Consider the following 72,089-nt stretch of genomic DNA (forward strand, 5'->3'; position numbering starts at 1 on the left):
GCCCAGTCCAAGACGTGAGGATCCCATACCAGCAGAAGAGGATGTTTGGCTTTGTCACCTTTGTTTATCCGGAGACTGTGAAGCTCATTCTTTCCAAAGGAAACCCTCATTTTGTGTGTGATGCTCGAGTGCTTGTTAAGCCTTACAAGGAGAAGGGAAAAGTTCCTGACAAGTACAGGCACCCCCTCTTCTACTCTTATGTTACCCATTTCTTTGTTATTGACATTGTGTTGAGTTTGTTTTGAATGTGTTCATGTTTCTTATGATTTGCAGGAAGCAGCAGCAGCAGGTGGATAGAGGAGATTTTTCACCTTGTGGTACTCCTACTGGACTAGATGCTAGAGACCAGTATGATCTTCAACTTGGTAGGTTAATGCTTGGTTGAACCTTCCATTTTACTCAAATTGTGTGTTAGTCAAACCTACTCTACTCAACACGTGGAGTGTCTTGTGTTGTGGCTTTTTAGGAGGCAGAATGTTCTACAACACTCAAGACATGCTGTGGAGGAGGAAGCTGGAGGAGCAAGCTGATTTGCAGCAAGCTCTTGAGCTTCAAAGTAGGCGGTTGATGGGCTTGCAACTTCTTGACATCAAGAAGCATCACCAACGTGCACTCTCCACTGGAAGTCCAGTTCCTTCCCCTACTCACTCTCCCAACATGTTCAATCAAAATCTTGTTCTTCCTTCCTTTCACATCAGTTCGGAGGCTCCAGAGGGTATATATATCTCCCTCTATTCCATTTTAAATGCAGCTTCTCTTGAATTGAACTTGGTGCATCCCTTGGTTGAGATTTCATTGAGCTTGTTGGTGCTATTTGATTCCAGAGAATGGTTCAAGTTCTGCTGCAGCTAGTACTGCACCGGTTTCTGCTGGTCAGCAGCAGGCGGTCAACGTTTTGGTTGGCAAGGAAGTGGTGGTCAATGGTGAGAATGGATACAGTGAAGGCAATGGCAAGCAGAGCTCTAGCCATGAGGATCGTGATTTGCAAGAATGGTATAAAACTTGTTCTCATTTAGGGTGACTAAAAGGGCACCAGAATAGTAAACACCTTTTTGCACGAAGTTCCTCTTTCAGTCCATGCCAAAAAGACTTGTGCATTTATTCAGGTTTTCCCATTTTGCTAAATTTGATTGCATGTATAAATAAATGCAGTTTGGAGCATAATCTTCCTGATAGCCCTTTTGCTTCCCCAACAAAAGCTGCTGGAGACTTGATGGCCCCCTTCTCCAATGGACCTAATGAGGCCATTGATGCAGATGCCTCAGCTGCATCTGCCAACTCTAAATTTGGCACTAGCACATTGCTTCCAGCAGCATCTGCTCTTGACATGGGGACTTTCAAATCCTATAACTGCCAAATACCAAGGTATTGGCGTCACCACATTTTAGCATTGTTATTATCACCATGACGCCATGTAGAGTTTTGAGATTTTGGTGATATGGGTTTGGATATAGGTTCTCTTCTGCCCATGGAACTATTGGGATGTTCGCCGGCACTGGTGGACCGATTGGCATTTAGTTTCCTGAGGTTCAGGTAAAGCTAGTTTGTAAGTTTATCTGTTGCATGTTGTCTTGAAGGTGGATCGGTTTGTTTAGTTTATTAAATTTGGATGTCGGTTGATTCTTCTTTTTTTTTTTTGAAACATTTACAGGAAGTGAAAGATGACTAAACAATCGAGGACAAATCTGTAGAGAATCACCACCACCACCACCACCACCACCATGACGGGCATCACCATCAATCATGAATACTATACTACTTACTACCATACAAAATGCATACGTAAAAAGCAGTTCAGTAAAGGAAGTGGGGCAGGAATTCCCTTTCTTTTGTTAGCATTATTGTTGTACCATTTTCTTTCTTTCTTTATTTCTTTCTTCTCATATCTGTAGTAGCCGAATGAATGAACCACAGGTTAAAATAACACACAAAGAATCACCAGAGTGAATGTGTAGTAGGAACTCCCTGGCACTGTAATTTGTTGGATGCGCTAGTAGTGTAGATTTGTTAGTCCTATGTTGTTACTTACAGGTATGTATACAGCTGGAGCAGCAGCATGCATAGATGAAGTGGTAAAACAACCGTTGTATAACTACAAGGCTGATTCAAATCCCCCCATGATGGGTAACTTGAGTTTGGAGGCCAGAAGTGAGGAGGGGAGTGTATAAGTATAATTGTTAATCAATCTTATTAGCTGTGGGTTAAAGAGGAGATTTTTACCTTGTTGGATATGTTATGTTATGTTTGTACTTCTACTTCTACTTTAGTTGTTATACAGAGTTATCAACCCCTTTATATTACCCAGACAGAAAAGAGAAAGGAATTAGAAAGAAGAATCAAAAGTGAGTTTTTAGACTAATTGGTCTATTTGCCTTGCCTCTCCTCTTGTGTGCTTTTTGATTTTAAAGGAGAATTTGTCTCTTTGTTCTTGCAATTATTTTGTAAAATTGTAAATTTGGTGGGGTATGTGTTTTGTCTTTGCCATTATTGGAGGGGAAAGAAGTGGGGCCCACAAGGCACAGCATCACATGGGGTTGCTGACACTGCAAGTGGGCCACAGCACATTTATATAATGCCAGGTTGTGTATAGGTCCTACCCACCAGCACCTACCCATGTGAGTGATGCCACTTTCTCTTTCATAGATATATATCCCTCTTCTTTCATGACAGGAAAGGACATGCACAGATCTAAAAGTAGGGTAGATGCCCACACGTATGACAAAACTGTCCAGTTACTCGAATCTTTTGGGCCTTGTGAGTTACTGTGCTTTCTTTTTTAACTTTCAAGAGCCCCTAGGTCTCTGTGTTTCTTGTTTCTGTTTCTCTATTCAAGTGTGCTCACAAAATTTCAAAACTAGAGTGCCATCTTGTGGATAAGCACCAGCCGCAATGTTGGTTGGTTGGTCTTGACATCTCATAATGTGAGGACTATAAACCAACACACGTTGGGTTGGGACGGGATATGATAGATCATTTTGTCTTTTAAATTAATGTGATAAGAGCTTAATTTATTATATATGTATGAAAAAATATTTGTTAAAAGATTATCCTTAAATATACCTGGAAGAATTAGTCTTTGTTTTCTGCTTGTCAAAAGAAAAATATAAGACCACAGGCGTAGGCAAAAAGAACATTACGTGACCCATGACTAGTAAAATCAATGGTTGCTTGGTTGGTTTCGTGGAAGCTCACAAATTAGATAGTGTTATGGGGACTGAATCGTATGTGTGTGTGATGAATAAAACCCTGTTTCCTTTATGATGAAGACATGTTTGCGCATGTCACGGTCTTATACGTGCATGTGGTTATATTTTAGTGGCATAGGATTCTAGAAACATGGTCAATGGGGAAACTGATGGTAACCCCTGATTGCAATCTCAAGTGCAGTGTTTGTGGTCGGATTTTGTACCTAGTTTCACAAGAAAATTATTTTTAATGAGTTACCATTTTTCAAAAATGTCATGCGCTGTATATTATTACAAAGCAGACATGTTTTCGTTTTCTTCTCCAAGTCTTCATATTTGGACTCTCCATCACTGTCTAGTAAGACACAGTGGCACGACATAGCTAGGATAAAAATTCTCACCATTAATCACTTCATCAAGTTAATGGCCGAACATCTACATAATTTATCGGCAAAATTATTTATACTGTTAATTTTTTATTTATTGAAATTTGCCATTTGGGACTTTGGGCGATAAAATTAGTTTTTTGAGGGGCTCCATTTTATTAAAAATTAAAAAAAATTAATAGTAAAAGCTGCTACTAAAATTTTTTTGGGCGATAAGATCAGTCTTTAACACTAATCGAATATCTCAATTTTACTTTATTTTAAGAAGACATGACTTGATCATTAAATTTTTTATTTTGTTGTACAATTTTAAAGAGCTCCAAAATTATTCTCTTTTAATTGGTTTTTTTCCACCAAAATCTCTGTTTCTTTAACCCTCAAGTTAAATACTCTTAAGTTTTCAAAGCTCATGGTTTGTGGAGCGTGGAGACCTGTCTCTGGAGTATTGAAAATTGACATACAATGATTCTAACACCCAAGAAATGGAGACAAGAAATATTACAGGGTTAAAGTATGATTGAAGATGATTGTGACAAACATTTATGACTACAAAGTCAAATTTGAAGATTTTAATTGAAGGAAAAATTGTTGGAAAAATAATTCAAATTTTTAAATTCAAATCTCTGAGATATTATTTAGATTTTAAAAGATATTGATTCTTTTAGGATATTGTTTAGAATTGAAATATATTGTATTTATTTTAGATATTTGTTTCCTTTTTTAAAATAGTGATGTAAGGTCAATAAATAGAGACTCTTGAGATGAGAAGTACTACCCGACCTGTAGAGGGGTCACCACCTTAAATGAAAAAGGAGGTCATATGAAGGAAAGTTTTCAAGTTTCACCAGAAAACTTGTGAGGAAGGGGTTTCTAAGTTTCACCCATAAAACTTGTGAGGATGGGGTTTCTAAGTTTCACCCATAAAACTTGTGAGGATGGGGTTTCTAAGTTTCACCCATAAAACTTGAAGGGAGGATTTTCAAGATATATGTAACACATGTTGAAATAAATAATGAACATCCTTGTTAACTTAGGCATGAGGGGTTGAACCACGTTAAATAAATTTGTGACTTCTGTTCACAACAAGTGATATCATAGTTGATGGTCTGATCAGGTGACCGGCTCGACGAGTATGATGACTGGCAGGTGGATCCAAGTTTGGGATCTTTTGTGTCGAAAGTCTTCCTAAACGGTGGAGGGTTAGGAGGTGTGTCTCGCTGTCATGAGGGAGGTCATGATGGAGCCGCGATGCAAGCACTTAGAGCGTTAGTGAGCTTTGCGGGCCACCATCGGATAATACTCGTAGTTTCCATTGCAGGGGAGGGGGTAAACCATGGTCCCTTGTTTGAGGGTTGTTGGGATGTAAGCAAAGTCCCACATCATTCAAATAAGACGATGAACATGAGTTTATATACACACAGTTGTCCCCATTGGTAGAGAGGTCTTTTGGGTAGTATCCAAAAGCAAAACTGTGAGGGCTTGAGCCTAAAGCAGACAATATCTTATTAATGTGTGTGTGGTAATCCCCGGTGCACAACAATTAACATGTTAAATTTTTTGGCTAAAAACATATTTTGGTCCCTTATAATAATTGTTTATTTCAATTTAGTCCCACTCTTATTTTTGCTCTCAATTTGGTCCCTCATAAGTTAATTGGTTTCAATTTGAGACTTCCGTCCAAATTATTTAAACGGAGTTAACTATTGGCCATGTGGATGCCACGTAGATGCATACGTGGATGCCACGTGGACGCCAAATTCTGTGAAAACACCTGGAACCAGAATGACCCATTCTGAAACTAGAACGGGCTATTCTGGATGCATTCTTGGTGTGTTAATTTTGCATCTGAAACATGCCGTTTTAGATGCAAAATTAACATAGCACCAGTACATCAGAACGGCCCGTTTTGAAACCAGAACGATCCGTTTTGAAACCAGAACGGCCTGAAACCAGAACGGCCCGTTCTAGATTCAGAACGGGCCGTTCCAAGACTGAGAATAAAATATTCTTTATTAATTTTATTAAAAAATATAATAATTTTGAAAAAAAAAATTTATGGTAAAAATTTTAAATATTTATTTTTATAAAACACAATTGTCTTATAAATAGAGTAATAACTTTTTCTTTCTCTCTTTGTGTCTGAAGAAATATTTAAGTGTCACTTTATAATTTTTTGCAACTTATTTAAAATTAGAGGAATAAAATGATAAAAATTAATAGGATAAACATAATAAAATTATTAATTTATTTTCTTTTAGTGTCTTCTAAATTTTTACATTCATTTAAAACAAAAATATTTTATATGTTAATTTGAATTAATTTAACAAAGCATCATATAATTTTTAATTTTTTAAATTTTTTTATAAATTTGATCTATACATGAAAAACTTTTTAATTTAACAATTAAATTCTTAAAAATTTGATATAGAACATTAATTATTAAATAGAATAAATCTATCAAGACTTACTCTTGAAGTAAGTAAATTTTTTCTTCATTAAAAATGAAGATAATTTTACCACAAAATAAAAAACAATTAAATAATAAAATAAAATTAATTATTAATATATTTATTATATTAGATATAATAACATAATTAAAATATAATTAATAATATATATTTTATAAAATTATTAATATTTTATATATAAAAAAAAGAATGAAAAATTTTTTAGTGGGGGCAAGTGCCCCCACTACGATTAACTTAGATCTGTCCCTGCATATGGTTGTGGTGAAATGTTAGTCATGTGTATCCTCTTCCTTTACTTCAGGTTCTACCTCTTCAAGAACATGTTGTTGTTGTTGGGGTACATCGTTAATGACTTCAAGGAAAAATACTATGTCATTTTATCCTTTACTGTATAGTGTCAATTTGGTAGTAAGTGGTTCACTCCAGTTTGAAATGAAATAAAATCTGCTATCATTGTCTTTAGTGATACATTGCATTGTCCTTAATAAGCCTAACTGTTTAGCAATTGAAGTTATCAATTTCCATTGACAATATTACCAAATTCAGTGTTTGAAATGCTTTGTACCTTGGGTCTTTTTCCTTCCATGATTCACAACCGTGAACTATAATCATTGATCGTTTATGCTTAGCAGTTTAGAACCAGAACGGCCCGTTCTGAAACCAGAACGGCCCGTTCTGGTTGCACTTTTAGTGTGTAAATTTTGCACCTGGAACGAGCCATTCCGGATGCAAAATTTACACACTAAAAGTGCAACTAGAACGGGCCGTTCTGGTTCCAGGTGTTTTCAAAAAAATTGGCATCCACATGGCATCCACCTATGCATCTACGTGGCATCCACGTGACCACACAGTTAACTCCGTTTAAATAATTTGGACGGAAGTCCCAAATTGAAACCAATTAATTTATTAGGGACCAAATTGAGACCAATTAATTTATTAGGGACCAAATTGAGACAAAAAATAAAAGTGGAACTAAATTGAAACAACAATTATTATAAAGGACAAAAATAGGTTTTTAGCCTAAATTTTTCTTTCTTTTTTAATCTCCATTGGTTACATCCTCAAACTAATTACTTTCAAGTTAATTTATATATTAAATTAGAAATTCATGAGAGCATTTTATCTTTTAGGATATTCTCTGAGATAAGGTCAAAATCGTCAAATGTCATGTTAATTTATTATTAATTTTTCATTTTTTGAATTAATCATTTATATTTTTCATCATTTTAAATATTTTCCCCTTTAATATATTTATTTTTAATCTAGTATAAATTAATTGAATGCTTTATCATTTTAAATATAGTTCTAAAATTTATCCTTCTTTAAATTTATTTAAATTTCTCATGCTCATGCAATACAAAAAATACTTGCTAATTAGCATACTTTGGAGTTTCTCCTGTACATATGTGTTTGCTTTAATTTATTCCAGAAAATGTCTTTTTCAATCGATTTTCTGTGCCTAAAAATTAACCACTTCCAAATATTACTTTGTAGTTCAAAATCTAAATGGGTATTTAAACCCAGACAGTCAAAGCTGTTTGAATTGAATCCAGTATAATCTTGTTCTTCAAACAAAAGAGGAAATATCATATCGTTTTCAATTAAAGATCCTTTTTTGGGTTAATAACGGGTTTTGAACTAACATTTGACATGGCTATTTTTTTTTTTTTTCCTTTTTCTGTCGCATTATTTTCCAAAGATAATCTGGTTTAAGGTACAATTAACTGCTAATTATGACTATTTTTTTAATAAAAATTTAAATCTTAGTTTAATACACTGCAAGAGACTCGTCTCTTTTGTTAAATTCAATTCTCGTCCGTGTTGTTGAACCTTATTTGCGTACATAAATTTAATTTTTTCATTGTATTGCATTATTTTTTTATTTAAGCTTGTTATGTATATGTTTAGGTTTGTATAAATTTCTCTATAAAGCACTTGTAGAAAAAAAAAATCTCAGAAACTAAAATAAACTTTTTGGGTTAGCTTCTTTAAAAAATTATTTAAACATACATAAATTGTTTAAAACTTATAAATAAAGTTATGTTATCTTTTGTTTCTTATGAAGAATCTTATCTAAACCAGGCTTTTATAGTATTAAATGTGTAATTGCATTGTCTGCTAAACATATCAGAAATAAAATAAGAGTTTTAAGGTTTTGTTTAAATTAAATATAATTATTGACTAGTTAGATAAGATATAATAATTTAGATCATTCTACGATCTAGTTTATGGCATAATTCAAGTTAAGCTGGCTCCGTCCTGCTTAAATCAATATATCTTAAGTTTTTACGTGTTTAGTGTCAAATCACCAACTGCAATAATTTGTAGGTTTTATTCTCATTTTGGGTTTCAGCTTGTGCATTTATAAAAAACTAACGTTGCTCGATTTGATAAAACATACATATTTTTTTTGTTTAAATTTGTATAGAAAAATAGTAAATATAAAATGAAAACAAAAAATATAAAAAATATCTTTAGTCTTATTTATTTATTTATTATATATATTAAATTATAATAATATAAAATAAATTTAAAATAATATGATATTTTTATAATTACGAGTAAAATTATAAAATATTTTCTCTAACCAAAAAATAAAAAGTGTGTTACTAGATGAACTTAGTGTAAAAAAGACATACCGTATCCGTATGTACGAAAAAGAAAAGTACTTTTGAAATCTATAAAAAAAGAATGATAAGCATAAGAAGGATGGGATAAAAGCATATCCTTATTCCAAATTAATAAATACTTATAAGAGGAGACATCTAAAAGGTCTCTATGGTAGGGAACTGAGCGATGGTGATGTAAACACTTTTTTGCAAATTGCAATATTTTAATTGTCATTTCATTATCAAGCTAGAAGAAAAATAACAATATACTGTGCTTATAAAAAAATTAACTAAATGTTTTAAATTCATTTTTTATTAATGATTAAAATTATTGAAATTACAACATTATAAACGAGTCGTTAAATAAAAAAAATGAGATTCTATGATTTTTAATAAATTTTGATTAATAAAATTCCATAAACTCATATAAATTCTATTGCAAGAATTTATTAGGATTCACATTGTACATATCGGTTTTGCCTTATATAACTCGGTGCATGTTTGGATTGGATTTTCAAACTTGATTTTACACTCTCTCTCCACGTTGAAAATGAATTTTATGTGGAAGCAAAATTTTTTTCTTCAACTAAACGTGAAATTCACGTTCGCATTGAAACCCAAACATGCACTCAATCTACTGAACACAGAAATGCGTTCCACATGCATCAAATAATTGAAATAATGAATCTTAAACTGAAGAACAGGGATTCTAGAAGATTTTGAAAATAGATTATTCAGCAAACAGGTGGGTTATTCAAAACAAATTTATTTGGAAGGAGTGAGGAAGTGCTCAAATTATGAGGAATTAGGAAAGGTCAAAGCTACGGTACAATGTGCGTAACATGATGTTGGCATATTGTTTTGCAAGAATATTGGTTCCACATGTTATAATGGATTAGACAAAGTTTCTATTGCACATGCACTTCACATAAAAGTCTCAGAACTTCACACAACTCAAAGTCGAACAAGATAAGAAAGAATGTACTAAGTTGGCAGATTGTTGAGACAGAATAAGAAAGATTTTGTAGTGCATTTGTTTTTGGTAGACGAAAAGAAGTAAAGAATAAGACCGTTCATGCAAAATTTTATGGCAAGAAGAATTAATTGCGGGAATAAATCAATCAGTTAGAAGAATTTAATTCAATTTATTCAGCTGATGCATCGTTGGCTAGCCTAAAACTTTAAATTGGATCATTTAAATTTAGATAAAAGATTAATACGTAGTATTAGATTTAAGTATAAATATATTTAACTATCCATGTAAAATTAAATAGTCTAGTTAAGAGAGTTTAGCCATTTTAAGTTGGGAAATAAAGACAAAACGAGGATTAAAGAAATTGGGAGCATGAGGATGAGATTTCGTAAGTGTATGAGTTATATAATGATAGTAGTATTATCTCTTTGGGGGAACTGCTATTAAAGGAGTATAAATTTGTTGGTTCAAAGTGGAAATATGAAGTACAAGTAGACACTTTAGTCCATGCAAAACTAAAAAAAAATCAATAAAGTTTTCTATATATAAAGCTAAATCACATGGAGAGCAATTGAGAGTAGGAAAAGAAGGAAAAAAAGTGTTTTCTTCGCTACAATGTTGGGAAAGATTGGAAATTTTAACTTCAAAGAAAAAATGTTAGGAATAATAATTTTCAAATAAACAGTAAAAATAGAAAATATTTTAGGTAAAATTTAGTAATATCAAAGGTATAGTTGAGTATTCATTCAATTAGCTTTGTGTGTGAATTTTATGAAGATCTAGTAAAAAAACAAAAAAAATTATTTTAGATAAATATCCCTACATATTTTTATCGATCAAAATTATAATAATATCATCAAAATTTGAATATAAAACTCTTGTATCTACTACTCCAACTTCTCCTATTATGTCCAACCTAATAATTCTTCTCTCCACCAATTACCATGTTAATTTTGAAATTTGTATCAATTAATAAGTATGAATTAGGCTTTTCAAATTTATAATTAAGGCTGTGCATAGCTTTTTCTTTAGAACTTCAAAGATATTTTAAAGTTAAAATTAGAAATAAATATTTAAAGAAGTTAAAATTATTTTATAATTTTTAAATTTAAAACTAATTTTAAGTTGGTGTTTTTTATAGATAATATGCTATTGGATCTTCATATTTATAATAAAGAAAAAAAGAGAAATAAATTAATGTCAAAAGTATTATTTGATGGCATTAAAAGAGTAATAGGTTGTTTGGTGAAACGAAATCAGCACATAAGTTCTCTAAATTATTCATGAGACCCACTTAAAAATGTTTCTTGGCAGAAGAGCGGAGAAAAGTGATGAAGTTGAAGGTATGTTTGTTCACACACACAAAAATAATAAAATAAATAATATATAAAATTTAAAATTATTTTTATTATACTTTCTTTTATTTATTTTTTAATTAAACAATTTCTATTTTCACTTTAATTCTTACCTATTTTTTATCATTTACTTTTTTTTTCTATTCTTTTCCTTCAATTTTCAGCTCCTCCATCAAATATATCCTTAACGTAAACTCTTTTTTTTTTTTTTTTTTTTTTTTTTTTTTTTTACATTAAATTTTTATTAGTTAAAAAAATTCCTTTCAAACTTATTTTTTCTTATTTTTTTGGCTCAGCTTTTCTTTTTAAGGAGAAAATGCTCCAAAATAAATTGACTCGAATACTATTGAAGAGCACTCCAAAAAGTTTAAATATTCGAGAAAGAAATGTAAAAATCTATAACCGAGTGAGAGATTAGTTAAGTAGTGGTAAAATTGTTTCTTGTAGAATGAGAGTTTATCATTTTATTTTATTTTTTAATATAATACTTATATTTGTAAAATAATATACAAACTTAACACAACTTAGCAAAAAATAATATTGACAAATCACGTCAATCTCGTATCGTTATATTTTGAAAAAATTACACGGACACATCATGAAATAAATAAATAAATAAATAAACCTAAAACATAGCTAAAGAAATAATTGCGGACAAGACAAAAGTGATAGTTGAGAAAGAGTTAAGAAATAATAATTAAATTCTCAAACTGAACCAAACAAGACTGATCTTTGATGCAGTATTCAAGGTTATTCATTAAATAAAAACTATATTATAAATTTAATGATGTGGGGGAGATAAAAAAAGAAAGAATAACTAGGCAAAAAAATGTTATAAAAATGTATTATGAGTAATGTTATTCATAAACAAACTATTAACCTTGAACAACAATCCCAACCGTACAATAAGTTGATGATAATTAAAGGTTTCTAAACTTAGGTTCCTAATTTCGCTCCGATACATGTTTACTAGCAAATTAATGTTTTAAGTACAGACAAAAATCATCCTCCGAAAGAGATGTTATGAAGGGATAAAAGGGGGAAGTTATGAGGAGAATGACAGTGCGCCCAACAAATGGCACAGGAAAAATAGAAAAATGAGGGCAGAAAGAGAGGAAAGGTGTGGACAGTCTAAACTCTAAAATGAAAGACAACCAACGATGATAAGTTATGGTATATCCTTCTTGAGGGGTTTTAAAAAAATCAATCAAATTATGATCAAAGCTTGTATCATGCCTGCTCTGGTCCACTGGGGAGCTCCTCGTAACCATCGGGATGCGTAACCACGTAGTCGTAGCTACTCGATGGAACAGGAATGCACTTTAAGACAACAGCTACAACTAAACTTACCGCACCAATCAAGATGCATACTAACCACAACTTCCAGCTCAGTGGTACTGTTTGAGCAAAAGTACCCAGAAATTCAACTATTATGGTTTGAAAGCATATCGTTGCGGCCATGACCATCATAAAAACCCAGCTGCTGAACATGCCTTGGAAAACATTGATCTTCTCCATGTCACGGCTATTTATCTCGTTGAATACCTATTAATGAGACAACATTTGTTTTCAATGACAGAACAGAAGCCAAAGGATGCATGAACAAACTTGACCAAAACAATATTTAGTGACGAGGTCAAGCATATAAAGTACAATCGAGAGGAAAAGTGTGCACTACCACATAAATGGTTTCTTAACCACTCTATTAGTACTACTACACAAATTGAGACTCAGGTCAAGTAGAATATGAAAATCATAAAACAATTTTCTTGTGAGGAACGAATAGGCTTCAATAAAAATATATCAAGGTCTACAACGGGAGAATAAAAAAAATGCAAAAGTGGAAGTTAATTAACTTATCTAACCTGGCAAAATACAAAGGTGTTGAATATGACGGTATTCAGAACTATGGTGGCATCAGGTCCATTGAGCTTGAGAATCTGTTCACCACGAAATTTAAGAACTAAAAGGACAATAATTTGATAGATGCTCTGACCAATTATGTTCCTCCACATGATCCTGGTGATGAATTTGGCGTTCCTTCCAATAGGTGGTCTCTTCATCAGCCCATCATGAGGAGGTTCTGTAGCCAGTGCCAATGCGCCGAGAGTGTCCATGATCATGTTTACCCAAAGCATTTGAACAGCGGTAAGAGGAGCAGAACCTGAAATTGATTTCTGTTTTGATTAGTCATCTGAATTGAACAAAATATTTAGATGTGACTTGAAAAGATCGTCTTGAAAAGCTAGCTGAATATATTACCTGACACGCATGCGGAAACGAAATTCAGCATGAGAGCTACAACATTAACTGTTAACTGGAACTGGACAAACTTTTGTATATTAATATAAACAGCACGGCCCCATCTAGTAACATTGACTATGGTCGTGAAGTTATCATCCAATACAATCACATCCGCGTTCTCTTTAGCAACCTGGAGAATGGATGATAATAAAACTTAAACAAATGTAAAATATTAAAATCAGTTGATTAAGAAACACATGAAGTATGCCCATAAAATGATATAATCATCGTTTCCAGCTATATGAACCTAAAACTTCAGATAATCATTTACGCTTAAAAGTCTTGGCAGTGGGTTCGGTTATATTAATAACTTCATACAAAAACAACCTGTGGAATACCGTAGAAGAACGACAAATGAGGCCTATCAATTTGCTCAAAAATTTAGAGGAGTACCCTTTCCCTTACGATGTTCTATTAAAAAATGAAAGAGGACAATTAGTTTGTTACAGCGGTGGGAAGTGCCGAGGGTATGCAGGCTTCAAGTGACCAAAGCCACTGGAATCGGATGCTAAATGTGCTCTAGTTAATGGGTGGTCTAAAACCAACGTTCGTCACTTGTTTGAAGATACAAGCAAGCAAATATTGGCAATAATTTCAGATGAAACAATACGTGGTAAGTATCCGATGGAAGTCATCTAGGAAATATATAGAACGTGCTAGTAGTAACAAACCTCTGTCCCTGCAATACCCATAGCAAGTCCAATATCAGCCTCATGCAACGCTGGAGCGTCGTTGGTCCCGTCACCAGTAACTGCCACAACCTCATTAAAGACATTCCTCAAATGGGTCACTAAGGTGTGTTTGTCAAGAGGCAAGGATCGGGCCATTACCTACACACATCAAGAAACCAATTTATAAATGTACCATCCTTGCTAAACATCAAACGGAGTATCCAGGGGGAACAGTAATTAAAGACCTGTATTTTTGGTATTATATCCTCCATTTCTTGCGGGCTCTTGTTCCGGAAATCTGGTCCCTCTATCGCGATTCCATCTGTCAGTATGCCGCATTCTCTAGCTATTGCTTTAGCAGTATTTATGTTGTCACCAGTTACCATTCTAACGATGATGCCAGCTTCTAAACAAGTCTTAACAGCTTCTTTTACTCCAGGCCTCACTGGATCCTTGATCCCAACAATACCTATTAACGTGTACTTATCCTCAGGAATACTATCACTTTCAGAAAATTCTTCAATATCCTTGAAGGCAATGCAGAGTGTTCTAAGAGCTTCAGAAGCAAAACCATTGATAACTTCTGTGATGCCATTCCTTTGTTGTTCGTTCAAGAGGATGACCTTGCCGTCTTCATTAACAACTTTGTCACACAGTTCCAAAACTATTTCTGATGCCCCTTTACAAAATGCTCGGAACTTGTTGGTTCCATCGGGAATAGCCACCAGCACCGACATCTTTTTTCTGACTGAATTGAAAGGTTCAACCTTTACTATTTTATACTTCTCGTTATATAACTTGGAATCACCTCCCAAAAGCAAGCCAAATTCCAGCAACGCGGATTCTGTGGGAGTACCCATGATCTTGGTCTTTCCATCTTGACCTTTGACTATCTCCGACCCAGTATTCTGGAATATGGATTGCAAAAGGAGATCAAATATCTGTTCAGAAATTGAGGACTTCAACACATTTTCCTTGTTGCCGCTTTTAATGGCCTTAGTTTGTCCGCTAATCCATATTTTGTCTACAACCATGTGATTCGTTGTTAAAGTGCCCGTTTTATCGGTGCAAATACAACCAGCTGAACCCATTGTCTCACATGCGGAGAGGTGCCTGACTAGTGCCTTGTCCTCCATCAATTTCTTCATTGCAAATGCAAGGCTTAGTGTCACTGCCAAAGGAAGCCCCTCGGGAACTGCCACAACTATTATAATGACAGCAGTAGCAAAGAAATTGAGAAGTTTAGATGCATCATCTAAGGACCATTTTGTTATTTCATGGTGAGCTATTTTCCCCAGCAAAAACCTGCCCGTCAGAACCACGAATGTCAGCAGGGCAAAACCCAAGCCTATCTTTCCAATAATGGTGGCAACTCCATTTAGTTTGACCTGAAGAGGCGTCTCATCATCTCCCCCTTCGGAAAGAGTATACATTAATCTTCCCCATTCAGTCCTCATACCAACGGAGATCACCAGCATCTTAGCAGACCCATCTTGCACCGTAGTTCCGGATAGAAGAAAAGGCTTCTGTTGATTAACATTCACAGCTTCACTCTCACCTGATAGACTCGATTCATCTATTAATAAGCCGAAACCTGATATGAATAACCCATCTGCAGGAACTATGTCTCCAATTGATAGATGTACTATGTCTCCTACCACTATATCATGAATCGAAACCTTTTGTCTTCTACTGTCTCTTGTAACTTGAATGCCGATATTTTTCTTTTCTTTATCCAAATCCTTAAATTGCAAGGACTGTCTATAGTCACTGATTGATGTGACAAAGACCACTAACATGATACATAGTATGATTCCCACTCCATCGTACATACCTTTTGGCCAACCTTCAGTTAAGATTCCAACACCTACTGAAACAAAAGCACATACCATAAGGATAATTAGAGTTAAGTCCTGCATTGCATCCCAAACGAACATCCAAAAGCTTCTAGAGGGCTTCTCGGCATGGCGGTTAAAACCAAAGATTTTTTGTCTATGCTCAACGTCTAGTGAACTAACACCCTCATGCAATGACACACGAACATCTCTTGCAACTCCTTCAACTCCTTCATAGTGTTCTAAACATTTGAGGTCATGGGATCGAACAATATTGGCTAATCCTTCGGGATCAATTCGGAAGCCTGCTTCCTGTATCTGTTTGGCGAGCATGTAATCAGCACCTTGGCTCCCAGCTGTATGAGAAGGAAAAGAAAAAAATGTAACAAAACAACGAGTGAAAAACCAAAATGGTGAATGAAAGCGATAAGTGTGTATACCGTTAATAAAATGCAACGCTGCTTTTTGCACATAGAGAGCCACCCGTATCTTCTCCTGGTCAAGATAGTTAGAGGCTTAGAGCATATGCAAAGTGTGTTAAGGCGACAAATAATAAATGCATGTCATTCCGTTTATAAGGTTATATATGTAAGCTCGTGAACATTCTATCGTGCATGTGTTTCTTGCTTTCCAACTAACTGAAATTTATGGCACTTTTCACTTGAATAATCATTTTCGTAGTGCCAGAGTTAAATATTTTAGTTCCTTAGCTAAACAGAAAGTACACTATAGCACATAAAATTTACTCGCACCAATAAAAGAAGAGATATGTGAGTTTGGGACACTAAATAACTTCGAATTGATAATCTCTCTTCTCTTTCAAATATTACTCTAGAAAAAAAAATGGTAATTTTATGAACAAATTTTCCGTGTAAAAAAATCCTTTAAAATAGATGTATGAAGTGAAGGAAAACACACACATATATATATATATATATATATATATATATATATATATATATATATATATATTATGCACCATGACAACTACAAAGTTACAACATAGGGGCGTTAAACATACTACTCAAAGAAAAGATTAATTTTGCTATCAAGATAAAATAATTTGACTAAATATTTCAACGGCTAAATATATGTTTATGGTTAGTGAATAATTTATACCGTTATCTCTAACAAATACGATCATTGAGAAATCATCTGAATAACACCGATAACAAATTTAATATTGCTTTTACTAAAAAGTTTAATCTAATAACGAATATCTCGGTAAGCATCAAAATGTGAAGTTGCTTTTAGAAGCCCAAAAACTAAGATAGTTTAGGTAATGTTGGAGAATATATGTTGTGTGTATATAATGAATATAACACCAGTTCATGCAAACTTTGTGGTATTCACCCTCAAGCTGATAAAGCATCATGAGGATTAGATCAGATGACGGTTTGATACGACTCTGAACAAGGAGATAATTGAAAATTGAAAATGCTGTTACGTATCTGAGTTATAATTAAAATCAACATCACGAAACGAAAGCAGAGAAAACACCCTCTTTTTCTATCACACATTGAATGGTAATATAGCAGTTCTACCATACATTAATTTCAATTAAAGGTAAGTTATGGACATATACCGATTTCCAAACGAAGTATTAAAAGGAATTAAAAATTTTCAAAGCATCAAATATATAGCATTTCCAGGATCATAACAGGAAGAGAATAAGTGGATAGCAATTATGTATTGGTTTGTTATTGTATCTATTTCGTAACAAATACAAATTAATTGAGATAACAGTTATCAAATTAATTAGAATGGTTATAACGTAATTGTATTGATCGATCTACTTGACCACGTTTGTATTAAAATAAGCACACAGTTTCTATCATCTCATTTTCTAGAGTTTATGGTAAATAGTAATATAAATATTATGATAAATTTTGTAAAATCAGTGCGTCCTAGTGGAGTTGCTTTAGAAATATGCCGAAATTAAGAGAAACACTTGTAAAGACTAAAGAATAAGCACCAAGGGCAAAGAAGAAAATGACTCAAAGATAGCAGTGTAGCACCTCGAATCTTTGCTGTTTTACATTGCATAGCATGCAATGGAACAAGTAGTCGTGCATGGTTGCATGGGTTAACTTAAAGATATACGTCTGTATGAAATCTTAATTTCATGAAACTAATTTCTTTTAGTTTCCTAATAGAAAGTTAAAATATATACCGAACTAGGAAAACTGGAAAAGCACAAAAGATGAGTTTTATGTTGAAAAAATACAATTCAACGGGACAGAAGATAAAGATTGGAAGTCTTAAAAAGGTGGTGGATAACATTTGCGACCTATGGCAGCCATTTGATTTGACTTTACCATATTGTTTTCCGAATGATGATATACGAACACTCACGTATATATTAAAAACTCTATCAACACTTATTTCTCTTTATTTATTTTTATCACATCATATACCTATTATGTTTTCTCTCCTAACTCTTTCCTTTTAAGTATCACCTAATTAAGCTGAATGAAAAGTTTGTGCATCTTTAATAGATTAAGTTTATGTTTTGTATATCAATTAACTGGCTTCAAAACATAGCCTAACATTTTTCTTTGAATAGTATTTCATGAAATATAAAATATGATTTAGTTAATTAAGCTTTCAAGATATTTGATTCCTCACACGAAATTTCAATATTTGTCACTCTCATTTTTAATTTTAGCAAAAAATGAATTCTTGATTTTAGCGTGACAGGCAGACAAAGGAAAAAATCAATGAAAAAGTTAAGAAATTTCTTCTGTAATAAATTAATAATCTTTGAAGTCAAAATTGATTCTAATGGGAATTTTTTTTTTCCCGTTTTTTGGTGCGGTATTTATCGTGGCCAGTAAAGCCTATAGGACCTACATATATCTAACTAATAAAAACAAATAAAAAACCTTGGTCTTTTATTCTTGGCAGAAAAGCTTGTGATGATCTTTCTATGCCGGAAGAAAATACGTTTCCACGAAGATAAAAAGAATTTCGCCAAATTACGTAAACGATTCAACTTTGCATTTTAGGAGGAATCAATTCTCCAGATCACGAATATATTTCAAAATACAATGTATTAATTGAGATTAATCTATCTACAAGCATGTTAATTATATTTAAAAATAAGCGAGACTCGTTTTCTAAATCCCTATGTAAATGTATTTGGTTCAATGAGGAATTACTCTTAGAACTAGCTTTCATTGCACGCCACCAATTTCGCGAGATTGATCAGTGCGCGTGCATTTTAACGAACGGAGAAATTAAACGAAACACCGAAATCTGTAAAAGGAGTCGGATTTCGATCTATTCTACCGTGTGTTTTTCTGAGCCACAAATGCTATAACATATAAAAGTTTAATTTCAAGTGTGGAATCGGTTATTGGATTCAACAGCGAAAAGAGAGAATCAGCATTACATTTACGCATTATTTGAAATGGAAATGGAAGAGATGAGAGTACCTGAAGCCTCTTGCGCTTTTGTTCGGAGTCGGCGCGTTGGGCGAGATTGGCGACCATGCGGAAGCGGCGGCGGGGATTTTTGACGACTGAGACGGCGGATCTCCATCGGAGAAGTGCCGCCTCCGAGGGATTCTTCGGCTGCACGCTAAAGTTTTCTCTCAGGTACTTCTCCATTGCTATTCACTCACTTAGCGTGCGTGCTTAATTCACAATCACTCTCTTCTTTTTCTTATTCTGATTATTATCGTAATATTGATTAATTAATTAATTTAAAAAAGTAAAATAAGGAAGACAAAGAAACTTTCAAACGTCGCCGAATATGGCGGGAACAGGGAAGAGAGAGAGCTGCCACAGACATGAGAGGAGCACACACATACATATAACCCTCTCCATTTTCTTCACGATTATAAAAACGTGTTTACCATTTTACCCTTTTTATATTATTAGCTGAAAATAACTTGTAATCAATAGTATCTCAAAATGTAAATAGTTTTACATTTTTTTTGTCAAAATACAAATATTTTATAATTTTAAAATATATAATTTTTTTGATAATTAAGATAATCATAATATTTGTATTTTTAATTTGAACGAATAGATTGATAATATAAAAAATGTAATAAATAGTTTTATATAACACTCAAGTTTTGATGTGTTTGTTTTATCAGAATTGTATTGTGTATTAGGTTGGGTCACTTAAAGAAAAATATAAAAATGTTATTTTTAAGTTTTGAATTCATAACTTAAGTTTTTGAAATCTAAAAAGAGGTTTCTCTAAGTGAACCTTTTCATTATTCTTTTTCCTCCTTGGATGAGAAACCCTTTTCTTCCTTCCTTATAGTTGATAAGAGGTGTGGCGATGAGGATTATGAGTTGGTGAAGTTGAGGATCTCTTCCCATAGTCGTATCCTCTTGTTGGTTCCAAACCATCAATAAGCTAAAGGAACCTTGCATTGTTTTCGTGTGGTATGCATGTAGATTGATACCTTTTGAAATCCTTAGTTTCATGTTGTATTGCTGGATTTGTTGGTGGTTGAGTTGTGGGTCGCAAAGGGAATTTGAGATTTTGATATTCTCTTAAGTGAGTTTAGTAAAAGTGGATAATCTTGATACCTTGATAGTTGCATGTGTTGTTTTTGGTTGGAAATGAGTTGAGAGTGTTGCGCATATATGAAATATGATGTTACATGTGGTTGATTTCTAAGTTCCATGGGTGAATATAAATTTTTGGAGTTGAATGACATAGTGATTATTCTTGTTTTAGAGTTGAACATTGGGTTCGCAAAGATTTAGATGCTGAGCATTGCTCCCCAAAGATCAGCATTGGGCTCACAGAGATTTAGGTGTTAAGCATTACTTTCGGAGCTAAACATTAAGCTCGAAGAGATTTGGGTGTTGAACATTTCTCTTATAGCTGAGTATTGGACTCACACAGATTTAGGTGCTAAACATTACTCTTGGAGCTGAGCATTGGGCTCACAAAGAATAAGGTGTTAAGCATTGCTCCTAGAGTTGAACGAAAAATTCATTGTTGCTCTCCCCTATTCCTATCAATGAAATATTGATGATCATGATGTATGTATGATAGTATATGATGATGAATATCTATGTTGTAAGTTGATAAATCAATTGATGATGTATTATGATAATTATGTTATTAAGGCGAAAGATATGGTTGTACGTTGATGTTGTATGTGATAGGGTATATGCTAAATATTGTGTTCATTATTGTTGTTAAGTTGAAACTTGATATGCATGTTGATAAATGGTTAAGTTGTAAAGATGTAAGTTGATATGATGTTATGTTGTTGTATAGTTAAGATGTAAGTTAAATGATGTTTAAGTTATAACGATGTATGATGATAAGTTGTTAAGTTGTTCAATTGTTAGACATGTGATTGTGATACATGTCTATGTTTAGATACATAGATACTATAGGAGAATTAAAGATATTTTCAAACTTTAATATCCCATTGTGTGGATATACATTGTGTTGAATCCTTCAGTAAGTAAGTTACCTTCTAAATGGGTACGTTGTTTTCAATCGTCTCTTCTAGGTTTTATGTGGTATCTAAATGTAGGAAAGTATGAGGCATACATGTATATAGTGACCACAATATAGGGGCAAGGTCAAGCTATATTGATTATAAGTGACCGACCGAGTAAAGTACAAAGTCATGGACTTAGTCTCTTATCGAGAAGTGAAGGGTTGTAATATTTGGAGGGTAGTCGGTGGATTTATTTCATATGAGGCTTAGTATTGTAAGATAAAGTTGTGGTAGACTCATACCCAAACTATTATAGCTTGATATAGCACCATACTTTCAAGCTTAAGGGAAAAAACCTGAGAAATCAATCTTGCTTATGCTAGCCATTGTTTCTAGCCTTATGCTAGTCCCTATTTTTGCCTTTAGTGTTAGTTATTGTTTTTTGGTATTATACCAATTGTTGTGATTTGGTAAACTCAAACCACTTAAACTATTCAATTCAGTTATAGGAAATCTTCGAAGTTGATATGCGTGACGACACATTAGTTGTGTGTGTATGTGTATATGTTGTTTTGTTGAAGGTGTTGGGGTGGATGATAGTCCAGTGAATGCTTGTATTGTTTGTGATGTGTTAATGACATAGATGTTCATGTTATGTGGTGATACATTTATGTAATATTAAAAGTAGTTAAGTTAAAGGTGTAAAGATGTATAGGTTGCTATATGATGAAAACTATGAGTATGATGTTGTTTGATGACCATGTGTTAATATGGTATTTATACTAAAATTGTTAAACTTGTATGAGTTGTTTGGGTGGTTTAAGTCGTGTTGTAAAATTATTGTAGGTGTATTAAATAATGTTATTTAAGTTGCTCATGCTGAAGGTGCAAAGATGTATGTTGTTATACGATGATTGATGTGAACGAAATATTGTATGAATACAATGTATTATTTGATAATTGTGATGAGATGTCATAAGTTGTACGAGTGCTTGGATACTTTAAATTGTATGACAAGACATAATATGACGTAATGAATGATGTTGCTTTTATGTTTTTTATGTTAATGTTGTTGTATGACATTACTTTTGTATCACAAGCTTATATTGTGTTTTTCTTTGTGATTTGGGACTACTATAATTATACTTGATATGAGAACAAGACAAAATTAGCGAGACGAGTTGTGTTATTTGGCGTTGAGTCACATTAAAGACGACTCTCTTTTGGGTGTTGCTACCCCAAGATAGTTAAGTCTTATATAAACATTTGACTAATAACAAGGTTTATTTTGTATACAATAGTTTTTTTTGTTTGTATGAAGTATGAATTTATATTTAGGAATAATTGTTTTATTTCTTACATATATAATTGTTTGCATGAAATATACCTACTTGTTACATAATACCTTAGACAAATGTTTGATACTTGTACTTTTATTTAGTTATTGTTAAATTGTAATAAGTATAGTGATTAAGCGGATCATTACATTTTACAAATAGATAAATATATTTAATCAATGAGAAACTATAATCCCAAAATGATTATGAACTAATTAATCAAAACAAGTATTCAAATCAATTACTTAACATGTACAATATTATAATATTATTTTAATTAATTAACATTGACTAAATAGTAACATGATATATACATGAATTAATTAGTATGATTAATTTGAATTAATTAACGTTGACTAGATATTCAAATCAATTACTTAAGACCTTTGCAATAATATTAGTATAATTAGCTTTTATATAAGAGGAAAGTTAGAGGTCAAAAGTAAAAAAAAAAAAAAAAACCAACAACAGCAGGAAAGGAAAATGATTCAGCAACCCAGTAATTTTACATTTTTAAGGGACTACGGAATCTATTTTAAATATGTAATAAATAATTTTATGAATATGCAATTATATTTAATAGCACAAATATTTTCTTAAGAGAGACTGAGAGAGTACCTTATATTAGTGAAGTAAAACTATTATTTGCGACTAATCACTACAAGAAAAAATAGAGTTAACGGGGGTTATTTTTGGCATTACCCGCGGTTAAAACCTCCGGAAAATGTATTTCCTGCGGTTGTGATTTTCGCCGGGAAAGCATCCGTGGCAAGCGATTTACCAGCGGTTTTTGACAACCCCCGGAAATGCATAGCATACCCACGGTTTTGGAACCCTCGTTAACGACATAGTCTACCAGGGGTTTTAAACCCCCGTTAACACCATCATTGATTTTGGCTGTTTGTGATAACCCCCGTAATTTACTACGGGCTTTAAACCCCCGTTAATGTCATCACATAACCTGTTGTTTATATAATCCTGTAATTTACCAGGGGTTGTAAACCCTCGTTAACGCCACACTATATTTTTAATATATTGTTTGTATTTTTAATTTTTAAATCCCTGTAGCTTATAAATGGTTTTTAACCATGTATAATATTTCAATCTATATATAAATTTTGAAATGCACAAGTTATATAAATATTAAAAAATAAAATGAACAAACAATCCACAAATTCAATATATTAATAAGCAAATGTACATAAACAAGTCATCCAAAAAAATTCCTAACAAGCAACATCCATAGTTTAGTAATATCCAAAATGACTTTTAAGAAGTAATGAAAATATATCCAACAAAATATTGATTTTCCTAAAACAAAAAGGTCAACATCTTTCCCTAACAAATATAACCCTATTGTCTATCTTGAGAATTTGTTGGAGAATGATTAGGGACATTAATTGGTTGTGCACTTCCTTGGTCAGATACCTACAATTAAATATAAAACTTAGTTAGAAATATAAAGTATATTTTAAAATATTTATAAAATTAATTCAAATTTAAAATATTACCGGTGAAGATTGAAATACAGGCAAGTCAGGAAGCCTTTGACCTTGATAATTTTGTGCAAAAAAATTCATCATTGTCTCAAATTCAGTTCTACAGGAAAAACTTTGTATCGATGGTTGAATTATATGAAAGTCCTCAATGCTTAAGCTTCACATCCATTTCTACAGGAAAAACTTTGTATCGATGGTTGAAGATCATGAAGCCCAGGTTGGCAGGTAAAGAAACAATCCTGCATCCAAGGTAACAAACCAGGTGATTGTGGTCCAACTAAATAATAAAAATAATATTAACCACCTGTGTAAGTACTATTTAAATAAGTTAACCACCTCTAACTACTCAAATCCTCGATGTTTAATCACTTTTATTACTTAACCTCAATTTTTATTTAATTTAAATTTTTAAATAAAATAGAGATATGTTTCGTCTCCACTAATATATATATATATAAATGGAATAGATTAGCAAATTAACACAATTAGACTTTTCTATATTATACCTCGAGTAGAGTCATGGATTTATAATCATTTTTTCGTCTCCTTTAAATATTAAAAATTAATATTAAAAATCAATCATTCATGTAATCACTCAAATAAGTTAATTATTTCTAACCACTCAAATTCTTAAAAACTTTTATTATTTAACCTCAAATTTTATTTTATTTTAAAAAAATTCAATAAAATATATAGATATGAAATGTCTCAATCCCTACTAATATGATCAGAAGACCACATTTCATGGAGCATGTCTGCCTTAGCTTCATTTAATAAATTTAACTGTTCATACACATACACCACCAAGAAAAAACTTATTTCAACTCATGGATTACTGAAATGTTGATCCACACATTACAATTCATCAAAAAGATTTTAATTTTTTTATCCATCCAAACTACAAAGAAAATATTAACATTCAAATTTAAAATTTTGTGTATATTATTCTAATTTCCCACCATTAAACCAACCCTAAATATGGTTTAATTCATCTAAAAAGATAATAATAAGTCAAATGTCAAAAATGAACATTCATATAGTGTTTGGATTAACTTCTCCAACAACATTTTTAGAGAAGAAAAAAAAATAAATTAAATTAACATTAATTTAAACATAAGTTAATTTATAGAAAAGTTTGTCGATCATGTATTGTCTTGTAAAATGTTTTACACAAATAACTAATTAAAAATCACAATTTTTTTATTATTATTTTCATAGATACGATATTCACAATGTCTTAAAACTGATAATTAATGGCTAATATGTGTTCATGAGACATAGTTATCTATTTTAACTATTTCAATTAAATATATATTTTAATATTATTTATCTTTTTCTTCTAATATAAACTTTACATATTATTTTTGTAACTATTTTTTATAATTAATTATATACAAGCATATAGCCAGTAAAATCAGACTTGCTAAGTTTCTATACCTCAAGTATGAACCAAGTGCAACCAAGGATAGCAATTACTAAGTTTTGGAAAGAGAAATTTCGTTTGACAAGGGGCAAATATTTATTAGTATTTTAACGCTTTTTAACACCCTTTCTAATGCAATGTTTTAGCACCATACGCCATTTTCGACACTCATTTTATTTATCTCATATCAATAGAAACAACTAACAATAAATGATCCGTTAAAAACAAAATAGATGTAAAATGGGGTCTAAAGTATTACTTGGTATATTTTAGGCAGCATGCTTTTACACAAAAACATCAATATATCAGGCATCATATCGTGTTTTAATGGAGGGTGCAACTACTACGTATATGACTGATTGAGCAGAAAACTTGTTCCAGTTCAGTAAATTGTTATCTAAATGAAATAAATCATATAAGTAGTGGACAAGGAGATCAGTGGTTGAACAGCCGAGCTTGAGCTTTCTGGTAATATTTATGTCATGCTGGGGAACAACCAAACTTTCCATTTCATTTTTCTTTCTGATAGATAATGCCAATTTGAGCATATTTTTCAAATTCGGTTACTTAGCATCTAATCTACAGGACTGTGATTTGTGAATGAAGAATCTAACATATGTAGTGGTCACATGGCAAATTAATGAACGTAGATGATAATTTGCTCTGTCTTTGGCACCGGAAGTTATTTAGGGGAGAGGAAAGGAAAGGGAGAAAGGATGGAAGGGGAGTTAATTGCCCTTGTTTTGGTGTTTTATGTTCGCAGAGGAGGGAAACTATGATAAGAAACCAAAAACAAAGGAAAAATTCGTTCTCCATTGCTGAAATAAAAAAGATATCAGTTGTGGGTAGGGAATTGATTCAAGAAATAAGCACACTGAATTCTGAAAAAATGATAGAAAATTAGAGATAATAAAGTTTCCAGGAAAAATTTGAGTACAAGCAAGGTTTCTTCCTAATTAGGAGTTTCCTCCTTCAAAAGAATCAAAACACAAGAAATAACAATTTGACACCTTAATTGGCTTGTAAAATCTAAAACACAACCTATATATGACTATTGTAACGACCCGCCACGGTCTCTACACTTTGTGGAATCGCACTACAACTAGTTAACTAAGAGAATATTAAACTGGATAACACATACATACAGGCATAAATATAAAGATCGAAATAATTAAGTTTCTGTATATAAAATATAGCACCATATATGTACAGTCATCCCAAAATATTCCTTAGTGCCGGTCAAGCACTGACAAAAAAAATGTTACCCAGAATGGTAACTCAAAACACGAGACTCAGCTCCTCGTCTCACAACGATCATCTCTACTCCCAAGCTATCCCTGACCTGCTCCCATACCAAGTATGATCATCGCAGTTCCACCACATGGAAAACAGAAGGGTAAGCTAGAATTCAAAGATCAATAATACAAGTACAGAATAAAAATTCTATACTACACATGCATCCCAAATCCTGTCCCTAAGGAACCTTTCATCTCAATCAATCATTCATTCACCAAACATGAAGTCAAACACCACACTTCATCATATTAATAATCATGCAATGAATGCAACTCATGACAGATAGGCATACATATCAATCATCTAATGCGTCGTCACGCATACACCTAGGAGATCTCCATAACAATAGAGTTGTATAAGTGACATTCCATCCTACCGAAACCACCCCAACCGTTTTCACGCCCAATGCGCCCGCTCGGTCACAGCTAAACAGGATATATAATCCTCACTCGGGTTTACTCGGATGATGTCACTTACACACTTGGAAGTCCAGATCCACCGTCAGGTATAGCACAGCTGGGTACGGGCTTACCACGACCTTGGCATGCATTAACCAAGTCAATTGTGGAGTTCGCCCACCGACTATCCGCAAGGATCCACGCACCTTCCTGAGTACTTGGTTAAGGGAATAACCCTCGACCTCATACCCCGCTCCAACACTAGCTAAGGACTTAGAGGAGACTCACCCAACCCAGTGGCCTATCTGAGCACCACTCTCCCAAATCCAGTGGCCTCCCAGAGCACCACTCTCATATATTAGTGGCCTATCCAAGCACCACTCTCAAGAGACTCTATGTGAGCTCTTCCAGTTCGAAATATTTTTCCTCTCCTCAAGTCCTAGGCTAGACTCATGCCATAGGCATCACATGCAATCATGCATCATACATCATAATGGTCTGCCCACCATCATGATCAACAACCATACACATGTCATAAGACATCACATGCAATAATGCATCATACATCATAAATGGTCTACCTACCATTATGATCAATACATACCATATGAACGTATCATATTCAAACATTCATATATATCATCACAAAGCATACATATGAATCACACCTCACCATACATCATATATCATACATACATGATCTAAAACTTCACTTTAAACATGCATAAGCATCAATTCATTCATAAATATATTCAAGCACAGTGCCGTCAACTCGCGCCTGGCCTAACACCAACCCAAGAGCTCTAAGCTCTTCCACGCCTGATACGCTCAACCTGCGTCCGGCCTAAAACTATTCAGAGAGTTCAAAATTCTCATCCAAACTAACAAATTCAGCCACATGCAAACAATCTAGCTTCCCTTACCTGAAGATTGGCTCAGATAGCCAAAGACTGAATCAAAAGTATAATTTCCCCTCGAGGCTCAACTCGAAACTTCAGTCCTCCCAAAACAAGCTTTCTAATCTGAAATTCAAGAAAAGACAGAAGGAGTTATTGATCTAGAGGAGAAAAGGAGTTAAACAGAGAAATTTGGGAGAGAAAGGAGCTCACTGACCCAGAGACCTTCTCTCTAAAACTTCTCTCTAGAACCATAACTCCTCACGGCCCCCCCTTCACCCCTATTTATAGGCAATCCGGAGTGGCCAGAACGGCCCGTACCGATACCGGAACGGCCCGTTCTGAACTCCCAGATCACGCACAAAATCCACGCCCAGAACGGCCCGTTCTGAAAACAGAACGGCCCGTTCCGGGACTCATCCAGAACGGCCCGTTCTCCCTCCGGAACAGCCCGTTCTCCCTCCGGAACGGCCCGTTCTCCTTCCTAGAACGGCCCGTTCTCCTTGCCGGAACGGCCCGTTCTCAACTACAATATGTAGTTCAATTCAGTAGTGTGGAACGGCCCGTTCCAGTTTGGGAACGGCCCGTTCTGGGCTACTGAATCAGCCTCTTTTTTTTTTTTTTTTTTTTTTTTTTTTTACAATGTTACAACTATAACTATCATGCCATGACCTGTATCTGCTTAATCTGAAATTATTATGAAAATGACTGCCTACTAACTAGGCCTTTCAAAATTGAATTAATTAATAATCTTCACATAAATAAATTATTTGTCTACCACGACAGGGAAGAGACAAAATTAAATAAGTACAAAAATGAAATATAGGAAGAAAAACAATGAAGTAATTCCAATTACTAATCTACTCTTGCATAAAATTATTTGTCTATCTGTTACCAAACTCCAAACAAGCAAGGTGGTTAAAGATGATTTTGAATATTTTTTGCTTTTACCCTCAGGAGGAAGCAAATATTTTTCCAATCTTATTAACTTCCACACCTACCGTATTTCCACTTAAATGTAACCCCTATTCTATCAAGTATGTGATACATACCTCAGTGGGGTTTGAATCAGTTAGTAACAGAAATTGCAGGTAGTAACTGTCATGATTAGACAGCTGTAGTTAGTTTGTCTGACAGCTGGACTGTCAGTTAGTGGTACATTGTTATTTGTAAGGGGACAAATGTATAACTACGAGAAGGAGGGTAGGTCTTTGGTTTCGGAGTGAAATTGGGCGGAAAAGCTTGGGTTACTCTTGGAGGAGTCTGTATCGACATTTCCTCATTTCTGTCCATTATCTCTCCATTACAGACGTTTCTGTCAATAAAGTTCCCATTTCTTTCTTATATTCTGATCCAGTAGAATCAGTATGCTATGACTAAATGAAGGACCTATAAAAATAATAGAACCGGTTGAAGGTAGACCAAGCTTTAGACGACAAGACAAGGACATAGTGAGATCAACTTATATAAGGTGGTACCATAATATACATTTTGGGCAAAACTGCAAAAGTATTTCTTCCAAATCCCATAATGAATCTTTCACTTTAGGCTCACAATTTGCAACTCATCCAAATTATAAATCCATCAACTCAAACATAAAACTCTTCCAAGATTAATTTCTAAAATTAAATATCCCAAAGTCATTCTCCACCCAATATCAATCAAAACAAAGCTAACAAGCACATCTAATTTACAGCCAAGTATATACAAAAAGACCAAGTAACCAATGTAGTGAGGCAACTAAACCATAACCTTACTCAAAACAAGAACCCATTTGAGAATTAGTTTGCCGAACTCATATTAACCCTCCTTTCCAACAATCTTAATTTCTTAACCTTCTCTATTTCCATTCTTCTACTATTCCATCCCTCTCTGCCAACCAACAAAACTCAATCAAGGTATACCAAACACAAAAAGGGCAAAATTATCACTTACCGTAAACAACTTATGTCAGGTATAATATAAGATTGCACACAAATCACTATGAACATGTTTAGATAAACTTCTCCAAAAACAATTCTAGAACAAGAACTAAAAAGAAAAAACTAAAATAAATTTCTCCATAAACTAAAATTAGCTTATGCATAAATTGAAAATAAGAGTTTTGAGAAGTTAATATGACAAAACTTCTACAAATTAACTTATGAATAAACATTTTAGCTTATTCCATTTTTTTTCTTGATTTTCTCTCATAGAAGTGTTTCGAGACAAGTTTACCAAATGTCTCATTCCAAAGTCAAAGGAAGCACATAGGTTCCATTGGATCAAGTTGCAAGCCCTCAAAAATTTTAGAATGACCACATGCTAAAATCAAATCAAACACAAACTTAAATCCTACCAGAAGCACTTTTCAAAAAGCAAAACAAGGAGTGATTACCTGTTCTCTTCAGAGTCAGGGTGGATGGACAAAAACTTCCCAGGCACAGTCAGCGCAGCCCACATGCAAAGCACTAACCCTAGATCAATACGGTCCAAGCTCAAGGATTTTCTGCTAACAATCTGAAAAAACCCCAAATGAACAACGATGAGGGAATTTTTCCAATGTTAAATCTCAAGAGTGTGAGTAATACAAGAGATAAATACGGTCTTCAAATGATAAAAGATGAGTGGAAAACATACCTTGGTCGGTGCTATAGAAATCGCAGGCAGTCGGAGAGCGTTGAGAGCGTCGGAGAGCGTCGGAGAGAGAGGCTAGGTCATTTGCATTTTTCTGATGAAGGAGTGTTCTTAGTTAGTTCGTGAGAGAGGGAAACCAAAACATATGTGAGAGGGAAATGAAAAAAAAATAATTATCATTACAAAGATAAAAAAAAACAAAAAAAAAATATTATTAAAATATACCAACGGTTTTAAATTTTAACCCCTGTAACTTAATAATACTTAACGATTGAAACCCCAGTTATTTACTTATGTTCCCGAGGGTTAGGATAACCCCCATTAAAAAACCCCAGTTAAATACAATTTTTTTTGTAGTGAATTTCTCTATTATCTAATGTGACCGTTTATTAAAATATAAATTTAAATTTGATATCATTAATTAATGAAAAAGAGTAAAATATACGTATGATTTTATTCACCTTATGTTTACCAAACATACATGGTTAATTATATGTTTATAAATATGTTTATAGAAATGCTAGCAACGTGCAAGTACACTTTAACATACTTTTTTTTTATTTTTTTTAAATATAGTTTTTATCGCTTGAAATTTATTAGAAAATAAAAAATTTAGTAATTTTTACACTTTATTCAATAATTCTCTCTCTCTCTTTTAATTTTATAATTTTTAATAAATTCTAACTAATTATTAAGAAATTAACATTAATTACAAATTTAGTAAAATTCAAAGCATATATATTTTCTACTAACACCTTATTTCTACAGGCATCTATATATATATATATATATATATATATTTGTCATTTTATAAACCCATTTTTTTTTCCTGGTAGCTAAATTTTGAGAGTTAATGAGTTTTAAAAAGTCACCTTTAACTACATGCATTCAAATTTTGAATTTGAACTTTTTTTTGAGTGAATTTTCAATAAATGTAGATATTATATGTTTTCTAACATTTATTATAATGAGAATTTTTTTTAATAGAACTGTAATTGCTATGTATTGAAAATATTATTCTTAAAAGGTGATAAAATTGAATTTTATAATTACCTTAATTAATTATTAATAATTTTCAAAGTTTAATATCTTTAACAAAATTGATATTATACATATGTAAATATAAAATTATTTAAATAAATATCAATATAACCATGTTATACTATATATATATATATATTTATATACACAAATTAATATATACTTAATTTTTAAAAAAAATGATAATTATATTAAATATTAAAATATTAAAATTAAAATTATACACTCAATAGTACCGTACATTTGACACAAGTTATTGCTAAACGTATACAATTATTGATATGTGATTAATAAATAATAATATTAAAATATCCAATTACAATTTATTTTATCTCGTGATTAAGATCAAAATATCAGGATATTTTGTTTTTATAATAATATTATGCTGTTTTATTAAAATGTTCACTAATAATTAATTTTAATTCAGAAGTTGTAAATACTAACAACATTTTTTTTTAAACCTATTGTTAACGACTTAAGCCTCCTGTACGGGCTAGTGAACCATGATGATCAAATTGGAATTGAGATCCAAAAGAAATTTAGGATTTTTATTACTTTAATTATATTTATAATTTTTTTTATTCATCAAAATTATAATGATATCACTAGAGTTTGAATTTTGATCTATATGTACATTATTATAACCCTATCACTAGAAAAATAAAATAAAAATTTGAGATGTAAATTGTTCGATTGTAGCTTAACGTACAATTATGTTAATCTATTTTTAACTACTGACAAAATATAATTAACTGTATTTGTAAATGTAATTTTTTTTAATAAAATAGCAAAAAAAATTAGTATAAAACTGGGTAAGATTGCTTATTCAATTCCGCATTGATCTTCATCTTTTATTCAACCTTGAATCAATCTATCTTTATACCATGTTTCGTTATTGGTGGTGTTTCGTTATCGGATTTAATCTAACATTGACCTCACATCACTCAGAATGCCAATGCAAATGTTCAACCCTAACATACCATCTTCGATTCAAATTGTCACAGGATGGGGATACTCACATTTATTCTCAGCTTCACATTTCAATGATTGAATTTGTTCTTTTGAAAAATAATCTTTGATGGAATCACGAAAAGAAAATCATGCTCCTGAAATGAGTCCAACGGAATCTCTTTCATTGTGGTGTTTTTCATCAAGCAATTTATATTACATAAGGAAATAATTTAAGTAACCTGAAGTTAATGAATCAATTTAACAACATGGTTTTTTTAAGACAAGATCAACAATTAATTTAAATAAAAATTTACGACACAAAATTTCTTGAATTTCGTCACTTAAAATAAAAAAAATCTAATATTGTTGTCAAAGTAAAATAGTTTATGTGTGAGTCTATCACAATCTAAACATCATTAACTAAGCTTTCTATGAGATTAGTTCGTTGATTATCCTTCAAATACTATGTTACTTTTCAGTACTTAATTAGGAATTTTTGCTACAGCCTTGTACCTTATACCTTAATTGATTTGATCATTTTGTACACCTATAACTCCACTCGATCTCCTTACGAATCAATATTTGGTCACTTATAAACAATATAACTCAACCTAATCCTATATCGCATCAACTAAGATCATAAATAAAACTTAACACTTTACTTCAAGAATCAACTTCTCAAGAAGAGTTTTTAACAACTGGACTTGTAAAATACCACAATATCATATCCTAATGATAGAATATTCAAATTTTAAAACAACTTCTTTAATCCTAAGTCAATTAACACATCTCAACATCATGTTTTAAACATTCTCAACATTGCTACTCAACACTACACACAATACAACTCTCACTACATCATTCAACAATTTACAACTTTCAACAATTTAAACATTAATAAACATCATCCAAAATCAATGTATAAAGTTTTAGAACCATACATAAACTAATATCATGTGAGCAATCTAATCTACTAACACATGTTCAACACTTAATCAATAAAATAACAAATTTTTCATTGGGCATCTCACACTTGACGCCATTATTGCCATACTCGGGTCATTGAGGCAAAGTGCTTCTGGCTCGCCCACGTTTAATGTCAAACTATTCACACTAGGTGTGAATGAGACAAAGAACTCTTATGTCCATCACACTTGACGTAGCAAAACCTACGACATACTCCTTTTTAGGTAGAGAACCAACTTGACTTACACTTGGTGTCATAATACTGACATTTGGTGTTGTTGGGGCAAAATACTTCTTTCTTGATCACGTGTGATGTCACTCATCTAGGACCTGATGACATCACCAAATTAGAGAGCTCCAAAGGCATCCACGTCAAACACCATTCACATTCAATCCACGCTCTGAATGACCAATTTAATTAGAGAGCTTCTCTCTAACTCACGTCCCAAACTACTAATCTCACATTTGATGAGAGTGAGATATAAAGTTTGTGACTTGCATCACGTCTGATGCCTTGAAAAAGTTATGCCTGATGTGATGGTGAATTTGGCACTTGATAAATTCATGAATTTGGCTAATTTGACCTAAAAATCAAAAAGTACAAAGAATTTCAAACTCTATAATTCTTTTCTTTATTTTCTATTTTTCTTAAGAAAGTTAACTTATGAAATTTATTTCTTAAAAAATATCTTATATACCTTTCTTCTAACATAACAACTTGATCTTTATTCGGAACAATTTTAACAACTAAAAATTTCTAAAAAAATTCTAAATTATTAAAATTTCTCAACAATTAAATAATAAATTACAACAACAATCAAAATTAATAATATTAACCATTATTAATAAAAATACACGGTGTTACAATGACCTTGCTAATATGCTAAGCCTCACCCTTAGTAGCGAAGGGTCGCTTATCAGTGTTTAAATGCTTTCTCAATCAATGAATATGTTGGGATATGATTTTTTTTTTTAATTAATAGGAAGACTCAAATTATAACTCTAGACCGAATTTATTATAGTTGTAATATGATTTTGTGGATAGCGGGTTAGTATAAATTGGGGTTTAAGGGTTCTTGTTACGTAATTATTTAAATATTTTTCTGCTGGCTTTACACTTAAAATTAATAGTTATTTTTTATTTTAATAATAATGAAAACGTATGGTTTAATTTATTATTGCAAAAGATTGTTGCTAAAATCCCGACGTATTATGACTTAGACTAGTTTTTATTTTTTACTTTTTTTATTTTAAGCTTTAAAAGACTCTTCAGCTTTACAAATACATCAATAATGAAACAAAATAATAGTTTCACACTCAAGAAAAGAAACAAATTTGTACTACCCATATCAGTATCAGGGCCCACCTCAGTACCGAAGAAGTCAGGTCACATTGTCTTATCAAGTCGGCCTACTCTCCAATTGATAAAATAAATTGATAAGATCTCAATCTTATCAAATCATAACCGATCTCACTATCATTCGTGGGAAAAATTCTAATCTACATCAAGGTACGTGCATTATATATATGAGACTTACACACTCACAATGACTAACTTAAACATTGAAGTCTCTTTTGCAGGTACCAATCCCATCTCAGAGCAGTTGACGTACGAAGCTGTAGAGGCTCACCGATCTTGCCCCGAAGATCGTCTCCACATCGATGTCAGGTAAGAACAAAATTCATTATTTTTTGTTATTAAAAATTTATTCAATTTCTTAAAATCTAAAACTAAAAAAGGTAATTGCTACAGTCTTTTCTTCCTAGTTTCATGCTTCATTTGGGAGGAAATAATTTATAGCATTATTTTTTTTCTTCCTATTTCTCCTTTAAGTAGTGAAAATTAGATGATTTTATTATATCTTTCCCCTCTCAATTTCCAACCAAACAAACACACCTTAGTGGGGAAGCCAAGCCAGGAAATTTCATTCTTGATATCTTCCAACTTGCTGGACGAGTTCGTTTCACTTGCCAAAAAGAACCTCAATGGGCCTTCTTTGCGTACTTTGCAAAATGATCCTCAATGGGCCCTTTTTTTGCATACTCATGAATTGTGTGCCTTTACAGTCACCGTGTGAATGGGTTCTTCATTTAAGTTTTAAATAATTAATTAACGTATTTGTACAAAATTTTGCTTACACACATATATATATATATATATATATATATATATATATATATATTATTAAGCATGTCCTCAATCAATAGTAGATTAAATCATTTTGAAATGTAAGGATCACTAAAGTTAGTTTTCCTTTTTTAATAAAGACTTCTCCAACTAAAAGTTGAACTCCTAATAACATATTTAAGGAGTTGGCGTAAAGAAAATTAATAATACATTTAAGAAATCTACTTATATACTATTTTATGTTGAACTTGGTTTGCTTGTATTTATGCTTTGTTGAATGAGGAGTGAAATAGAAAGAATGAAATATTGAGATAGGAAAAAGATATTGGAAAAATTATGTTGTATAGATAGATAGAAATAAAAAGGAAGAGAATTTCTTTCTGTTTATATTTGTTTTGGTCCATCTGGATTAAAATGACAATATCAAGATTCAAAATTAGTACTTATACTTATACATATTATTTTAATCATTCTTTCATTATTAGACTAATCCTATTAATTTTCTTTCTGCTTATAGGAATGAATGAAAAAAATGACAGTATCAAGATTCAAAATTAATACTTTTATACATACTATTTTAACCATTCCTCCATTACTAGATTAATCCTATTAATTTTCTTTCTGTTTATAGGAATGAATGAAAAAAGAGAGAAAAAGATAAATATATAAATTATATATAAATATATTTATAATACAAATTTTGAATATAATATTTTTCTTAACATAAAATTATTTATTTTAAAAAAATTATATTATAATTTTATAAAATTAATGAAAAGAAAGAGAAAAGAGAGAGATTATCTCCTTCCCATTTCATTCCAATTTGTGGGGAGAGGCAGGTGGAGAGGAAATGTTGTTATTAGATCATGCGAAAATAATTTATTTTCTTCCTATTTCTCTCCTCGATAGACTAATGTTAGTAGGACTCAACGTTACTAACAAATTATGTGAAATTTCAGAAAATCTCAGACGTAAATAATGAATATCATTTTTGGGTAATTCAACTATAAATGTCAACATAAAAGGAGTGGAGATATTATTGGAGGTCAAACTCTTTGTTCGGAGTTTCTTTCATAATTGTGGAATACATGTTGGTCTGGTTCCATGGGAGTTTGCATTTATTCTTGTGTATTCTGCCATTAGTGTCTCTAGATTTCAAATGCTGGTTGATATTGATATGGTGTCTGGATCATGAACTCAAGTTTTTATTCGGTTTTAGTGATTTTAATTTGAAGCTCACTACACAGTGCACACGGGTGAATCTTATACAATACCTATAGTTTAGTTTCCATGTACTCATTACAGGAATCTGGACCAGATACAACATTTAAGAGACAACTTCCATATCATGTGTGCTCAGCTGTCTGTCAGCCCATAATTCCATTGATCAATATAGATTCTTTCTTGTCTTCCATAATTGGTAGGGACTGCATGTCCCTTACCATTTTGAGGGGAGTTATGTAGTATTTCACATGCGAACAAAACAAAATAAAATATTTTGTTCTATTCTATTCTTGGTTCCACCATTTTAGTGGAATCAAAACGTACCACTTTTTAACCATCCATGTTTCGATAATTAACTGTATTATTTTTAAATTATCAACATATAGAAAATAAAACTCATATTATGCTTTTAGTTACTTTTAACAGTTTATCAAATGCTACCCTACGTTGCTTCTTTTGTTGTTGATGCATCCTATATACCGCTTTTATACATTAAGATTCCTGCCTTGAATAATTATTAAAGATGTACCTACCAATCTGGCACTAGCTGGTGCTTGATTACAAGGTGCTTTATGTATGCAGATGGTCCCCTCACCCCCACCCTTGCCTTTTCTTTTCTGTGTATGATCTTCCAATAAGCAACAGCAATAATTGGCAATATCAAGAAACCACATGCTGTATAAGGTAAATGATTTTTTTTTGCACTTAAAAGCGGTTTCTTTTAATTTCAAACTTCATATTTGCTGTTAATTTCCCAAAGAATCATGTTACATATTTAATATTCATGCTAGTTTTACTACCATAAGGACGATGGCAGACATTGAAAATAGGCATGTTTCTTTCAAAGACATATTTAATATAACATGTACATTTATGTCAACTTTCCTTTCGTACATATCTTATAAAAAATGGGTCTTTCTTTCAAAGATAGACAATGTTTTGCTTTTTTATCTATAACTATGGTCATCTTTGTAGCTCTTTCGTGAATGCTTTCAATTTTCCAAGCCAGCAAAATCTTCTGAACCGATGCATTGTGGTCTCATCTACGTGGAAAGATCGTGCTTTACTATTTGATGCGATAACTTTAGTTCATTTTATGTGGTTGTCTGGTGAGTGGTACAGAACCAGAATCCAGAAAAAAGCTTTTTGAACCAAAACATTCTGGAGCGGTGAAGGTGATGTGGTGCAACTTTCACTGGGTGATGTGTATTTCAGTGAACAATAGAAATGGTCTAGAAGCAACGAAATATCATTCGCCCTCTAATTCTGACACACTATGATGGAATCTCTTGAACAGTAACATTTTTATCCCTTTTAAGTTAACTTTTATTAGATCTCTTCCTTTTTAGTGATGGGAACAATTATGCATTTATAACCAAATAAGGGGAAATATACCCCACTATAACTCTAGAAGTAGTTGAAAAAGCAGGGATAATAAAATCGTAAAACGTTGAATGATTTCCAGAATCAAAACTAAGATGGTAGGGACTGGATTTAAGAAATGATTTAACTTTTTAATATTTTTCGCCATTAATTTCACTTGATAAGGCATCAACGATTCCTAATTATATCGATGTTGTGCTTATTCTGACATAACAAATTACAAAAGCAAGCGCTAGATATAGTCCTGCTTACGTTGATGATTTATGATGCTTTATTTACAAAATGCACAGCGAAAAGAGCAATGGTTAAAGACAAACAAGGTTTGTTGTTAGTTATTTGTCCCATTTTTATGAATGTTTGCTGCTGTACTAGTAGATCATGATTTATGAGTGTATAATTTTGCTAATGCGGCAATTGTTGAATTTCTCAATTATTTATTGCCAACACAGATACCCTTTATATATCGATGGCATCACTGTTTTGTAGCTGTTCTCACCCGGCAGTAAGTTTTGGTTGCCGTAGATTAATATTCACCATCTTTCATGTGAGACATATCCATTTTTGTATAATTTTCAGCAATTTTCTAGAATAATAATTGTTACTCAGCGTTAGATTTCATCTTATCCATGTATTTTGCATACGTATTGATATCATTTTGTGGTGGATGTATACATATCTGTAATTATATTCTTATTGAATTTGGCTGCATGAGAGATAGAGAATAAATAAGGAATTGTCAACAAATTTGATATATACATTCGTTCATGCTGATAATATATTTATAAGTTCTGTGGAAACCCTACAATAATTAATGTCTCAGATATTTGATACCTTTTGTTGACCTAATCTCAGCCGGACCCTGCTGCCTTGGTGCTACACTAAGCATGTTAAGCAATTTCCCATCAGTAATGATGCATACACACACTGACAACTTTTCTTATTAACCTGTCAGGCATACAAATCTCACCATTCATCATTTTGTGATCTCTATTTCTCTACTATCGATAATCCTCTTTTGCATTCAGTATGGTCCGTGTCCAAACCTGTCTGATCATTTAACATTTTCATTTTCGCATATGCATGCACGAGAGACTTTTCTTTTTGAGATTGTTAATAATAAAATGAGGAGACTGCGGTCATGAAAAGCTTATTGCTTTTTGAAATATACGTTGGCCAGGAGCGAGTATTGCTAATGGATCATAAACAGACTTTCTCTGCAGAAAAGTCTCCCAGTGAGGACCAAAATGGGTCATCCATTCTTGCTGTGTACTGTAGTGGGGCAAATATTGCTTTACTCCTAGTTGTGCTCTTTTACAGAATTCTAAAATTCTTTTGTTCTGACTTAGAATGTGTTCTAGGCCATCAGTTCCATTGGAAGAGGGAACTGCAGATGCAAGAAATGCCACTAAGTAGAAAACATCTTCCTCTGGAATGACAACAGAAGTTCTGTTATCCCACCTGTAAATAACATAAATACATCATTACATGTCATGTCAATTAAGTATTATTGAGGGCTAAAATAGTTGAGGAGTTAATATTTTCTGAACTATTACTTGGATTTGTTTATTGGGTAGATAAGGACGGGGCCGTTGCTAGTTCCTGTTAGGATGTTCCCAAAGACTTCTTCTGCAAAATTATGTATTTGGCTTTTGGGTATTAGAAGATTGAGCCATGGATGTGGAACATCCCACAAGCCTTTTGAACGCAATTTGACCTCGGATATGTGCACCCTGTCTAAGAAATCTACCAATGTGACTTCTGTTGAAAAAAGGGTTGATGGGATGTAGCTTAAACGGGACATATGTTTCTCAATTTCCTGCACAAAAAAGTGAGAGACGGTTAGTTTGGTTTAGCCTTTTTCTTTCCTAAGGAAAAATAATCACTAATGAGTTAATCATCAATTTATTTTCACGAAAATCAGTCTTTAGGTTGAGTATTGTTCACCCCACCTGATTTGCTGCATCAATTTCTTCCACGTTAAAGTATTTGGCCAATTCAAGGCAGAAGAGAGTTCTTCCATCCGATTTGAAATTACTAGCTTGAACTGGGTCTTGTGGGTTGAAGGATGATCTCCAGTTATTTAGCAGACCAGTTCTGTTTATTATCACAAATCCTTCAATGTAGTCAAACGTGTTTTCTGCAGATATTAACCGCTCTTGGTCTCTTGTGAATGCTGTGAAATCTGAGTATAACACTCTAATCCATTTTACCTGTTCCAGAAAATAGAAAGCTTCCAGTGATGACTATTTGTGCTCCCAAAACACAAATTAAAAATTTAAAAACTTTGTTTTGGTATGCATTACCATGGCAGGTGCTGGCTCCAGAACAATTCTTGCCCGGGTTATAATGCCAAATTGGCCAAGCCCCCCAAGAACGCTGTGAAAGAGTTCTTCATTATGCTTCGCGGAACAGTTCACCACCTCCCCTGTTCCTGCATCCATTCATTGACCATATTTTATTCATCAAAAGAGAAAGCATTTCTTTATTTGAAAACTTATTTTCAGCCAAGCCTATTCAAATGAATTACTGGTTCAGAAAAGACAAAATAGTAGTTGCTTAAAGTTTTGTTCGAATAAACTTCTGCATAAATAAATTTATAAAAGAATTTTCGTATTAACTTCTTTAAAATATATTTTTTAACTTATATATAAGCTAAATTTTAATTTATAAAAAAGTTAATTCAATTTATAGAAGTACTTAAGAAAAATTTATCACAAATAAGTGTCTTCTTTTCTCTTGCCATTTTCACAAGATGGTTTTACAAACCTGTAACAATCTCCAGCTGCTGAACATTACTTATCTGGGGACCATGCCGAAATGCCTGTCCACTGATGCCAGCGTTGGAGAGAGTGCCACCAACCGTCAGATGTAGGTAGTCTGTCCACGACCTTGGCGCCAACCCGTATCTTAGAGTCTCATGCAAGATGTTTATCCACAACTCGCCACCTGAGACATCCACGTATGGAGACTTTCCCACATGTACCTGCATTTCTTGGACCTTGAGTGATTCCATGTTGATGACAACTCCTCCACGAGCTTGAGCCTGGCCCTGGAGTGAGTGGCCGTGGCCCCTGGCTGCAACTGTGAGGTGTGAGCTAGGACCCATGAGCCAGATATGCTTTATGGTGGCCGCAATATCAGAAACTGATTCTGGATGCAGTACTGCCATTGGATGGTATTGGTACCTGTTGCCAAAGTCTTTGGCTGCATGCCCAAGGCTAACTTGATCAAAATTTAAATGTCCTTCTAGGGGAAGTGATTTTAGTGAAGGAGGGACACTAGAAAGACACAGGTTAAGCCGAATGGTTATGCAACTAAGGAACAAAAATATCGTGAAGCCTCTAAGGAACATAATGCTGTATTCTCCAAGAGGGTATCTCATTTTTATTTTTTATTTTCTGTTGAGAAGGAATAAGCAGATTGATTTTGTAGGCGCTGTTTGTTTGTGAGCACGAGTAAAAGGAGAAAGTGATGGAGAGTGAAGGAACTTAAGGTTTGGGCCAGAATTTAAAGGGGTTTGTGGTTGGCTTAGTCAACCCTTGTTGAGTTATGACCTGCGAGAATGCGTATGTGGACTGCCAACTTGGAAGTTGGAAGGAAGAGTGTTATGACCTTATGGGGTTAGCTTGTTTAAAAGAGAAGCCAAGTTGAAGAGGAAAAGTAACATCAAAGAGAGATCTCATAAATCTTCAACTTTTCCAAACAGTGGAAACCACAATGACATATTTACAATAGCATGAAGGAAAGACATGTTTGGAGTCTTTGTTGTTCATTAAGGATGCTTTTTCCGAATTTAGAAATAAGTCCTTGCCTTTTCCACAGTGCGTATTTCTGTTTTGCCCCTATGGACAGGTGTCTAACTCACACGTAAGTTTATGGTTTTGGTACTGAGTCCACTATTGTCGGAATGTAAACATCGCGTATCCTGCTCTTAGATTGGATGAGAAGGACGCGCGGGATGCTTTGAATTCATTAAAGAGTGAGAGATGAAGTTGGTGGGGCATGTATTGGTCCATGAGACACGTGAAGTCTTCATTCATTTCTCATGTAGGGACCTCCTGAAAGAATAAGAGGAAATTAATGGAGTGGCAGTTTGAGAGAAGCAAATGAAAGGCTTCTACTTACGTATCTGCTTCTCAAGTATGCACAACTACCACTGCACTTGCTAGTGTATCGAATCTTTAGTACCAAGCTATTGGACAAGTCTCGAGTGATTCTCTTGTCTATACTTTCTTCATACTAGTACTACTATAACTTTATCCTTTTCTTTGCAACTAGTATCTCGGTCCAATGAGAAATTTTGCAGCTTCATACAGTGCCATCTTGCCTCTATTATGGCCAAATCAATTTGTCACTTCATTAGATTGGCAAAAATGCTTTCGTGATCTTCTGTTGAAATTATATTGCGATTTGTGGTCCTGGAAAACCTCCATTGTTCCCTCTAGGAAAACATACACCAATGTGCAATAGCCTGTAGCCTGCAGGATCCATGTCTCCTGTTGTTCAGAAAGAAACATAAACGCAATAATTGATGCCATTGGTACAGTTTTCTCTCCCCCTCTTTCCTTCCTCGACAAGTTTCTCCCAGTGAAGTTGCAATGAGAATATTCTCTTTAATTTTTCTGGATCCTTGCTATTTACTAAATATTTTTTTGTTACCCTTTCTCTCTAGTTATATTTTATTTAATCATTTTTGGCTTCTCACCCTTGTGCCTTTTTATTAGTCACTTTGTTCTTCTACAACACTTGGATACTACCCCGGTTCCATATCAAATATAATGACCACTCAAATTAGATATATGGATCTTGATCATATAAACGCAATGGAGTGGGTCTAACGTAACTTAATTCTCAACCTGATATACAGCTTAATTACACTGTTATACAATTTAGGGTTGACCGTTGACCTCTCTCGTTGCAACCTTTTTATTATATGTATATGATACATGGCTTATATTCAATTGCATAAAAGGATGATGGATGCATACCCTTGTTTTGGTATTTGACGGCTTCCACATTATATCAGGACTCAGGAGCATAGTGGAGGAACTCGTTTTCGTGTGTAGAAAGTATACACAGTATCTATTGAAGGATTCGTTGGTATGAAAGAGACATTAATCATGACATGAAAAGCAACTTGATCTAAAAAAATACATTTTAAAGACATATAAGGGGACCTCAATGTTCATGCATTGCACATATTTCAATCTAGATTTATTAATTTTTTGAAATGGTGTCTTTGGTTGGGCATTATATATATTAGATTAAGGTTGTTAGAATTTGACTCGGGCACACAGTTACTATAGGGCATATAGTAGTGTCTAGTGTGAAAATATGAACGCATTTGACATGGTCTTCTCACCTGTGGTGGAAAACCTAATCCTTTTGATGACTTGCTTTTTAGAAGGAAACCAACTATGAATAAAGACATGAAAAGAAAATTAATATTATAGTTGAGTTATTATCATGTGGGACTACTCAACACGTATAGTGATGATAGCCACATCATGGGGCCTCCTGTGCCCATTGATGCTTAGATTTTAGAGAGCAGAATCACCTTTTAGCCAGTGTAAAATCTCTAGATTTTGAACACTGAACAATTGTCATGTTTCTCAATCGATGGGCGGCGATCATCTTTTACAATTTCCATCATCGATGCCCTCTTAAAGCATTTAATTAACAAAATAAGACAAGAATGCCACATCAGTTTCATGTTGTTCGATCGATACAAATTTCTGACTGACAAATGTTAATATAACAACGTAAACGAGACAGGTGCCCTTGGCACTGTCACATAACGGTGCTTTAAGGCCTAAGGATTTTATTTGGAAGGCTTTGTAGGACACAATATGATTTAGAATTCAGAATAATCAAAACCATTAGATTATATTATTATTCTTATCATATTTCATATCCCACTTTATCGCTCTTAACAGATGTCTCCTTGTCGTATCCCAAACATAGAGATTAAAATACTTAGGTTAAATCCTTTCTTACCCATTGTTATCGTGAGTAATTGAGTAAAGCTCATCATCATCACCAGTATAGAAACCATAAGTCTCTTTCTTTGTCAAATTATATATGAAAATAAAATATTTAATTCTCGCTTTGTAAACGCGTAAGACAAATATGATTAGGATTGACAAATTCCTTCTTCTTGAACAATATTTGTTCATTAACATGCATAAATAAAATAAAATAAAGAAGAAGAAAAAGTTGTCTCACTGTAAAGTTCAAACAATATCATTTTCTGTTAAAAAAAAGGTTAACACGGTATAAACTTTAGATTAATATATTATATCCACTGCATTTAATATGATTTAAACCTTTTCTTTTTTAGATTTTCAAATAGAATTTGAAGTATTATTCAATAAGTTGAAGTGGAAAGTGTAAAACGTGAATGAGTGTAAATAAGTAAAAGTAACTTACCAATATGCAATGTGTTAACTTTTATGTAATGTTAGTGTAATTTACACGGCGAGTCAATAAAAAATTATCATTAATACAATTTTTAAGGTAAACATTATAAAAATCCATAAACTTATTATATATAATAATTTATAATTGAATAATATACTATACACTGTGAATGTATTTACTCGTACATAATTATGCATGAGCATGTCTCACTTAAATTTCAAATTAAGATTTATTGTAAATGTAAATATATCAAACCTGTCTGAAAAAAAAAATATATATATATAGCAATTAATCAACAAATATTAAATATTGTCCCAAACTCATCAAATTATGTTATATATGCTAATTCAAAGTATCAACATCTCTTTCCATTCCTCATCAGCGTGGGAACTTAAAAGAAAAAATAATTTTGAAGCGTGGCTATAGCTATTGAATTTTTACGTGTCCTCTTTACATTTCGTCTTTTGTAATTTTATTGGTGCCCCTGTATATGTCTTTGTTGTCCTGGTTGTATCAAATGCGTGGAACTCACTATGAAACTGGAGGTCCCCGATAGCCATTTGGACATATGTCCAAAATTAAAGTAGTTTGTAAGAACCGAATACAGAAAAAGAAAGAAACTAGAGGTCCCTATACACTTTCAATGCTATATTCCAATTGTTTTTTATTTTTACGTTATAATTAAATAGCAATGGAATTTACGACTTGGGTTCAAATAAATCATATTAATTCTTTAATGATATAGGTTTTATTTTTTGATTTTAAATTAAAATTGTAAACTAATTTAAAGGTTTTGTAATAAAAATAAAAATTATAAAAGGGAAATTCATAAAAAGTACAATTAAATTAGAGACAGCAAAAAAAATATTTATGAAAACACCAATAACAAATAATATAACACTATTACAGTAAAGCACTTTCTAATTTTTCTTTAATATTGTTCAGCATTAGAAAATAAGACTAAGGATATTGAAGATGGATTTAGGATTTTGAGATGATTCTCTGCAAGCCAAGTTTCCGTGGAGTATTGGTTAGGATTTTGACTCTAAGTTAGTATTTGCGAGAAAAAGATGAAAAGTGTGTAGTGTTAGAGGAGTTACTCCCTTAGGCACATTAGACTTAATTGTATGACCTTTCTTGAGTTAGGAGCGATTTTTTTTGCGTTATGACGAGTGAATGATCCCATGATTTGCATTATCTTCTTCACAAATTGTATTCATCATATCTCATATGTCTGTATCAAGTCCTTGGTGTGTGTTTACAAATCCATTCAGTTAACGTCAATTCACCTTCTTGTCTTCTACGTTTGTTGCTTTGGAATTCAAAGTGGGATCTTCTGTTTACAAGGTTTGAAACAGATTTCCAAACATATTCAAAGACATATTAGACAAAGATTAGATAATTGGACTTGATAATACTGAACAACCGACATGTTCTTTTATTTATTTGTTCGACCCTAAATAGCGTTAGAGAGGTCCAGAACAAATATTTTATCTCATTTTCAATGTACTACAATAGTACTTTCCCCCAACCATTATAAAAACACAATGCTTACTCATCAAATGAAGCGAATGATCTGTCTGCCATTACTAATTAATGTCACTACTTTTCAACCTTTGGCTTGTCTTTACATTTCCATTTAGAATGTCTTCTGTTGTTGATACGACAACATATTTATCCTCCGTTACACTCATATATGACACCAAATTTAACCTGTTTCCTATTTAATATATATGCTTAACGTTTTGTCATCTTATGTATGCAACGTATCTATCTTATTTAGCTGATGCACTTCTATTTAAGTTGCATTAATATCATAAAGAAAACCACTTTGGTATATATATTCCATATTTCTTCTTAGTATCTGCCTTATTATCTTTTCAGGAAGTTCTCATAGATCAATGAATGAATTTACTAATTATACTAACAACTACTAGAAATAACAAGTGTAACAGTAAAATATCATGGAGCTGGGTAGTGTTGGTTTATTATTCTCTTTGAAGGTGTCAATTGATAGAGGAGTTTGTCTCTTAACATTAAATTAGAAAATGATTTCTCTGCTCAAACATGATATTAATTGGAATTACATAATTATCAGTTAGACATAAACAAATTGTAGACATAGGTGGACAAGGGCATTTTTAGCACGAGGCTTAGATATGGATGAAGCAGTATATGGACCAGAAAGTGAGTGGTAGAGTGTTAAACACTATTAGAAGAAGCCTAGTTAGTAGTGGCGGACCAATCCATCAATTCGATTTTTTCGGACTGATTTTTTTTTCATATTTCGAAAAGTTGCGTAAATGGTCTAAACTTAATGTCGTTTTCGAACAATAATGGCATCAGTAGTGACTACTGACTAGTAAACGTCTCAAATTTAAACGCGTAATTTCTCAGATCCAAGACCCTCTAGAATGAGATGTTACTTTAATAGGTCACAGTGTATTTCTCATGAAACTCATGAGCAAGGTCTGAAATATGTTGGTTAGGTCTAAGTCCAACGACCAATACGTGAGTTGAATTCAAATGCTTCAAACTTGAAATTCACAACACAACCATAGTGGTGTGGTGACTGGTGGACACCTTCGCTGTCACGTATCAAATTATTTGTGCAAAGTGCAACCGTGTAACTTTAGAACATGGAACTTCTATAGAACCGCTGACTTGAGCACTAAATTTTAGCCAATAAATTTTAGCATTCCACGTGTGATAAGAATCTTCAAACAAATCATGTTTTCTTCTGTGCATATACAGTACTAATTAATATTGATTAACATAAGTAATGATTGTCTATATCTTTTAATCAAATTGTCTAAAATTTAAATTTTAATCTTAAGTATGAAATAGATTGAAAAAAAATACTCACAATCTTTTACAGAGATTAATTATTATTTCCAATGATGAATATTTTGTATTTATTCTATTGTTACCTATAAATTTAAAAAAAAAAAAAATCTATGCATATACAATATAATTAAAATATGGACTAATTCAACTTACCAAAGTTGCTTTCAAAATAAGATTCTCTTATCAAAGTTTTAAGTATAATCATATTACATTATAGTGTCTTTGATTTGGTTTTTAATTTTATTTTTTTTGTTTCTTGATAATGGAGAGTGTTGTGAACACATTTTCCTATTTTTGGTGATGAGTCGTGTTCAATTCATTTTATGTAAGTTTTATTTTCTATCCTTAATTGATATCTAAAGTCTTAGGGACAATTTGTAAGATTTTATTTACAACTTATTTAGACTTCGACTATCACATGGTACTTGATTAAGTATTCGGGGAAATATATGAAAATATATAGGTTATGAATCTTATGATATCTCTATATGCTATTTTTGGCTTATATCAATACGATTTTCAATATAACTTATGAAAACAAGTTATAGTTTAAACAAAAATAGTTTAATCTTATTTGCTCTTTAATTATAAAAACAAATTATCCATATTTTCTATTTACTCATATAGACACTTAGTTTTCAGGCTAACATATCCTTTTGCTCTGATCATGAATTTTTATATTAACTATTTTTCTCTGTTTTTGAAAATATAGAATAAGAATTTTATGCGTTAATTCTTTAGTGTAAACTTGTTAAAAGGCTGTCAAAGAAAAACAAGTAGCCATGTTATTTTTTGGTAAAGAAACAAGTAGCCATGTACTCATGGCATAAATCAGTTTTTACACTATTATTTAATTACAAATTATTATATACAATAAATTTATTGGCTTTTTTAATAACAATGTAAAACATCACACAAACAAAAGTAACTTGCAAGTGTATAAGACCGATATGCTAACTTCTAGAATTAATAGGTGTACAGGCTCGAGGATTTTTTTTTATCTTAGGCTCGAGGATTTTTTTTCAGCCCAAAACAAGGAAATAAAAGCACAAAGGTTCATGATATATACACCTCCTTTTTTTTATAAGTACACCTCTTTTTAAAAAAAATAATTAAAATTTTAAAATATTTTTAATTTTTTGTTTTAAATTTTTTAATTTTACATCCATAACATTTAATTTAGTACTTTTTTTCACATATCTTTCCTCCTTTTTTCAATTTTTACATGCACCCCCTTATTTTTCCTTCACCCCACTTATTTTAGTAGCATGTGAAAATTAAAAAAGAAAAAAAAATGTGTGTGAATAAGAAGAAGAAAATAACAAATTGAAAATTGAAAGTGTAAAATTAAATTTTTTTAGAAAAAGGAGGTGTACTTATAAAAAGAAGGAGGTGTATATATCATGAGCCAAGCACAAAAGACATCCCAGGCCCAAACGAAAAGACCATCCCACACAGTACAAGTGTTCCAAGGGAAGCTTCTTTTTGGATTTTTTTTTTCTCTTCCCACTCTCCTTTTATTTATTTATTTTTAGTTTAATTGGTTTGAATTTGAATTATCTAATTCATCTAATTAGTCTATCCAACGAAGAGAAATACGAAGAATATACTCTAAGGAAACATACACTCCTCCACTTTTACATCCTTCCATTTCATTTCTCTCTCCTCTTTCCAAGGCTTTTGTAATATAAACTACATGAGAAATAATTTCTATAATATAATTAGTTATGTTAAGTCAAACTTTTTCAAAAATATGCTTCTCAAATTTTTAGAAAGAATATTTAAAAAAAAAATATAAGGAAAGAAAATATAAAAATGTAAGGAAAAAACATGAATGATGAAAAAAATGAAAGTAGAAAACTAAAACAACACTATGGTGTTCCCAGTTTTAAATTAAAAAATTTTAAATTTTAAAAGATTACTCTTATGAAACAAGTTTTTTTTTTTTAAATTCTCTTTAAAAAAAGAAAACAGTTTAAAAGATACTTAATAAATGTATTAGTTACAGAGATAAAATTTTTAATTAAAAATAACAGAGAGTTTGGATCCTAAGTATGAAGTAATTTAGAGACTCTCTCAGTGGACTGTTTTAAAGTAGGAGTTACATTCTTTCATGTGACATTCATGTTTATTAAAATTATTAATTTAAAATTAAATTTTTTTGTTGAAGATTTTGACTGGTAATAATCCAAGTAAAAATTCTACATGAAAGAATTCATCCCTGTTAAACTAAGACTGAAACAAATGGAGCATGTATTCATGTTAAAATTAAACAAGTTTTGATTTTTGGAAGTTTAAATTTTAGATAAAAACCATGAAAAGTTCGTTCGAGAAAATAAGTCTAACAAGGTTTACAGCATGTACTTACTAACAGATGGTTTAATCAAACTGGCCAAGTGGCTGTCAGGTTGAGTAAACAATATTCCAGGCCAGACATATTATTACAACTCAAAATTTCATGCTAGGAATAAGATATTATGAAATTACACAAGTTAATAAATATTATATGAGATTGAGAACCACGAAAAAAAGAACCAGGTGTTTGAAAAACTAGTCTGATTCTGATATGGATTAAAGCATACATGTTAGGGGACTCCTAATGAATCAAGGAATTATCTACTTTCTGTCACATTAATGTTCAATTCCCAACCAAAATAACATCCAATGGCATATATATCATACATAGTTATAATTATAAACAGCTATTGTTTTCAAGCCTTCTCATGATACAAGGAATTGTGTTAATGCAGCCAAGAGTAACATTAGCATTCATAGACTCATTTGAAGGAACCTTGTCGATCCCAATTAGGCAGTGAGCAATCCGAATTAATACTGAGATCCTTGATAGTTCGGTTTGATTTTATAGGCACTGAAAGACCCTTAAAACTTGGAGATCTTTGCTGGTTACCACTGATCTTGCACATCCTACCACCACTAAGCACTTCACTGTTAATAGAAGATGCAATGGATAGCTTTTTCTTGCATGGTGAATAGCTATCAGAGTTCATGTCCACATTCCCCCCTGTCCTTACTTTTGGGGAGCTTGTTGATCTTGCTTTTGCTTTTGCTGATTCAGTTGCAGCCATGTATGCTGGAGTTGCAGGAGAGCTTGAAAATGAGTGGTCTTCTCCCACTGAACACTGCCTCCTATGAGGAAAAGATCTTCTTGAAGAAAGTATTGGAGAATCTAATCCTTCAACTGGATTCTGTCTTTGAATACTTCTCAGCTTAAGTTGCCTTCCTCCATATTCCTCCTCAGCTCTAGAATGTGTGCTAAAAATTGAGTCTAAATCTTCAAGTTCTTTGCTCTTTGAAAGTTGTGTATCTACCCACTGCTCTAGCCAGTATCTCCATCTTCCATTTACTTTACTTCTTTCTGTCTCTGCTGACCTCTGAAGGTAATTTCGTAGGTTAGTTTGAGAACCTTATCGTGCAAAAGAATCAAGCAAAAAAGTATGTTTGGATACAAACTGAATACTTTTAAGAATTTCTCTACTGAAAAAAAAAAAAAAAAACTCTTTCTAATGGAGAAGTTCTCAAAAACTCTTGTAAACTTATATCCAGATAGGCTAAACAAACACATGAAAGAGCTAGGAGCTTACTCTATGGTTAAATGAGTATGCTTTTAGTCTTTCTTTCTTGAGATCTGTTTCTTTCTTGCTTATGCAAGAGCTGTCTACCTCTTCCTTCAATAAAGTGCTTTCATCCTTCCTTTCACTGTTTGAGTCCATCTGAAAACGAGATAAACACGTTTCAATATCTAAATTGCACAAGGATAACAGCTAAAATCTAATTGATACAATGCAGAATGTGGATGTGGCAGTGGAACTTTGTGTGTGCAGTGTGAATTGAGCTAATGATATAGTTTAATTTAACCTGTTACGCTCACCCTAATTATCTTGTCTCTAGAATCTTGCATCTCTTCATTTTCAGTGTAATCACATCTCCCTTCAACCATTTGGAGTCTCCTTGCACATACCTGTGAATGGATACTCACTATGGACTGTAAGCACTTAAGAGTACTCATAGCTTGGCGTCTTACTGCTCTGCCTCGAATGATAGCTTGAAGCTTCACAATTCCCTTCAATGCCCTCAAAGCCTTCCTTGCCTGTAATGTCTTACCAGTCAGTGAATAAGAGAATACAATGACAAAATATAGAGTAAGCTGACCTTGGTTTCTTCTTCCACTTGTTAATTTCTATTACTACTAGTACTTTCTCTTTGTTGTCCAATTTTCGTTATTTCTTTTGCTCTCTTTGGAGTTGAATTTTTGAAATCACTAAATGTTGTAAGAAATCTTTTAATTTCTAGCAAATTTCAGCTTATAATACTTGGTTCACATCTAGTGTGTCTGTCATTAAATTTATTCTGTTTTTTTTTTTTTCATTAATCTCTTTTAGATTTTGGAGTTAACACATTCCTAAAAATCAACTTACGGAGGAGTACTTAAGCTTTATAAGCTCTTATCAAGCAATATCTCTAGTTAATGTTAGAGCTTTTTGGTATATAGATAATACGGTAGGTGGTCTAATAATAAATCTAAGATAGAGTCTGAAACCAGCTTTGATTTTGGTTCTACCTCATCCTACAAAACTAGCTTTGTAAGGTGAGAGATGCAAACTTTGTAAAACTCTATCTTAAGTCAATGCAGATTTGGACTTTCCCAATAATCTGAATCCCGAGTGAGGAATTTAGCATTGAAGGTAAAGATTATGCAAAGAGGTCTTAAGGTGACACAAATCAAAGAAAATGGCTTGGACAAACTCACCAGGTAACCCCTAAATGCAGTTTGAATCATGATGGCTGCAGCAGATTCTTTAATCTCCCTGAGGCACTGGTATGTGGATTGAGGAGCACCATTCCTAGTTTTCAGAGGTTGAGATTCTTCTGAGTTTTCTTTGCGTTGAAGGGCAGATTGTGAGACCCCAGTGAGACGAACAACCTCAGCTGCAGCATGAGCAGCAGTAACAGCAGCTTCAGCAGCAGCTGCTGAGGCAATGGCCACTGTTAAAGCATGATTGTTCTGTTCTTCCTCTGCTTCACTTAGTGTTAATGTTGTTTCTTTTGATGGCGGTGGTGCTGTAATTGATGGTAATCTTTTGCTCTTAAGCCTTCCAAAGACCCATTTCCTTCTCTTCTCTTTCTGGAAATAAAAAAGAAAAAAAAAAAGTTTATTGTCTCATGAGAAATAGAATCCAAGTTAAAGACTAACATTAAAAAAACTTGAGACTTACCTTGTCTTGAGTGGAATGTGTGTCCCATATAAAGAGCCTCTTCACCAGACTAAACCAGCTCTTCTTCTTGGCCATTTAGCAATATCACATAGGTCAACTTCAATGTCTGTGATCTGAAAAATTGCCCATAAGCATCCTCTTATAAACAAAATAGCTAGGTTTTTGGTTTATTATCTAAATTCTAAATCTCTCACATCAATTTTCAAGAGTGGATGTGTGAAACGTACGGCCGGTTACTGACTAGGCATTGATTTAAGTAATGTAATTGTACAACTGAAACGTTAGACTTGTCCAAAAAGACGAAACAATTTGCAGAACTTGTCATGGACGAAGATTCTTATGTGAATAAGTAGTGACAGCAAAGGCCAAACACATGTACAACATGAATCAGAACCTTGATTTGGGAGCAAATTAAAGTATTAAACAATAAACATGAATGCACACAAGCCAAGATAGTTGAAAAAGATGATAAATGTGATGCAGATTTGGAGTGAGATCCAAGTTAATTGCTTACCCTTACCCATTTTTTGAAATTCCATTAAAAAGGACAAGAGCCACCGTTTCAGATAGCTTGGTGCATGGGAAAAAGTGCAGGTGCAGTGCTGTCATTCATTAAATTCAGATGCAATAGCCTTGAAATCAGCAAACATTCTTTATAATATCAGTTACTACCCCAACCAAGAATGTGGAACTTTGGGTGGATTTCATCGGTGAATGTGCGCACATACCAAGACTCTTTTCTCTTGAGGAGCAGAAATTCCTGCACTGAAAACCTCTTGTGGAGTGGATATGACTTTTATGTGGGTGCAAATGCAATCATTCATATTTTTCATCTTCCTCAATCTTCATGATGAGTTTCTCCTGTTCCAAAATGTGGGGTCTCCAAGAGCAAGAATTGCTATGGATAAAAGCATAGCCACTTTGTTTTCATTGGAGAGCCGAGAGCCATTCCTCCTAACCTTCATGGGTCCTCCCGTTTTTATTTTCTCCCCATCTCTCTTTTTTCCAACTGTAGCAGACATGTTCATATGTCTGTTGGGTTTGAAATGACAACACTATCCCTCACTCAGCTTTGATATAATCATAAATTAGCAAACAACCACTGCCCTTCATTTTTTCATGTGCTTGTCAATTTGCTGAGGGAGGGTCACAACTTACAACTTTATGTGGTATACATATGACTATCAAATACTAACTTGTTATAGAAAAAGTAGAAATAGGGATCTCAAGCTATGGATGGTGTACCGCATAGGTCCTGAACTCTTTTCAAAGAATTCATCACCTACTAGAGAAACTACAAGTGTAACGTTTGCTGTTACTATCCTTTAAACGAACAATATAGTGTCTTCAATTTCCTTAATTGTCTAATAACATATTTTATTAGTATAAGTCATCATAAAATACATTTGAATCATTATATATTCTTATTACCTGTTACGTCCTATTTGTATCTCTAACTTAGCGTCTAACCTGTCATACTCTTGAAGATTGATGTGCTTATTTCCAAGTAAATATGGCATTGCTTTGCACCGCTTGTCATATTGTTATATCACATACCTTTGGTCTTTAAGTATAAATTCAACTTACTTACCAACAAAAGTTAGTTCAGTTGTTACAGATACTCATTTTAGTAGAACGTGAATTCAAATCCTGTAGGAAAATTTTGTTGATAAATATTATGTAAGTATCTATGTAAGCATACGTTGAACCTAATGATTTCAACTCACCTAAATTGTCATTTAATATAAAAAAAATGAGCTTGCATTTTTATGTAACTATGTATGTAGAGAGTAACACTGATTTTTTTGGTCCTGAGCCATGTGTAAAGAGTGGTCACATCAATAAGACATATATGAATATGTACGAATGACATTATTAGAAATGTAGTATCACAGTGTTACACAAGCATCAGGAGACATTGTTGACATTGTTACAGGTAGGTGTGGGGAAGTGCATAATTGAGTAGTAGTGTGGACACTGGACACATAATGTGCAAAGGGTAGGGAATGTGGGGGAAAAAAACAAAGAAGATTTGGGTTATAAGGAGGGAAGACAGCTGTAAAAGGACCCAAAAAGAGGAATTGTCATAATACATTCTCACCTCATCTTTTCAAAAGGAGTGAAGTGAAGAGAGAGGGTTTGGTTTGGTAGTAGAGAACCAAAAGCAGAATGTGTCACACTAGAGTTTACTTCAAAAACGACTGTTCGGTGGTGATGAAAAAAGATGGCTGTCTAGTGGAAAATAGACTAATCAAGCAGGTTTTGTTAGTGTTGTCGATCATGACCAACTCTAACGGTGCATTGCATTGCAATGAAGGGTTTTTGGGGACACCATTTCTAAGCAACTATATATTGAGATCAGAACATGGCATGGGACAACTAACGTTGAATGAAAACGAAATTGCCTCAACACCACAGCACTTGAAAAACATTTAGCATAAACTATAGTTAAAGACAAAATGAATTGGGAGGCCAAATGCAATATATTATTTTAGGCATTGAAGTATAAGATGAGCCACTACTGGCCCATGCAAATATTGCTATCAATAGATTTAGATTAAGTGTGGCAACAGTTTTTTACTACTCTTAATTTCTTCCGCCAAGTCTGGTAACTAATTAAGTCTAACTGATATTTCTGCCTAATTAACAACAGGGTCACCATTAAACTTCAAATTAAGAATCGTCATTGCAACGATACCAAACCTTGTGAAAGAAGCCTTAATTCAACAAAGGGGAAAAAGTGCCACTCTAGAGATCTGATCATGTGACTGAAGTAGTTACTTAAAGGAATGGATTAAAGCCATGTTTGTTTTTCGTTGAAAAAGCCATCCAACGCCAATATATCGTATTCTCGCAGTCATTTTCAACTTTATTCAAAGTTGTACAAACTATGAAACAAATACACACTAAAACAACATGATATTTTTGCTGTGATAAAATTATTGATGTTCAAGATTATATATATTAAGAAATATTTAATAAATGTAAAATATTATTGTTTTCATTTCAAAATTATTAATGCTTTAATTTTTTTCCCCAAAAGTGCTACTATCTTAATTTTTAATATTTTTTTACTTTTAATCAAAATTAATTAAAAGTTACAAATTTTGACGAGTTTCATTTCTAGATCAAAAGAAATTCATTAAATATGAGAAATGTGGTTACCAAATAAATTACAATCAATAATTGTGAGAGTTAAAAAAAATGTTAGAAAGAATATGTTGTTAGTATTTTCTTTTAATTTCAAAAAATGGCTGATGTATTATAAATTTCAAGTCTCATTAATTATTTTATTCGACATATACTCTTATGGTTTCTTCTTAATTTATTGTGCAATTACATTTAATTTCTTAATAATTATAGTTTTCTCTTTATTCTTTCAAACATTTATTTACGTCTTGAAAATTTATCATCAATATTATTTTATATTAGTTAATCAGGTAAATATGTGATTTAATTTATTTAGTTAATTATTAAGATGAAACTAAATTGGCTAGAAGGTTATTATTATATTTGCACACAAAAGAGAAAATTTATGGTGTGTTTGGATGAAGGATTTTACAAATTCAAGGAATTTTAAATTCTTGGTATTTGAATTACTTTGATTTCAATTTTTATCATTCTTAAAATATTTTGTTTGGATAAGTTAATTCAAATTTCTTAAATTTTAAATTGTTAAGTTGAATATAATAATTTGATTATACTATAGTAAAATTAATTTTAAAAAAATATTTATATGTTGAGATTTTTGAATTAAATTTTATAAAAATAAATATTAGCTAATTTTTAAATATTTAATAATTTTAAAATTTAATAGATAATATTTAATAATTTTAAAAATATTTTTGAATATTCAATAATTAAGAATATGAAGAGATAAGAGATAAGATATATAAGTGAAATAAGAAGAAAAAAATGAGGAATTTCAAATTCTTACTTTTTTGGGAGAATTTCAAATTCTACTATTTCAAGAAATTTCACAAATGCTTGAATTTCAAATTTTTTAAAAATTTTCCATCCAAACAAAGTATTTCACCACAAAAAATTTAAAATTCTTCAAATAAATAAATTACTCTATTAAAATTCTTCATCCAAGCATACTATTAAGGTCTCGTAGACATTTAATTTCTACTATTTGTTTTTGTTTTGCCTCACATAATCATGGGCTCCGGCCCCCTTATTTTGTGTCTGTCATGTATTTTTACTCATAAAAGAAAGTCCAAATTAAATTTGATTGGCAATGTATCTGGACTTTGAAAAGTGACGAAAATATAATGAAACTTGAAAATAAAAGTCTAAACCCTAAATTCTTCGTCAAAATATATTTAATGAATTTATTATATAAAAAAATACCACAACACTCTAATAATTAAAGTAGTGTTTGATATAATTTTGTTTTTAGGACTTATCTTAAAAAAATAAAGTCGGGTCAGACGTATTATTTTAAAAACCTTTAAAAAAAATTAAGTAGTTTATTTTTTTTAATAAAAGACATGGAAAAAATAGTTGTAAAAAAGGGAAATAAATAAACTTTAGCTTCTCTTTTATTTCTACGTTCTTTTAAATCAATTTTGTTGTCCCGTTCTGTATTATTCGGATTTTTTACAAATTAAAAGAATTGAAAAAACCAAGCAAGTAACTTAAACAAGAAAAATGTTGGACAATCTAACTCTTAAATTCAAAAAGCATAAGAAAAGGTTTTTCTTAATTAAAGTCATCAACTTTACATCATACATGGTTGAACATGATTATTCTAAAATCTTAAAATGGAAACTAATGAAACCCAAAATAACTTGTTACCAAATACAAAGAAACTTGGTAATCCATAGGTTTACTGAAACAAGAACTAGTTGTCATGATCATCGACTATGACTTGAACCCTATCCTTTATTTTCAAATCCCGTAGCATACGAAGCATTGGTTGTGAGGGTTGTTTTACATGCAGTTTTCTGAAGGCAGTGAGAGACCACAATTCATTTGGAAGATCATCTAAACTTTGACAGTTGATGATGACTAGAGTGTGAAGACGTGGCATTGCACCATTGCCTAATTTCCAATTTACAGAGGTGAACTTTTTCAATTGCAATACTTGCAGTTGTGGAAAGCCGCCTACAACACAATTGAGGTTAATGTTAGAGCCATAGTCTCCATATAGACTCAAAATTTGGAGTTTGGTGTGATTTCTCAACGCATTCAGCCCCTCCCTAGTGATGCTACTAATACCACGCAATGTTAACTTGGTGACATTTGGAGGAACCGTTATCATAAGGCTGCAGATATTGGTGATTTTCAACGTAGTTATATGAGTCAACAACCCTAGGCTTTGTAATAGCTCCTGTGGCTCACAACCAAACCGCCATATGCTTGACACTGTGCCTATTGAAGCATCAAAATCCCCTCGGAGGCAAATCTTTAAGATATTCAAATGACTTAATTCTTGTAAGCTCTGCAACAACTTTGGCCACTTACCTTGGCGGTCCGAATTGATTGACAACCCCAATTTCACAAGATTGGGGAAGCTTCCTTTCTTCATCAGAGACAATGTTTGTGTATCAATATCAATGGGGAAGATGGTTCGGAGATTCCACATAACCTCATTTGATCCTGAATAGTGGCCTTGAAGCTTCACAGGTCCTTGCCCATACAGGTGCCTTAAATGTTTGAGCTTCCACATTTGAGCAGGGAAACAAATTGGGATTTCCCTAAACCAATTACCTAAATCTACTGTTTGTAAATTCTGAAGGGTAAGTATGGAAGTTGGAATAATTATACCAAAATTCGAGTCAATTCTCAAATACCTTAAGTGGATAAAGTCCCCCAAATTAGATGGGATCTTTCCTGCGCAATGGTTTTTTCCAAGCTCTAACACTCGAACCAATTTGAAGCCTTTGAAAAGCCATTCCCACTCGTTCCCAGTAAAATTGGAATATATTCCAAAGAAGAACAAAGAACGGATACATGAATGGTCTTTGTTGCTTGAAGAAATGTAGTGGCCCATGTCACAATGGAAGGACAACCTGCGAGGTTTTGTTAGAATTTGAATGTCATTATCTGAGCAGACTTCAAAAATCTTGTCCCCTTTGCTCTGCGATACACAAAGATCTCGGAGAAGATCATGGATGTGACAAGTTTTCACACCTCCACTAGTCTTTATTGCTGCTACTTGGACCAAACTACGATCAATGAGCTCGTACAAGTAGTCTTCTGCCACATCATCTGGGTCTCTATTTCTTGTTTCTTGTATAAACCCTTCTGCAACCCATTGTTGTAGTAATGGCCTAACAGGGATTTCAAAGTCTTCAGGGAATATCCCAAAATATAGAAAGCATGGTTTCAATCTTCTTGGCAAGTTATCATAACTGAGCTTCAGAACTATATCCTTCACTTGAGTCTCGTCTTGAGTAAGATACCAGTTGACGTGACCCACCACTTTGGACCATTCCCTGTGTGACTTTTCCTTGTTGGCTAGCAATCCTGCTAATACAACAATAGAGAGTGGCAAACCGCGACAACTTGCCACTATTTGTTTGCCTAGAGGCTCTAGTTCAAAAGGGCATTCTTCCCCTCTAAACACTTTCCTACGAAAGAGCTCCCAGCTTTCTTCTTGGCTGAGAAATTGAAGGTAGTATGGAGGATGAAGACTAGTATGCAAGGCCACCTCTTTCAAACGACTAGTGATCAATATTCTGTTGCCTCTGTTGTTGTCGGGAAAAGCATCTTGCACCTCGTCCCAATCTTGTGTTTTCCACAAGTCATCGAGGACCACCAGATACCTTGTTTTCCTCTCCAAGTATTGCCGCACCAGTTTCTTCAGCTCCTCCACACTCAAGTTAAAAATGTCTTGTTCTTCAGTGAATTTTTTTCCTTTGTTGTTTTCTTCTTGAAGTTCAGTTTCGAGGTTTGGCCTCAAATGCTTAAGAAGACTAAGCAAAAGCTCCTTAGCTCTACACTCGTTTGACACGTACACCCAAACACAACAACTAAAGCCTTGTTTCACCTTGCTATCATTATAAACTTTTCGGGCAAGGGTGGTCTTGCCCAACCCCCCCATGCCGATGATGGAGACCACATTACGCCGTGAGCCACCTTCCTTGAGTAGCTTGATGATTGCTTGAGATCCACGGATAAAACCCACTACATGTTCCTCCTCTACATTTCTTCTTAGCTTGTGAAGTAACCTCTCCCTCTCCTTCTCCTCCTCCTCCTCTTCTGCTATGGATTGATGATTTCTTTCTTGGAACTCGCTGTATTTGATCTTGTTTTCACGTATCTGGTTGAGAGTTGTTATGATCTCGTCTATTTTCTCGGATACGTCATGGAGCAACTTTGTTTGGTCAACTCCATGGAGTAGCCTCCCCAGCATGGTTCTCCTGTTGTGCAGGGCCACTTTGGCAACGTACGTGTCAATGACATCCTCAGCTTCATGGGCCACATCTCTGATTTGGCTCACCACTGTTTTCTGAATGTCGTTGTTGCTGTTTGTGGTTCTTAGGATGACGTTGATCATCTGAAGCTCCCTCTCGAGGGACTTCACCTTGTCTTCCACGCCACTTAGCAACCTTGCTTCATGTTCCACCAGTTGGGACAAGTGATCTAAAACAAAGGAAACCACACTGTCTGCCATAACAACAGATAGAAATTGTGATCACGAAAAGGGATTGTTGGTACACTGTGATATAATCTCCTCTGTGTTTGGATTGGAGCTGGGAATATGCTGTATGAAATAGTTATAATGAAATATGCACAAAGACTTTTTAGGTCAACAGTTCTGTCTTTTTTGCATCTGACTCTGTCAACCATGAAGTTCACTTGCACCTTCCACTGATTTACCTTAGAACATTCATGACGGTGTTTTGTTTCTTTTGCACTTGACAGACAATATTCTGGTTTCCTAGCAAATTCCCGACGACAAGTGTCAATTCCTTGATGTGCAAAAGGAAGGAGATTTCCGCAACCACAAGTGTCATATTTCAAACCATTGCCCTACCTCTAAAGTGAAGTTTGTTTACAATTGCATACAGTCTCATTTTCATTCTCGTCCTTATGGAACATTACAAAGACTTCCAGGGTAGACATTTCTGGTTTTAATTTTTTTGCATTGACTCTGCGTCAACTATGAACCTTCCACTGATTAGTCTTAGATCATTTATAATGATACGACCGGTGATGGTTTCTTTTACCGTTAGATAGAATGAAAAAACATATGTTAGGAATAGCGAAAAACGTGCCTATGGCAAAAAAAACATCGTACTCACTTTCCCACACTTATTTTGCTTTTGCGTTTTTGAACTTTTCTAATTTCCATGATTAAAAAATATTGTGGTTTCTTAGGAAATTATCGCACACCCTTGATGGGAAATTAATGCCTTAGATTTCAATCCCAAATGACACCTTTCAAATCTTTACCCCTCCCTCTAAAATAAAGCTTGTTTATGATTGCCCAGGATGAAATAATTTTCGTAATTTTCATCCCTATTCCAATGTTTTAATACATGTTATCCCTATAATGCAAAAGTAAATAAATGAGATTCAAGGTTTCACCCAAACCAACGATTAGAGAATCCCTATAATTACTAATTCAAGGTTCTAATTAAGCTGGATGAAATGAAACACAGACAAAACAAAGGTACTGAAAACATGTCTCTCAACGTTTGGCTAGAAATAAATGGGTCTAAGAAAAAGAAAATAAATGGAAAGAATTAGTCCTCACAATTTTGTCAAAGTACAGTTTTTAGACAATTTCAGACTTTTTTTTGGGTACACGAAGGACTCCTAGTTCTAGTACCAAATCCCCAAAATTCCCAGCTCAGTTATGCAATTCTACAATATGCAGTGTTGTCTCATTCAGAAGGGTTATTAGAGATTCTTATAATCTTTATTGGTGTATTTAGAAAGAAAATTTAAATAGAATAATTTATTTATTTAAAGAATTTTAAAATTTTTAAAATAAAATATCTTATTTGAATAGAAAATTTTAAAAAAATTTGAAATTCAAGCATTTGTGAAATTTCTTAAAATAGTAAAATTTTAAATTTTTAAAAAAAAAGTAAGAATTTAAAACTTCTCATATTTTTCTTTCTTATTTTACTTATATATTTTATATTATCTCTTATTTCTTTATATTTTTAATTATTGAATATTCAAAAATATTTTTAAAATTATTAAATATTATCTAATATTAATTTTTAAAATTATTAATTATTTAAAAATTAGCTAATATTTATTTTTATAAAATTTAATTTAAAAATCTCATCATATAAATATATTTTTAAAATCAATTTTACCATGGTGGAATCAAATTATCATATCCAACCTAACAATTTAAAATTTAAGAAATTTGAATTGATTTATTCAAACAAAATAATTTAAGAATAATAGAAATTAAAATCAAAGTAATTCAAATACTAAGAATTTAAATATTAGTGGCGTGTGTAGATATGATATAATATCTTCTTTCTTCCATCAATGATTGCAGACACAAGGATGAAAATAGGTAAGATCTTAATAAAAGTCCATGATTTGATCTAATTTGAACTGTTTAATAAAAATATCAAATTTAAGCTTTTTAAAAAATATATTTTTATATATGGGGAATGCTAGTATACTCCCACCTGTTTTTTAGTTGGAGTATGTTAGCAACTTACACTAAAATTTTAGGACAAGCAAACTACTCATTTCTTTTGATTTTATTAATTTATATAAAAGATATTATAGTAATTTAATTTAATTTTAAAAGAAAATAAAATATTTTTTATCTCTTATTAATTTCATTCTCCAATTCATTTTTTTTCTTCTATTAATTAATTTTATATTTGTTCACAGAGAGAAAGACATCATGATAGATGAGAGAGAAATGAGTTAAAGAATGAATTTAATAGGAGAGAGATAAATAAGTTAGAGAAGAAATTTAATAAAAAAGAGAAATAGGTTGGAAAAGGAATTTAATAGGAGAGAGAAATGTGAGAAATAAGGATGTCCAAAGGTGGAACAGGGTTGGATAGTAGCTCTCTATTACTAGGGATGGCAATGGGGTGGGGCGGGTACGGGTTTCATGATACCCGTCCCCGTCCCCGCAAGCTAAATTCATCCCCATCCCTGTACCTGTACCCATCGGGTATGTGCTTTTCATCCCCATCCTCGTCCCCGTCGGGTATTGGGTATACCCCGTACCCGTATCCGTACCCGTCAAAATTTTTATTTTTTATTTTTTTCTAAAAAATATAATATTTTTAAATTATTTTTTTAATTATAATATAATTATAATTAGGTTATTTCTCTATCTCATATTATAATAAATAATCACACATAAAAATATTAAAATTCTTTAATATAATTAAATTGAAAGTGGGTATTAAATTAAAAATTAGAACGGGGACGGGTACAAGTACGGGTACGGGGCGGGTAAGTACATACCTGTACCCGTACCCGTACCCGTACCCGGTCAAACCGGGTATTCCCTGTCAAAGTCGGAACGGGTTAGGGTATTACCCGCGAGTACGGGACATTTGTCATCCCTATCTATTACCCTTACCGACACATAATATATGTGTTGTACTCGTTCTCATATCTATACGGGTATTCGTTCAATACATATCCACATATTTTTTTAATATCCATGGTACCTTTGGATATTTGCTAAAAAAATATTTTAAAAATATTTAATAAAGTATTTTAATAATATATTTTAGTTATTTATAACAATTTTTTTTCTTTTAAAAGTTATAAAAATATGCATAAAAAGAAGCAGATTATAATTGAAATTCAAATAAAATATATATAAAAAGTTTAAAAGTTATAAAATTAAAATTCAAATATTCTTTACAATTATATTAATAACAATAATTGAATTTAAAAATTGAGTTTTAAACAATCAATCATGTAAATTTGGCTTAATTATATTTTTAATCCCTCAAGCATCGCAATTGTATAATTTTGACCCTAAAATTTTAATTGGGTAATTTTAGTCCATAAAATATTGTAATTGTATGATTTCTTTTCCTTGATTTTTAATAGAACAATTTCAGTCCCTCAAATACTCATAATTCTGCAATTTTAGTATTTTTCATTAAAAAAATTTAATGATTTTAAAATTATATATATATATATATATATATATATATATATAAATTGTGATATTTAAGGGACTAAAATTATTTAATTAAAAATTGAAGGACCCAAATTGTACAATTATAATCCTTTAGAGATAAAATTGCCCAATTAAAATATTAGAGATCAAAATTGTACAATTACAATATTTGAGATCAAAAACACAATTAATCCTATAAATTTAAAATTCAAATAATAATTATTAAAATAAAATATTTTAATTACACATAAATCTAAATAAAAGATAATAAAATACAATACTTAATTATTACAAATTTAAACAATGTACAGATAAAATTAAATTTATACAAACTCAAATAAAATCAAATTCAGTTAATCATTATATGAGAAGTAACCACAACTCAACTTATTGAACACACGTGTTAATATATGATTTGTTGACGACAAAAGAAACATTCAAACCCCCTCAAACAAACTGGCTTCCTAACAAATACCACGTGAATTAAATGCCTCCCAAATTTCATCCATAGATAATATTACAGTAGAATCATGACGTTCCTTCGGTTCAACTATAAGTTCAACCCCATCCTTCATTTCCAAGTTTTGTAGCATGCGAGCCATTGCTTCTGAGGGTTGCTTTACTTGCACTTTTCTCAAAGCAATCAAAGACCACAGTTCATTTGGGATGCCATCTAACATTTTACATTTGTGGATGATCAGACTTTGGAGGCATAACATTGCACTGTTGCCTAATTTCCAGTTTCTAACTTTCAAACCACTCATCTCAAACACCTGCAGTTGTGGGAACCTTCCTGCAACACAATTGAGGTCAAAGGATTCTGACAAAATTCCTCCAGTTAGTCTCAATTTTTGGAGTTTGGTGTGATTTCCCAAAGAATCCATTCCCTCATCAGTCACACAACTAATACCTGTCAATGTTAACTTTATAACATTTGGAGGAAACGTGACCCTACATGTTAGAAGGTCCAAGGCATTGACAATTTTCAGCGTAGTTACATGACTCAACTGCCCTATGCATTGTAATACTTCTTGCGGCTTACAACCAATGTGCCACTCCATGCTTTTCATATAGTTTCCGGACAGTGAACCTTCACAAAAATTGATTTCAAAGGAAATCCTTAACTTACTCAAATGACTTAATTGTTGTAGGCTCTGCAACAACTTAGGCCATTTAGCCTTGCGACCCGAAGATATTTGCAGACTTAAATTCTTAAGGTTGGGGAAAGTTCCTTTATTTATCAAATATGATGTTTGTTCGTCCAACACAATGGCGTTCATGGTTTGAAGATTCCACATAACCTCACTTGGTTTTGAATTGTGGCCTCTAAGCTTGATAGGCCCTGGCGCATACAAATGCCTTAAATGTTTGAGCTTCCATATTTGAGCAGGGAAAGAAATTGGAATAGTCAAACGCCAACAACCTAGGTCTACGGTTTGTAAATTCTGAAGGGTAAGTATAGAAGCTGGAATAATTCTAACATGTTGCGAGTCAATTCTCAAATACCTTAAGTGGATAAAGTCCCCCAAATTAGATGGAATCTTTCCTCCACAACTGTCTGTTCCAAGCTCTAACACTCGAACCAATTTGAAGCCTTTGAAAAGTCTTTTCAACTCGCTTGGGATAAAAAAATAATGGGGTCCAAACATGAACAAAGAACGAATACATGACTGGTCATTGTTATTTGAAGAAATGTAATCACCCATGTTACAATGAATGGACAGTCTGCGGGGTTTTGTGGAGATTAGAATGTTATTACCTGTGCAAACTTGGAAAACCTTGTCCTCTTTGCTCTCTGATATGCAAAGATCTCGAAGAAGATCATGGATGTGACAAGTCTTCACACCTCCACTAGTCTTCATAGCTGCTACTTGGACCAAACTACGATCAATGAGCTCGTACAAGTAGTCTTCAGCAACATCATCTGGGTCTCTATTCCCTGTTTCTTGTATAAATCCTTCGGCAACCCATCGTTGCAATAATGGCCTAACTGGGATTTCAAAGTCTTCGGGGAATATCCCAAGAAACAGAAAGCATGGTTTCAATCTCCTTGGCAGGTTGTCATAGCTGAGTTTGAGAACTATATCCTTCACTTGGGTCTCATCTTGAGTAAGATACCAGTTGACATGACCCACCACTTTAGACCATTCTCTATATGATTTTTCCTTGTTGGCTAGCAACCCTGCTAACACCACGATTGAGAGTGGCAAACCACGACAACTTTGAACTATCTGTTTCCCCAAAGGCTCCAAATCAGAAGAGTACTCTTCGCCCCTAAACACTTTCTTGCAGAAGAGCTCCCAACTTTCATCTTCACTAAGAAACTGAAGATAGTAAGGAGGATGATGGCTAGTATGCAACGCCACCTCTTTCAAACGACTAGTAATCAATATCCTGCTGCCTTTGTTGTCGTCAGGAAAAGCATCGTGCAACTCGTCCCAATCTTGTGTTTTCCACAGGTCATCGAGGACCACCAGATACCTTTTCCTCTCCAAGCATTCTCTCACCAGTTTCTTCAACTCCTCCTCGTTTAATTTAGAAATGTTTAATTCTCTTGTGTGTTTCTTACCTTTCTTGTTGCCTCTACATTGGTATTCAAGGCTTGGCATCAAATGCTTAAGAAGGCCAAGAAAAATCTCCTTGACTCTACACTCGTTTGACACATAAACCCACGCGCAACATCTAAAGTATTGTTTCACCTCTCTGCTGTTATAGACCTTTCGGGCAAGGGTGGTCTTGCCCAATCCACCCATGCCAATGATGGAGACAACGTTACGAGATGAACCACCTTCTAGGAGTCGCTTGATGACTACGTTGGAGTCACGTACAAAGCCTACTACATCTTCTTCCTCCACATTTCTTCTTATCTTGTGTAGTAATTGCGCCCTTTCCTTCTCCTCCTCCTCTGCTTTTGTTGTGGATTGATTGTTGCTTTCTTGGAATTCTTCATATTTGATCTTGTTGTTGCGTATCTCACTGACAGTGTTTTTTATCTGGTCTATTTTCTCAGCTACGTCATGGAGCAACCGTGCTTGGTGAACGCTATGGAGGAGCCTACCCATCATGGTTCTCCTCTCGTGTATGGCAACTTTGGCAACGTATGTGTCGATGACATCCTCAGCTAGATGGGCAACATCTCTGATTTGGCTCACCACTTTTTTCTCAATCCCCTTTTTGCTCTTTGAGGTATTGAGGAACTCATTGATCATTTCAAGCTCATTTTGGAGGGACTTGATCCTGTCTTCCACGCCACACAGCAACTTTGCTTCACGTGCCATCAGTTGAGACAAGTGATCTAATACAAAGGAAACCACACTGTCCGCCATTACAACAGTGATGTGCGTGTAGATTGATCTGTGAATAGGAACTAACGTTTGGGGATGGTGATGGTAAGAGATGTAGAGGGATTTAGTAAAGGCACTAGAGAGAATCTAGGAAAGGAAGGTATATGATATGATCTCCTCCCTTGTTGGATTAGAGTTTGCAGGCACATACCAAGGAATCTAAATATTTAGTGTGGAAAGTACTAATAATAAAAATTTTACATAGACTTGGGGTCAAGAGTTCTGTTTTTTTCTTCATTGACTCTCCGTCAACCATGAACAAAGTTCAACAGCACCTTCCCGTTAGGTGCATGATTGCACCTTCCACTCATTTGCCTTGTAACACTTGTTATAGTTCTTTCACCCTTTTTGAGTTGCTTATACAGGAAAACCCATCACAGCGATCAATTTAAGCACTTTCCTACACTTTTTCTTTTGACTTTTTTGAAGACTCCTAATTTCCTTAATTAAAAAATATTCTGGTTTCCTAGGAATTTCTCACACACCCTTGATGGGAACTAGTCCCTTGATGTTTAGAAGGATTTATATTTCTGCAACCGCAAATACTCACCGTAGTTGTCTCTTCCTCTGACACAAACAACGACATGATAAATAATTTGCTCAACATTAATTAAGTGAAAAAAAATTTAAAACTTAATCAAGTGAGAGAAAATTAATTTAAAAGTTATATTTTAACTCTCTCATCCTCTCATAATAAATTTATCTCACTTGATATGCTCCATATATATATATATATATATATATATATATATATATATATATATATATATATATATAATTCTTTGATTAATCAAGTGAGAGAAAATTAATCTAAGGGTTATATTTTAACCCTCTCATTTCTTATAATAAATTTTCTTTCACTTAATATACTGTTTGTATATATATATAAATATGTCTCTAGTATCTATTTCTTCGTGAGCAATAAGTTGGGAAGTGACTGGATGCAATACCCTTCCTCCTATTTCTTTGCCTTTTACTTTGGTTTTTGCTGCTACATTGTTTAAACGGATTCAAATAAGTTATAATAATAATAATAATATCAATAATAATAATAGTAATAATATCAATAGTTACTGTTATAATAATAATATTAATAATTATGAGATTCTTCCTTAATATTTATATTAATGATATTTATTATTTTTTAAAAAGAATTATTAAAATATGACATTTTCTTGATTCTAAAACTTAAAGGTGCAAGTTATGACAATTTGTTATTTAAGTCTTTTTTATTTAAATTTAAAATATAATTAAATATAAAAAAATACTACCACAATATTCAACATAAATATTCAAAGTTATTCTAGTAAAAATTTTATTTGAAGAATGGTTAATTAGATGTGACATCCTTTTAGCTTTTGAATTTAAAATACAAGTTGTGACAACTTGATATCTTTAAATTTTTTTCTCCAAAAACAAAAATGTCCAACCAAAAATCTTTTAAGATAATAATATCTATAGCAATAATTATAATTAAAATTTTATTGAATTAACTTTGGTGTACACCTTAGTCAATTTTATATTTTTAGGGCAAATGAGCTGAGATAGTTCAAGAATCCTATATTTAACAAAAATAAAACTTAATTAAAAAATATCAACACACAAATATTTTCTACAAAGAACTACGTGACTATTCTTCATTAAACATTGAGATAGGAACAAGAAATAAATCTTGTCGAGCCAAAAAATAAAAAATATATTATCTTCCTTTTTATATAACAATAATAATTTTAACCTTTTAATGCATTAGTTAAATATAATATATTTGATCATTTTAGTGAGATAAATATTTTATAAATTATAATTAATTTGTTTAATTAATTAAAAGTAATCGTCTTTGGATGAACGTTGTGTGGTGCTAATATCCTTCTCACATGTAATTGATTCCCGAACTCAAAAATCTGATTTTCATATACTGTTTTCTATTTTATGATTTTTCCAATGTTTTTCCGTAAAAAAATAACATTAGTGGCAACTCCCTATTTTTCAATTTATTTTTTGCCGTCCCGTCGCGATCTCGGTTGCGACAACAAAAATAAAGGGACCTTTGAGTGATTTGTGATGACAAGAACAACCTTACAGGAATTATCTCTAATCACTCTATAATTATGCTAAGAAGAATATTGATGATTGGAATGGGATATAAAAACATCCTAAAAACCTTATTTTATAACAATTATAATGGACTTTTAGATTCAATGCATTCACTTACAACATCTATATAACTCGCTCTGAGTGAGCATGTTTCTAAAGGTGCTTTTTAAATTCACTCGCTGATAGCGCTTTTATGGTGGTTCTTAGGAAGACGTTGATCATCTGAAGCTCCTTCTCGAGGGACTTCACCTTGTCCTCCACGCCACTCAGCAACCTTGCTTCATGTGCCACCAGTTGGGACAAGTGATCTAAAACAAAGGAAACCACACTGTCTGCCATAACAACAGATAGAAATTGTGATCATAAAAAGGGATTGTTGGAATGTTGGGACACTGTATATAATCTCCTGTGTGTTTGGATTGGAGCTGGGAATATGCTGAATGAAATAGTTATAACTAAATATGCACAAAGAATTTTGAGGCCAACAGTTCTGTCTTTTTTGCATCTGACTCTGTCAACCATGAAGTTCACTTGCACCTTCCACTAATTTACCTTACAACATTCATAACGGTGTTTTGTTTCTTTGGCACTTGACAAACAATATTCTGGTTTCCTAGCAAATTCCCGACCACAAGTGTCAATTCCTTGATGTGCAAAAGGATGGAGATTTCCGCAACCACAAGTGTCATATTTCAAACCATTGCCCTACCTCTAAAATGAAGTTTGTTTACAATTGCATACACTGTCATTTTCATTCTCGTCCTTATGTAACATTACAAAGACTTCCAGGGTAGATATTTCTGGCACTAATTAGCCTTAGATCATTTATAATAATACAACCGGTGATGGTTTCTTTTACCGTTAGATAGAATTAAAAACATATGTTAGGAATGGCGAAAAACGTACCTATGGCAAAAACCATCCTACTCACTTTCCGACACTTATTTTGCTTTTGCGTTTTTGAACTTTTCTAATTTACATGATTAAAAAATATTCTGGTTTCTTAGGAAATTCTCACACACCCTTGATGGGAAATTAATGCCTTAGATTTCAATCCCAAGTGACACCTTTCAAATCTTTACCCCTCCCTCTAAAATGAAGCTTGTTTACGATTGCCCAGGATGAAATAATTTTCGTAATTTTCATCCCTATCCCAATGTTTTGATACATGTTATCCCTATAATGCAAAAATAAATAAATGAGATTCAAGGTTTCACCCAAACCAACGAATAGAGAATCCCTATAATTACTAATTCAAGGTTCTAATTAAGCTGGATGAAATGAAACACAGAGAAAACAAAGGTACTGAAAACATGTCAACGTTTGGCTAGGAAAAAATGTTGTAATATGTACTTCATACTTTAGAAATAAATCGGTCTAAGAAAAAGAAAATATATGGAAAGAATTAGTCCTCACAATTTTGTCAAAGTACAGTTTTGAGACAATTTCAGACTTTTTTTTGGGTACACGAAGGACTCCTAAATCCTAATTCTAGTACCAAATCCCCAAAATTCCCAGTTCAGTTATGCAATTCAACAATATGCAGTGTTGTCTCATTCAGAAAGGTTCTTATATGCGATGCTATCTCATCCATATCCACGAGGTATTCCATGCTCAGACCTTTATGTGTATTTGAATAGAAAATTTAAATAACATAATTTATTTATTTAAAAATATATAAATTCTTTGAGGTAAAATATTTTATTTGAATGAAAAATTTGAAATTCAACCATTTATGAAAATTTTTAAAATAGTATAATTTTAAATTATCTCAAAAAAGTAAGAATTTAAAATTTTTTATATTTTTTTCTTATTTAACTTTTATATTTTATTTTATCTCTTATCTCTTTATGTTTTTAATTATTGAATATTTAAAAATATTTTTAAAATTATTAAATATTATCTAATATTAATTTTTAAAATTATTAAATATTTAAAAATTAGCTATTATTTATTTTATAAAATTAAATTTAAAAATCTGAACATATAAATATATTTTTAAAATTAATTTTATCATAGTGAAATCAAATTATCATATTTAATCTAACAATTTAAAATTTAAGAAATTTGAATTGATTTATCTAAATAAAATATTTTAAGAATGATAGAAATTAAAATCAAAGTAATTCAAATACGAAGAATTTAAAATTTTTAAATTTATAAAAATTTTCATCCAAATACACTAAAATTTTTAAAAGTGGAGAAATTAGAATAAAGAATTTTTTTTTACTAAATTAGCATAAGATGTAAGACTACATGGTGAATTTTAATATAATGACATGTCTAGATATGATATAATATCCTCTTTCTTCCATCGGTGCTTGTTGATATAAGGATGAAAATATGTCATATCTTAAACAAGGGGTTTATGATTTGATTTAATTTGAGATGTTTAATAAAAATGTTAAATTTAAGTTTTCTAAAAAAAATCTATTTATATAAAAATAAAAATAAAAATAAAAATAAAATGTCTGATTTGGGTCACTACTGGTTTTTGAATGTGGCCATTTGTGTTTGTGGTTTTGAGGATGATGTGGTTCATTTGGAGGTCATTCCGAAGGGACTTCACCTTCTCCTCCACACCACTCAACAATCTAACTTGGTGTATTGCGTGTAGAAAAACCAATTCCAAAAGTCAATTACAATTTTTTCTTTTGAGTTTTTGAAATTTTATAATTTAATCCCTTCATGGGTA

At 32.5% G+C, this 72,089-nt stretch overlaps 6 protein-coding genes and 2 long non-coding RNA genes across 16 annotated transcripts in view; 2 read left to right on the forward strand and 6 right to left on the reverse strand.

Annotated features, from left to right (window-relative positions):
* Positions 1-2,359, forward strand: part of LOC109798400 (zinc finger CCCH domain-containing protein 53) — a 5,054-nt gene extending 2,695 nt beyond the window's left edge. For 4 of the 5 annotated variants that reach the window (XM_020358653.3, XM_020358655.3, XM_020358656.3 and 1 more), the window contains 7 exons: positions 1-178; positions 274-365; positions 467-715; positions 825-993; positions 1,153-1,365; positions 1,455-1,533; positions 1,652-2,359. The exon at positions 1-178 is cut by the window's left edge and continues 8 nt beyond it. In XM_020358653.3, the coding sequence (XP_020214242.1) occupies positions 1-178; positions 274-365; positions 467-715; positions 825-993; positions 1,153-1,365; positions 1,455-1,518 (965 nt within the window). In that variant the 3' untranslated portion in view covers positions 1,519-1,533; positions 1,652-2,359. The remainder of the gene's footprint in view (positions 179-273; positions 366-466; positions 716-824; positions 994-1,152; positions 1,366-1,454; positions 1,534-1,651) is intronic. The other variant, XM_020358657.3, reaches the window with a different exon arrangement.
* A 9,431-nt stretch (positions 2,360-11,790) lies between these two features.
* On the reverse strand, positions 11,791-19,567 carry LOC109799099 (putative calcium-transporting ATPase 11, plasma membrane-type). Its single transcript, XM_020359599.3, has 7 exons — positions 19,224-19,567; positions 16,227-16,281; positions 14,197-16,142; positions 13,952-14,110; positions 13,239-13,410; positions 12,842-13,140; positions 11,791-12,521 (listed from the first exon to the last, which is right to left on the reverse strand). Exons 1-7 carry the CDS (start codon positions 19,395-19,397, stop codon positions 12,207-12,209), a joined length of 3,120 nt encoding a protein of 1,039 aa, XP_020215188.1. The 5' UTR covers positions 19,398-19,567; the 3' UTR covers positions 11,791-12,206.
* Positions 19,568-23,714: 4,147 nt separating this feature from the next.
* Positions 23,715-30,886, reverse strand: LOC145950901 (uncharacterized). The gene is made up of 4 exons (XR_014428731.1): positions 30,680-30,886; positions 30,438-30,559; positions 24,060-24,286; positions 23,715-23,976 (listed from the first exon to the last, which is right to left on the reverse strand). It is a non-coding gene; the product is annotated as an uncharacterized LOC145950901 (long non-coding RNA).
* A 4,316-nt stretch (positions 30,887-35,202) lies between these two features.
* On the forward strand, positions 35,203-40,651 carry LOC145950644 (uncharacterized). The gene is made up of 3 exons (XR_014428457.1): positions 35,203-35,303; positions 37,569-37,670; positions 37,962-40,651. It is a non-coding gene; the product is annotated as an uncharacterized LOC145950644 (long non-coding RNA).
* On the reverse strand, positions 39,085-41,954 carry LOC109798954 (cytokinin dehydrogenase 6). The gene is made up of 5 exons (XM_083062017.1): positions 41,136-41,954; positions 40,673-40,800; positions 40,319-40,579; positions 39,923-40,185; positions 39,085-39,827 (listed from the first exon to the last, which is right to left on the reverse strand). Exons 1-5 carry the CDS (start codon positions 41,749-41,751, stop codon positions 39,506-39,508), a joined length of 1,590 nt encoding a protein of 529 aa, XP_082918143.1. The 5' UTR covers positions 41,752-41,954; the 3' UTR covers positions 39,085-39,505.
* An 8,282-nt stretch (positions 41,955-50,236) lies between these two features.
* Positions 50,237-54,189, reverse strand: LOC109798875 (protein IQ-DOMAIN 11). 5 transcript variants are annotated; one of them, XM_020359296.3, is made up of 6 exons: positions 53,391-54,189; positions 52,871-52,976; positions 52,405-52,779; positions 51,526-51,744; positions 51,239-51,367; positions 50,237-51,028 (listed from the first exon to the last, which is right to left on the reverse strand). In XM_020359296.3, exons 2-6 carry the CDS (start codon positions 52,943-52,945, stop codon positions 50,414-50,416), a joined length of 1,413 nt encoding a protein of 470 aa, XP_020214885.1. In that variant the 5' UTR covers positions 52,946-52,976; positions 53,391-54,189; the 3' UTR covers positions 50,237-50,413. The 5 variants fall into 5 exon arrangements, with proteins under 5 accessions (XP_020214885.1, XP_029127099.1, XP_082918579.1 ...); XM_029271266.2 differs by having other exon boundaries at positions 53,385-54,189; XM_083062453.1 differs by having other exon boundaries at positions 52,871-52,983; positions 53,599-54,188.
* Positions 54,190-57,542: 3,353 nt separating this feature from the next.
* LOC145949298 (disease resistance protein RPP13) lies at positions 57,543-60,960 on the reverse strand. The gene has a single exon (XM_083062322.1). The coding sequence runs from the start codon at positions 60,492-60,494 to the stop codon at positions 57,717-57,719; it is 2,778 nt and encodes a 925-aa protein (XP_082918448.1). The 5' UTR covers positions 60,495-60,960; the 3' UTR covers positions 57,543-57,716.
* Positions 60,961-64,214: 3,254 nt separating this feature from the next.
* On the reverse strand, positions 64,215-67,812 carry LOC109798707 (disease resistance protein RPP13). Its single transcript, XM_083062244.1, has one exon. It carries the CDS (start codon positions 67,280-67,282, stop codon positions 64,421-64,423), a length of 2,862 nt encoding a protein of 953 aa, XP_082918370.1. The 5' UTR covers positions 67,283-67,812; the 3' UTR covers positions 64,215-64,420.
* Positions 67,813-72,089: the final 4,277 nt, after the last annotated feature.

The sequence above is a fragment of the Cajanus cajan genome, chromosome 8 (assembly GCF_000230855.2).
Source record: "Cajanus cajan strain Asha chromosome 8, NIPB_CcT2T_4, whole genome shotgun sequence".
Taxonomy (NCBI): Eukaryota; Viridiplantae; Streptophyta; class Magnoliopsida; order Fabales; family Fabaceae; genus Cajanus; species Cajanus cajan.

Coding starts and splice junctions, on each gene's coding strand:
- LOC109798875 (XM_020359296.3), bottom strand. CDS start 52,945: ATGGCCAAGAAGAAGAGCTGGTTTAGTCTGGTGAAGAGGCTCTTTATA. Junction 51,745..52,404: donor CTGCATTTAGGGGTTACCTG/GTGAGTTTGTCC, acceptor AAGACATTACAG/GCAAGGAAGGCTTTGAGGGC. Junction 51,368..51,525: donor CTAGAGACAAGATAATTAGG/GTGAGCGTAACA, acceptor TCTCGTTTTCAG/ATGGACTCAAACAGTGAAAG.
- LOC145949298 (XM_083062322.1), bottom strand. CDS start 60,494: ATGGCAGACAGTGTGGTTTCCTTTGTTTTAGATCACTTGTCCCAACTG.
- LOC109799099 (XM_020359599.3), bottom strand. CDS start 19,397: ATGGAGAAGTACCTGAGAGAAAACTTTAGCGTGCAGCCGAAGAATCCC. Junction 16,143..16,226: donor AGCGTTGCATTTTATTAACG/GTATACACACTT, acceptor CTTCTCATACAG/CTGGGAGCCAAGGTGCTGAT. Junction 12,522..12,841: donor ACACCTTTGTATTTTGCCAG/GTTAGATAAGTT, acceptor TCTCATTAATAG/GTATTCAACGAGATAAATAG.
- LOC109798707 (XM_083062244.1), bottom strand. CDS start 67,282: ATGGCGGACAGTGTGGTTTCCTTTGTATTAGATCACTTGTCTCAACTG.
- LOC109798954 (XM_083062017.1), bottom strand. CDS start 41,751: ATGAGATACCCTCTTGGAGAATACAGCATTATGTTCCTTAGAGGCTTC. Junction 40,580..40,672: donor TGGAGCCAGCACCTGCCATG/GTAATGCATACC, acceptor TTTCTGGAACAG/GTAAAATGGATTAGAGTGTT. Junction 40,186..40,318: donor AAATTGATGCAGCAAATCAG/GTGGGGTGAACA, acceptor TTTTTTGTGCAG/GAAATTGAGAAACATATGTC.